A 59482-nucleotide genomic window follows, 5' to 3' on the forward strand; every position below is an offset into this window, starting at 1 on the left:
CACAGTGAGAATGAGAGGCACACGCATCTCATTTGTGGGGTCTGGATTTGCATAGTGACACATCGAGATATGAATGAGTCTCTGTGGGAATGAATCAATAAGCTTTAAAAAAAAATGCACAGACACTGAACATGCAGACTTTAAAATGTAAATATTAATTTACTTACTGATCACTGCTGTAAGTCAGGAACATCTCATGCCTGACGACAAACTGGCAGAAAATAAAACATCAGTAAACAAACAGAATGAACTGAGAAACACGCATGGGGGAGGAGGGGGAGGAAGGGGGGTGACCAGCATGCTTTGAGATAGGTGTGGAGGGGAAAGAGCAAGTGTTTGAGAGGGGGAGAGTGGGAGTGACAGAGCACAAGCAGGAGGGTGGGAGGTTCGGAGAGTCAGAGAGAGAGGGAGGACAAGCGGGTGGGTGCTGTGAAATCCGTTAACAGGGGAGCTCTGTGCATTTGTTAGACGTCTTGGCTGCCTGCCCAACTTGCCTCATTGTAATCGAGGCATGATCGCCGACTACAGGCAGCCCTCTCTGCCGCCTAGGCTGCCTTGTGCCTGGACCCAGCCCAGCTCTCAACGCTGACATGGAAAGACCCGTGAGTGCCTTTCCTTTCCCTCCTCTCTCTCCTCTCTCTGGTGTTAGGTTCCCTCTCTTCCCTCCTCGGCTCTGTCGCAGATTTAGCTGAGGCTACATGCAGTCTTTCTCTGTAGGCTCTTTCTCTCCACTGCTGTGGTTCCCGTAGCAGGCAGGAGTGCTGGGTAGGGAGAAAAGCCTTGGCAGCTTTCTCCCTGCAGGCCCTTTCCTCCCCCTTTTTGCCCGCTTGCCTGGGCATGGGGCACCGTCCGTCCACTGGCAGACCCTCAGTGATTGTATGTGCATGTTAGCTGTGCTGCTACACTGTTACAGAACTGGCCACCAGAACCCGCAGATTCGCCAACCTCACACAGTCTCCCCACTTTGTTTTGTGAAGGCCAGCTTTCACGCCAACCATCGCCATTGGGCTTGCAGAGATTCAGACACAGCAGTGTGTCTCTCCGATGTGCCTATTCTTGGTGGTATGTCCTCATGGTCTGTTGTGTTTGGATACCCTGACAACTAGAAGCTGTGAGCTAACCACTTTCCAGCCTGCCTCCTCTCTGAGTGAGTTCAAACTTTTCTCATCCTCAGGTTTGAGACACAGGTACATTCAGGGGATGTAGTTGTAGGTTTCTCTTCAGCGTAAAATCTCAGATAACTGAGCTCAAAATTGTCAGCGGCAGCCATTCTTTGCAGGTGTAACAGCAGCAGGAATGAAAAACACAGAGATGGTCTTCGTGCACTCGTTAGCAGTGAGTCATCATTCTGTTCGAGAAACATCACATAGATGCAACCTTGACTCTTGTGTCATCGCTGGGGCAACAGTGGAGGATGACTGACTCACTTTGGCATATTTGCTTCCTGTCTCTGTCTAGACCTGTCAAAGTTACTGATACACGGTGGAGCATGGGATGCTTCAACATGAATTAAGGAGTTTTCACTGCTAAGACAAGCAGAGGTGACAACTTTTTATTTGGTGGTGTTATTGTCACTTCTTGGAAGCTGCGAATAATGACAGATGATGCTGACTGAAAGTGTTGAACACGTGTTTTAACAGCGCAAGTTGAGAGCTCCATTTTTTTCTCTTTGATATTTCTAGATATGTGAGGAAAAATAGCCTTTCAATAAGATAACAACTGAGAAATTTAACTGCCACAAACTCATAACTAATCAGTTTTATTTCTCACAGTTCTTTCTACTTAGAAAGCAGAAGCAGGTTATTGCAAATGGACCGTAGTTCACCAAAGGCTTTTTTAATTTGTTATACATAATTAAAAAGGTACATGTCTGTTTTTACTCTCAGTGTCGATGGTGTGTGTCAGAGTGAAAACAAAACAACAAGGTTGGGAGTATTATCCACCAGTCTGGAAAACAGGATTGTGCCGATGCTCAACCAGGGAAGGATACAAGAAAAACTCCCGACCAATCAGTTTATTTGTGGCAGAGTAACCAGACAGGAGCCATTCATCACTAAAAGGCACATGACAACCTGCCGGGAGTCAGTACAAAAGGCAAGAATGACTCCTTAAAATGGGGAGCAAACTCCTCTAACTTGATAACACAAAGCTTCGACTATTTTCCAAAGAGAATGTGTATATGGAAGCAGGTGCTGAGCATTTGCTTGTTTATAAGACCCCTAGCATAAGACCTAACATAGTAATGTCAGAATCATTGATGGGGTGTTTTTATTTGGAACTGCAAGATTAGTTGAAACTATATGAAGATGGATGCATTAATGTAGAGATCCTGAGTGAAAATCTTTTTCAGCATTTTCAGGATCTAATATTTACATTTCAATAAAACTAAACAGAAGAATTATGTCAACTATGACAATTCCCATTAAATCTGGTGGAAGGTGAACAAGACAGTCAGAAAAGAAAGGTGTAGCAAGCTTGTCAAGTTATTCATAATGGCTTCACAAATTACAGTGTTAAAGACATGAAGATGGCATGCTCTCACAGGCTTCTCACTTGAGCACTTTATTCTTTGCTTGTCTTGGGAGAAATACACCTTTTGAAGCTGTTTTACTGAACATGGGAGGCACTCACCTCGCTCTAAACAGATTTGGAGAGAGAACATTAAATTATGGCAAGCTGAAGGAAATGAGATGATTGTGTTGAAGAGACTTCACTTCTTATCTTACCTACCTCAGTTGCACCTGACTCAGTTGCACCTCTTGTGTTTGCTGGAATGTGTTAAAAAGCAAGGCTCTCAGGTGAGGAAACATTAGCATACTGCTAGCTTTTGCTCTGTGAGTGCTCGTGGAGGTTTTTAGCCCAGGGCCTCATGTGGTGTGACTGCACTGGGATGTTTAGGATGCTCTGCATATAAGTAACTGATCTTTGTAATGAATGCTCCATCTGTGGTGGCTGTGAGGATGCATTTGTGGTGTGTTATTGAAGCACACTTAGTGGTAGGATATGGATATTACTGATTAGTTTTTCATTTTTCTGTCTTTGTTTCTTTTTATAACTGGCTGTTGTTTGAAACTTATTTGCCCTCTCTATGATACAATAGCTCAATGAAAAATAAAGTATTCTGCTAAATATTCATCTTTTTTAGGTTGCCAGTGACATGATGCCCAAGAGGGATCATGAGAAGGATCTGGAGCTGGACAAGAAAATTGAGGCTCTCCGCAGGAAGAATGAAGCACTTATGAAGAGGTACAAGGTGAGGACAAGTGGCTGCAGGCAAAGAAATGTACGTTCTTTTAATAATCACAGTGTGCATCTCTTACAGCCTTCCTGATAAATTTAATGTTTGCATGTAGGAAGTGGAGGAGGACAGAAAAAAGGCAGAAGAGGAAGGAATGGCGCTGCAGAGCCGAAAGGGCAAAGCTGACGATCTCACCATAACAATCAACAAGTCCACCAACGTGGGTCTCAACACAATTGCTGATATGAATACTGATGTGTAGTACTGCGACTTTTGGGGGAAACAAAAGCTGCAGACAATTTCATTTTTTCATAACCTGCTCTTCTTTCTGTTTGGGAACAGGATAGTCGTGTGGTGGTGGCTAAGCAGCTCAGCAGTGGGTCATTAACTGGGACAGGTCAGCAGGAGGCTGGACCTGATAGAGGGGGAGAGGGCCCCATACAAGGTGCTGGACGAGGCCATAGGAAACAGCTGACTGTCACGATGGCTGGAAAAAAGGTAAATTCTCCACTGTAAGAATTTTCTCTACAAGTATCAAAGACAAATATGACGAGAATTTTTGCAGCCGTGCTGCATGTACATAAGGGAAAAACAAATTACTTAATAAGTATTCAGCCAGTATAAAACAAAAATGGAGCACATGAAAATGGTACAAAGCAAGATACATTTTATTCAACTTTACATTGTTACAGTTTTTCAATTTTTTCTATCAGATTTACATGTTGTTGGTTGAGTTTTTTTGTTTGAGATGTTAAGAATAGAATTAGTTTTATAGCGGTATTAAAGTTGTAATAATATCTGGTAATTGATGGGGATATTATTTAGATGGTTCAGAATAGATTCTAAAATGCAAATACAACGCATAAAAGGTTCTTTTAAAGTCTTTTAAAGAAAGCTGTATCATCTGCATAAATTTTTACTTTCCATTTAATTAAATTCAGTCACTATAGAAAGGGAATATCAATGGTGCAGAAACCAAGCCTTGAGGAGCACCTTTGACAGCACTAAGGTAGTTTAAAGTAATACTCTGTGCCTGCATATAGTGAAATCTGTCACGCAAGTAATTTAAAGCCATCCCACAATATATTTAGAAGAATGACTAGAATTTCAGTATGTAACATTTATTTAAGTAAAGATGCAATGTAATGTTAAAATGTATGTTGCCTCAGTGTTTAATCATGTTAAAATAGATTGTTTTTATTGGATCCGAATGAACAGTTTATATCTACAAATGACATAATTTCTGCTTCCCTTGAATTAATTTGTTTTGCTTTGTTACTAAAACAGACTAGAGTGGGCAAATAAGAAGTGACTGTTAAAATGACCTTTCAAAGTTTTAGTCTTGAGTATTCATCTCCCTACAGAACATACCTGAAAATGATGGTGCAATGTTATTCAGTTGGTCACAGTCTGAAATTTGGTCACTGGATGTTACTGCATCCTAAACACTGGACAAGCTAGAAGAAACCAAATGTAACTCTTAACTAACATAACATAAATAATACCATCAAGATCATGAACTTTTAACTAATGATTCACTCTCATATAAATCACTACAATTAATTACTTATTTGTAATTCTTTTTTTTTCCGGACTTGATGCTGTTTCCTTTTGCAGCTTAAATAATAAAACTTCTTACCATTAAAGATAATTTAAATGCATCTGTTTACATGTTGGAAATTGAGCACTGTAAGATAAAGAGTTGCTAGTTCGTAGGTGCAGTTAAACCATAACAGAAGAAATGAGTTCAACATGATGAAAGCCTTAAAACATTACGTTTTGAATGTGAAACTACAACTGAATGTGGAAATAGTAATGTTTGTAAGTTTATTCCAGCTGTCTAACGACAATGAAAACATTTACTCCAAATAAATAAGATTATTTGAAATAATTTTAATCGTGCAATGATTTAACAACTGTGACACATTTAGACATCCAGCAGATCTGATGAGCTGTCTTACAATTAGTTACACTGAAACTAACAATGAGAAGCAACAACTTGTTGAATATTAAAGCAAAATGATTCAGGCGTTAAAGGTCAGCATGCTTTTCTGTTCAGACACTGTTATGCAATGTGTTAACACACATATTTACTATGCTTAGGGATTATGTTACTACAAAATCATTACAGTTCATACGTTAGGGAACAGAAAGTTTTCTTTTTATTAATATATAATAACAAATTAATGTTTCATAAGTTGGATATTATAAGGACAGGAAATATGTTATGACAAAGCACATTACAATTGTTGTAATACATTTACATGACTGTCCAGGGTAAGAGGGTGGTGAGTGAGAGACCAGAGAAGAGACCAGGCCCTACAGACATCAAAAGCCCCGTGGATGACGGACAGGCGAGGCATGTGGAGTCAGCTGGGAGGGGGAAGCCGCCAGGTCACATGACCAAGAGAGACGCAGAACCAGCAGCAGCAGCAGCAGCAGCAACGCAGGTCTGATTCAGACACACTGAACACTCCAGTGATCATGAACGCATGTTCCCTGCTGTCTGCCTCCACTCCCACATCCCCTCTTTGTTTATTCTGTTGTGCTGCTCCCATGTGTTTTACATAGATGTCAGACATGTCGGCTGGGCCTTCCCGTTCAGTGATGAAGCACAATGGAGTGTGGACAGGAGGTGGACTGAGGCTGTGACTTACTGCTGTGGGATGAGTAAAAGAGGGGGCTGCTAATGGAGCTGTTTGCTGACTATTTGCTCTGGAGAAACTAGCTGTCAAGATTTAGTTAGATGGACAAGTTAGATGGACTATTTTTTTTCTTTATAGCACCATATAGTTGATCTTGCTGTGGATGTAGATGGTTTTGGTCACATGGAACAACCTGTCACAAGTTGTTTTTGCATGGTGGTTTAAAATTCAACTAGGAAAACACTTAAAATGTTAGGAAAACATTTCACTTAAAAACAAAAAGTAAAAAAATGGTGGTATTTAAGGCCAAGAAAATAGTATTCATGTAAAAATACATTCATTCATATATTTATATCTTGCTTTTAAGTAGTCAGCCTTTCTTATAGTGGTCTCGAGTGATTTTTTGAGACCACGAGTATTTATTGTAACTTTGGCTACTTTTGCCTTTATTCTCACTCTAGTCTTGTAGGCCTACCTACTCATTTACACAGGTGTGTATATGTTCTTTTAAGCCACTTCACACTAAGCTCTGAAATACTGAAATGCACTTAATTCAAGAAATGAATTGTCACAAAACAGACAACAGACAACAAAGAAGCAATTTTAAATAAATAAAATCTGGAAGGACTTCATCACAGGGAGAAGTGATTAACAGAAATGTCAGAGGCCTGTTTATGGTCTGTTGCTGAGTTGGAAAGCCACAGGCATGTATTATATTTCTGTTTCTTCAAAATATAGTAAAGATAACAGTTTGATAGGAATAAAATACAACATTTATGAGTCAGTGAAGTAATCCTCAAGGAGCTTTGTGCTTAAACGTAGTAAATCTCTGCATGATGTGCAGTGTGTCCATAAAAAAATCTGCACAAAATATTGAAAGCGACATCTTTAAAAAAAAAAGGTAAGGCATGCCAAATTATGCCAAAGAACTGGAATGAAAATCCGTAGCATATATAGACAGACAGACACCATATGTAAAAATGACATTGACATGTACACATGCAGTACCCCTGGATGAGCTGTAAAATGCCACTCTGAGTTCAGGAACTCTGGAACAGCTGTTCTGCCTCAGTCTGAACAAATGCATACACAAACTCAATCAGTAAGCTGTTGTGCAGACAGCTGATCCTTACCACTGTAAACACAGACATGGCTGGATTTGCAGGGGTATCTCGACACAAAACCAGAACCAACTGAAGCTGAGGCTCAGTCTAAATATGTATATGTTCCTCTGATTGGCTGACAGACAGAGGGCTACTCAGTAGCCTTCCTGACTTAAATTTACACTAAATCTACTGGCTGAACCACACTTTACAGTTGCTTTTCTTTCTGACCCACTATGTCCAGTCCCCTTTATTTATCATGTGGACTGAATCAGCACCTGAACAGAAGCCAAGCGCTCTAGTGCAGTTCATCTGGCAGTTCCTGAGACCTTGTATCCACATGGTCACTGTTTACATAACCAGTATCTTTTAACGTGTGGGCAGTAGGGGAATGGGCCACAACTGTGATATTTGGAAAGCATTTATAAAGAATTGATCCACGACAAACTTTACATAGCGAGGGGTTTGCCTTGCTTTTGAAACACTTTTCTAAAGTGTGTGTGTGTGTGTATGTGTAGAAATAACACCCTGGAAATAACGGATGGCTCTGAGAGGAGTGTAGTTATATGGCAGTGTCCCAGGGAAATTGTAATGCCTGGAAGTACCACCTGACAAGACTGTTCACACTCATGAGGAGGGGGGAGAGGGAATGGGAGAGGAACCCCTGGCAACCTGCCTGTCTCTTTCCAGCCTCCATTTCTTTTCTGTGAAACTTTAAGTGGCTTGCACTCTTCTGGCCCGATTGTTTCCTCATTCCCAGCACTCTGAAAGGGCTGATTTGATCTAATTAACATTCAACTGCTTTCTCACTCTGAAAAGGTTCATTATGCTGTAAAAGAAATGGGCCTGGCAAGGTTCCAGGAAAGTGTCAGTGGGAGGGAGAGGGGTACGGCATATGAGGAGAGAGGAGAAGAGGAAGAAAGGTGGGCAAAGGCCTTGATTGTGTAGATGATTGACTGCGTCTGGTTGTGGGTTTTTCATTGGATATGACGACTTGGTACAGCATTGATTGATTATTCACTCTGCATCTCAAGTGTTGTGTCCATTGTTCACACTTTTTAAAGTATAAAACATTTCCTGCGATCTGTTTCCTGCTCTGACGAACCCTTTGCAGAGCAGACAAAACTGAGACGCAAGAATTTAGTCATATTGTTACGCTTTTAAACCACTTGGAGGCAGTGTATGCCTCTTAATCTATTCCAATGGATGAGTCAGTGCCCCTGATTTTCCTTTACTGTTTATAGCAGCAGTGATGTAACTATTTACAACTGTTTTTAATTGGCTGCCAAGAAGTTGCGGTGTCATTCCTATTGTTGTTGTTATACTAATCTCTCTATATTCTCATATCTCTTGTCTGACAGGAAGAGACTAAACAAGGGCAGAAGCACACAGAGGAGCAGCACAAGGCACCAGAACAATGCCAGGTATCACGAGGACTTGACTGCCAAAACACATTCAGTTACCAGCAGCAGGATTTAAATGTAAATATTGTCACTTCATGTCTGAAACATTCGTGTCTCAGTTTTGAGAGAATGACAGAACCTCTATATGAGCACACAGAAATGAAAATGCATATCACCAGAGCCACAACACGTTGCCATGCACGCTCCTCTTTCTCAAGCTTGTCTCGTTCTGCCTCCTGCTGGCTTGCACGTAACCACTGGTGGAGTAGCTCAGAGCTGTATCAGATCAGCTGTGAGATAAACAGGCTGACTGGGGAGGCAGGGAGGACGGGCTTCAAAGGCCCGGTGAATATCCCCCATGACAAGTGATGTTGTTCATGCTACCACAGGCTCTCTATACCTTGTTACTCTGCAGTCTCAGCCAAGTGATTTTATTTTCTTACTTTTATTTCCTGGATTTTAATTAAGGAATGTAAGCGATAAGAGCTCTGGTTTAGTTAACCATTTTAGTTTACAAATTTACAAACAAATCACTGCAGTCTTGAAAAAAATAGTTTCAGCATTAGCCAGACTACCTGCGCAGCCCATGGCAGCCTCACTGTGAAGCCCCACATAGCGAAGAAATTGAGTTTTAATTAGCAGCTGAGGTGGCAGCCGGAGTTGGCCTGTTGTAACATGCGAGGAGGACCTCCCGTGTGGCCCCGGATGTCCTCTTAGGACCACAGAACAGGAAGGAGGAAAGGAGAAGGTAAACAGACAGCTGAGCACAGATGCTCTGCTCTCCAGCAACTGTATGCAGGAAGACAACATGTTTACTTAACTGTGACTGGTCATGGAGGTGTGGAAAAAATCACACATTCTCACCTGCTATTTGATTTTTTTATGCGTTTCACTGTTTTTTTATCATTGCAATTCAAGTAATGCACAGAAAAACATGTACATTTCTTTTACTTTCTATTATTTATGGCCTTCTCTGCACTTTCTCTTGGAGACTGTGGACCTTTTACGTGATTTTTGTCATGCACAGAGCTGTTTGTTGCCCTGGTTTGCTCTAAGGTTTCATAATGCAGCCTGTATTCTCCCTTTTGATGTATTAAAGAGCCTGTACCTGTTCTCCCTTAAGCATCAGTAAGCAATTGCATCTGTAAGACATTGGGTTTTAAGAGATCATGAAAAACAGCATACGTATGTCTGTTCATCTTTTCAATCCTACTGATGTCCTCTTGGCCTTGTTGCTGTTTAATTATTTGCTTATTTAGAGACTCTGTTTTCATGTTCACCCATGCTTTGTTAGCTTGCCACTTGCAATAATTCTTCACAGATAACACGGTGCAGTTTCAGCCATATCACGCTGCTTTTGCTCTAATAAAAAGTGCTGCTTTTTAAATGCATTTAAATGTATAGAAGTGTTTTTTCATCCATGTAGGTGCCTGAGAACCCAGAGGCCAACACAGACCTCAACATCCCCACGTCGAGAGAGGAGCAGGAAGAATATCTGAGGTGGAAAAAAGAGCGCGAGCAGATTGACAGGGAAAGGGTGGCACGCCATAAAAATGCTAAAGGCCAGTGGAGACGGGCTTGGGACATGGATAAAACTGAGAACATGTAAGACTTTTTCAGACTCATCCTTTTCTTGATTTGCAGATTCTCACCAGCTTTTTCAAGGTAATATCTTTCCTTGCTCCCTCTTTGTAATATTTCACGCGGAAAGGCACATTTTAATTGGTAAATGTTGGCTGAATATATTCAACCTCATCCCAGAATGCAGCTTTTTCTCTTTTGTCTCAGCTGTACTGTTTCACTCATTTCTCTCAAACAATACTTTCATAAATTATTTTATGCCTGCATATTATAAATGAGCTCTTGCTTTGCTTCCTATCTTGATATAACTTAGTTTTCAGCGGGAAGTAGAAACAAGAGACTGACTGTCCAAGAGTAAAAGAATGCATCGTAGTACCTCTAATGCTTTACGGTTCAGCACTATATCTTGTAAGCTCGATCTATTAAAAAAAAATAGAAATTTGTTAAATTTTTGGATGTGAGATTAACATGCGCTGATGGCTAATAGCAGATTTTGTTAACTTCTAGGCCAGCATATCTGTTGGTTCACCTGCCTGGTCTTATAAACAACTTATCTTCTGAAGCTGTTACAGAAATTCCTTCAAAAAACAGTGCAAGTATTAACCTAAGATGAAGGAAATCCTGAACAGATTTTGGTAATCAAAGGTTGTCAGTGTGTCATTATGTCTCATTCATCCGGGTGCAATATCTCAGGAATGCTCGGAGGGAATTCCTTCAGGATTGGCACAAACATTCAACATTGTTTAAATGTTTATAGAGGTAACAAACTCCTACAGAGTTTCTGCAGGAAGTTTATTGTAAAGGAACTTTATTTTCATTTTTACTTTATTTTGCATTGAACACAGGTATACATTTGAACTTTTTTCTTTAAACAGTTTAGTGCAGATGTAAGGAAGAAAACTAACTTTGAAGAACAACATCAATCTTTTTGGTTGATTTATTCTGTGGCAATATCCATCAGATTAAATATCTGTGTTTCATGTTCTGTCACTTGATTAAAAAAATACAGCTAAAGATGCTGTACAAGGACAACATCAGCCATCATTGTGTAAACTCTGGTCATAGCTTTCTCTTGATTTGAAATGAGCTAAATGTTTAAAATCCTTCATCATCATTTAGTTTTTCCTCCTATTGCTTGGTGAAAACCTACAATGGGATCCCAGATTCACTGGAAGCTAAAATACAACCCATTCATTTAAAGTATTTGATAGATTTAAAACAATGCAAGCTGCAATAGAAAGAGTAAAGAAAAGCTCTGTTTAAGAACGATTAAAATGTAAAGAGACAAGGGAGGAGCTGCTATTTTTAGTTCAGGATAAGGGATTGAATGCTTTGCCTTATTTGGTGAAGCTTAAAGAAGATCTCTGAGTAGGAACAAGGGAGGAAATGTGTTTTTTATTTAAAAGTTTAGATGGTTTCAGTGGCCCCTTTGATAAATGTTATGTGATTAACAGAAATTTAAAAGAAGCTTGTTTATGATCTGCTGATGAGCTGGAAATGATGAATTATTTTCAAGCATTAACAAGACACACCATGAATTGATTTCTGCTTCTGTGTAAATGTAGCTTCTGCTTTCAGGTTTTCAGACAAAACCCTCCCTGACAGAGACTGGGGGCCTTTGAGCAGAGGTAAGATACTAACAAAAGATGAGGTGGGGGGGGTATTCCACATAAAACATGATGATGAAACTATGTTTTTCTTGTTGTTTAAGGTGGAAGAAACACAAGAAAAGGGCAACAGAAGGCTGGAAATGACTCAAGAGGTTTCCTATAACTTATTTATCTAACAGTGAATACTCTGAGTATATACTTGTAACACATAATAAAGCTGAGATAAGAAATGATTTACAGTATTCCTTCTTCTCAGGCCATAACAAGCGAGGCAAAGCCAAGGCAGCTAAAAATGTGCTTGTGATGAGCAGCAAAGCGAAAGGCAAAGATCGTCTGACCGGGAGAGCCAGGAGGTCAGTTATATCTAAACATAATCTACACTACGTTTAAGTCGATTCAACAATTCACTCGCCACAAACTCAATTAATTGTCAAGAGAAAAATAACTATGACTAATGAAATACGTAAATAGGATGTGGGAAGGCCATTTTGTTTTCCTGCACTGTGCCCTTGTGTACAAATTCCCCTGGATGTCATGAGACTTGATTTAGAAGTTGTGGCAGCTGATTAAATAACCCAGACGGCCTCATTTGTATCTCACTGCAGTCAGCTTTTCTACTCCAGCCTCTTCTCCGTTGTGTATAAGTTTTTGTTCTGCAAGCATTGCTCAGTATCTCAAAAAGCCACGAGACCACAAAGATGAAAGTGAGGCATTACATGATATTTATTTACTTTTAAGTGTGACGTGCCTGAGTCAGTGGAAGTAGGTGAGACTCAGAGAGCTCAGGTGTGTTAAGTGTCATGACCGGCAACCCACAGGCACAAAGCTGACACCTGTGGCAACTGCAAGTTGATAAATTTAATCAGAGCTCATTTTTTACTCTTGTCAGAATTGGAAATGCACCCAGTGGTCTCACCATCATCTTTTGTGGTTTTCTATTGGTGTGTGTGCTCGTTATTAAAAAGGAAATTTAAAATCCCTTGAATAGGAAGAGATCAAACGAAATATTGATAGAAATTTATTTGTGTACAATGATAAGAGAATTTGGAGTAGAGTTTGACACACAAATACGACGGTTAGAGTTCAGTCCTGCAGAGTAGAAGGCTTATTCTAGTCCTGCAACTTGGACAACTGGAGAAGGAGGAGTTGGGCAGGCAGTGGGATGCCAAACAAGCAGAAATGAAAGACAGTAAAAGTAAGTTTTTAATATAAATATAATATAAATATAAATAAATAAATAAATATAAATATATAAATATAAATATAAAAACCTAAACAACCTCCAGCTTTCTGTTCTCACAGTATGATTGACAGACTATTACTATGATTCTGTGACACTCACAGATTTACATTATTTAGATTTCAAGCTCATTTCTACGTTGTGACTAAATACATTTTGTTTTCAGATGGCAAACAAATGAGGATGAAGATAATCCACAGGTGAGAGATTAAATGCTTTGTAATAAGTCTAAATTTATAATTCCATAGGATAGCATAGAAATAAAAACATCAGCTTGTTGTGTGTTTTAATTTTTGCAGACTTCTGACACAACGCTGGAGGAATTCCTCGAGGAACTTGATGCCCTCACAGAGGCTGACAAAGAGGATCTTGGTGACCAGGACTCAAAGGCAAAGTCGTCACCCAGCCCAGATTCAGTGAGTGCACCTGAAGAAGAGTGTGGGTCTGCGATTCTGGTGTCAGCCGATAGGTTGAGAGAGGATGACTCCACTCAAACAAAATCAGGAGCTTCGTCCCCTCGGGGTTCGGAAAAGAAAGTGCGATTCTCAGAGGAACTCATCCAGAAGACTCCTGCAAGACAAGACTCTGCCAGTTCAGAGTCCAGGGGTTCTTTAAAACCCTCCTCACCAAAAAACAACAAGCAAGAAGTGCGGAGAGAGCACCAGCCTTGTGAAAGTACCGAGCAGCATGATGCCAGTTCTCAGGATAAAGGAGGTGGTCCTTCTGCTCTTCCTGCTGCCCAGCAGCAGACATCTGAAACTGAACTCACTAAAAAACACAGCAACCTCCACATATCTCCCACCTCCCCTCCTGCTGAAAAAGATTGTGCCTCTCTACATGAGAGCTCTGTCCAGTCTGCAGAGCTGCCCAAGTGCAATGTTAGCAACACAAACACAGGTATACATCTGTTTCTATCAAAGCACACAATTGTTAGTTTAAAGACAGCAAATAAGTTTGTGTTTTTCTTTCACAGAAGAACTAATAGACTCCGGTCTGTCTGTCCTGAGCCTGGGGTCAGGAGAAACACATCCAACACACTCCACCAGCAGTGACAAGGTCAGTGCCAGGGACAGGGAGAGTGCTGTGGGAATTAATAGGTGTGTGAATGGTCTGACGGGTAGTTGAGGTGCAAATGGATGAGGAGTTAAATGGATGAAGAGAGATATACAGGATATCTGCACTGCAGCTTTGATCCAAGTATAGTCGCCACCTCTGAGGCCTGATGGAGAGCAGATAATACCTCTTCATCATCCACTGTAACACATAATATATAACCACCCACTTACATCATTTGTATAGAGAAGTGGTGGGCATGAGTTATATAAAATATGAATTATAGAAAAAAAAAACCTGTTTTAGCCATTAATTTTTGTGTTTGCTTTCCTCTCTTTGCAGGCAAGAGAGCATGGAAAGATTGTTTGATGACTTTGGGATGTAAATACTAAAACCAAAACACAGCGTTTGGATGCTCTTTGCTTTTGTGGCTTATAAGCAGAACTATAATTTCCTTTTGTGGCAGCATGCCCCTATTATTGAAGCTAAGAATTTGACACAAAGATGGGAATTAATTTTGAACAATTCCCATCTCAAATATGGTCACATCCAAGCACTTTATGGGTATACATTTCTGTGTACTGACACATTCTTCAGTATGTTAGTATGCTGCTTGAGTGCAATATCATTAAATGTTTACATTTTTATCAAGTTTTTAAGGTACGTATCAAGAGGCTAGCTAATCAGTTATACTTAGCTAGCCCTTGAAAATCAACTAAGCCACAGTAAAATGATCTAGTGCCTGCTTCTGCCTTAGAGATATTTTGAATAGTCTTTACTATTTAAGTGCAAAAAAGTAAAATCTGCATTTTTGCACTTAAAACTGTCTGAATAGATTGTATTTATTAATTGTTGTCAGTTTCTGTCACTGACCTCCTACAAATAAGAAATCACTGCATTCTTAAAGTGAACATTTGGTTCTTTCTGGCCAATGACCAGGGAACTGTTTATTAAAATTTCCTAAATCTTACTGCTGATATAAATGTTTCTGTTACTAAGAACATTTAAAGAGGAATTCCACTTTCTTTTTTTTTTTTTTACAAGTCTAGTTTCCTCAAAGAACAGCTGTTTTGTGTCTCTTGTGACTACATTCAATTGCAATCAGGAAGTTGGAATTTCTCTTCGAGGAAAAAATAAAAATCACACAAGGAGTATAAGATAACTCAACTAAGGTTTCTAATCCCGAGCTTTCCCAAAACAACATCCATTGTACTTAAAACTAAGACAAAGTGTTTGTTTTTAGTTAATCTTTTAGTTAATTTCTTTAGTATTTAAGTAAACTAACAAGCACCAGGACACAGCTGCCCTTTCTTTTTGTTCACTTTTGTGTATCAAACAAGTTGAGCTCAGAATTAAGTTCTGCCATCTCACTTGGTATACATGGACAAAAGCATAGGGAACACTAATGATTGTGTAAAATGGAATAGTACATCTAACTAGCAGCCAAGAGCTAGTAGCGCTGGAGTGAAATAATTTGATTAGTGATAATGATACACTAAAATAAAAACAAAAGAAAAACATTGTATAGTTCTTGTTCTCCCTTAAGCACAAATCTACAGCTTAATCAGAATCATCAAATCTTCCTTGGACTATAATTATAATGGATGTTGAGTCTACTATATATATATATATATATATATATATATATATATATATATATATATATATATAAATATATATATATATATATATATATATATATATATATATATATATATATATATATATATATATATATAAATATATATATATATATATATATATATATATATATATAAAAAAAATATATATATATATATATATATATATATATATATATATATATATATATATATTTATATATATTTATATATATATAAAATATATATATATATATATATATATATATATATATAGTAGACTCAACATCCATTATAATTATATAATGTATATATATATATATATATATATATATATATATATATATATATATATAATATATATATATATATATATATATATATATATATATATATATATATATATATATATATATATATATATATATATATATATATATATATATATATATATGAAATTCCCTTTTTGTCTTTTGTTCTGTATTATAGCTACTACATGTGTTTGTTTCTGTTTTAGAGAAGCTTCCTTTCCTGAAAAGAACATCAGCCAGTTTTTGTGCCTTGCTTATTGGCCTTTTCAAACATTGAAGGTATAATTTAATTTGATGGTTTCTATAATATGAATGTACTTGTGCATCACCATTTGTTTTATTTATTAGCATCTTGATGTGGACAACTGAACGCTTCCGAGAAAAAGCTTGGAAATTGAATACTGATGCTTCTTTGTGACAAGTATGGGTTTGTTTTTATTTATTGCTAATCTGTTTTATTTTTGGCATCAAATGATCAGAAGCCTTACAAGAATGCTGTCCTCAAAAAATTTTGCTTGGCTTTCATCAGTGCTACAGTTTAGTAAGCAGTTATGTAACTCTGGAGAACACAGTGGGCATGCTCTGTGTTGCTGGAAGCCCATCAGCTTCAACCTAGGTTACATAAAATACAAATAATCAGGAATCTATTGGAAGCACATGGAAAAGAAACAAGATGCAAGTCACAATGTTTGGAGCCAGTCCATTCATTAAGAAAAAATATGAGCTGGGGCCTTACTTTATATACTACACTTTAAAGAACAGGTGACCTCTGATACTTTTAAAGCTCTGTTGGATTCAGTGTAGTGAAATGAAAATTTAGAACCTACAATCATATTAGTTGTGTGTAACTTGTCCATGTTATATATTTGTCCATTGAGCTGAAATCTGCATTATTGCCTTCCTTAAATGGAAAATGTGAGAGATGACACCTCTTGTCCTTTATGTTTCATCATGTTCTTATAAGGATGGTATAATGGTGTGTACCTACATAGGGGTGTGTGAGGTGTGTCCCAGCTTTTTGACTATTCTGAATGCTCACGCAATATTTGAACCTGTATGCAAGAAAGCTTAATTTACTGTAGACTGGATATGAGGGAGGTATACAGGACATCAATAAAAGTTTTTCTGTGTTTCAAACATTCTCAGGACTATAATTATGTTACCCTGTTATCCCCTTTTACACTGCCTACACTGCAACTGCAGAAAATACACATCTCAAAGCAACCCAGAAATGCTTAAACAGCAGATGAATTAAATATTCATTCATTCATTATCTGAACTGCCTAGTCCAATTAAGGGTCACGAGGGGGTTGGAGCAGTCTTCAGGCGAGAGGCAGGGTACACCCTGGACAGGTTGGTATACAAAGAGACAAACAACCATTCACACTCACTCCTTAGGTCAATTTAGAGTACCTAACAAGCATGTCTTTGGATGGTGGGAGGAGGCTGGAGATCCCGGCGAGAACCCATGCATGCACAGGGAGAACATACAATCTCCACACAGAAAGGCCAATAGCACAGTGGCCTTGTGGCCTTGCTGTAAGGCCACAGTGCTATTCACTATGCCATAGTGGAATATGTTGGGAACAAAATAACAAGAATGATCAATGGAAATCAGCATTATTAACCCATAGAGGTCTAGATTCTGAAAGATCAATGGAAAGATCAGATCACAACTTCTGTGGAAATTCCTCAAGACAATTCAAAATGAAGTTCAGTAGTGTGCCTGGTCTCCAAGTGCCTGTACACACTCCCTACAGCATTTGGGGCAAACTCCTGATGAAACAACAGATGTTCTTCTGAAGAGTTTCCTCCCAAACCTGGATCAGGGCATTAGTCACCCTTTGACAGTCTGTAGTGTGATGTGGTGGAGGTAGATGGAATGATACATGTCGTCTCACAATGGGTCTGAGGATCTTATCTCAGTACCTAATGGTAGTCTGATCAGGACATGGAGGTTTATAAAAGGATATGCCTCCAGAGACCCTTACTGATCCACAGCCAGCCCAGTCATGCTTGAGCAATGCACGAGCAGCAGAATGTTCTTCACAGCGTCTCTAGACTCTCTCACATCTGTCACATGTGCTCAGCGTGAACCTGCTTATCTCATTGTGCTGGGATACACAGCAAGCGTTCTTTCCATCTCGACGTGCCGTCCTGGATGAGCCGCCCTACTTGAGCAACTTCTGTGTGTTGCAGACACCACCTCATGTTACCTCTGGTGGTGAGCTAGAAATGATGAAAACAGGGAAAGGGTCTCTGGCTGCCACCTGCAGCTCCATTCCTTTGTAGGGGCTGTCTTTCTAAGTGCACGTCATTTCCACTGGTTTTTTATTCTATTTGTACAACAGCAAGTGGAATTGATTCACAGTCAGCGTTACTTCCAAACTAGACAGATGGATTTCCCAGATGTGTAACTGACTTTGAGTTACATGGTAATGATTGTGTGATCCCTTTATTTTATTTTTTAGCAGAGTTTTAAGTGATTTTCTGGAGAGCCATGAATGAAACAAGACACTGCAGCCTCAACTGTTTCAGTGTTATCTCAGTCCACAGATCATGCATTTGTGGAGGATTTGATTAATTGAAGATGAGATCCCTGCAGAGTTATTGCACTTGAAACAGGTGGGCCCTCCCATAGGTGCTGCTATTTTAATTATCTCCTCCCAAGGCCATCTCCATAGCAGCCTTCTGGGCTTCTGTGTCTTGCTCTTCTTGAAAACGTACTGAACTGCTTTCTTTTTAACAGACCTGATGGTTTTAAGCTTTTCAGAACAGATAACACAGACTCGAGGCAATAACTATGCATGTTCAGTTTTATTCAAAACAAGCTGATGGTTTTAAGGGTTTGACACAATAGTACAGTGCAGTGGGGGTGTTGCTATTATGGAAATAAGTCCTGTAGGCTGTGTTCGAGGATTGAAGTGCAGTGTAGGATTATGTCAGCTGCAATTTGCAGTGGGGAGAAGCTTTACAAGTTTGATTTGGTGCTTAGACCTATGGTTATAGACGACACAGGATATTATGTCAGTGTGCAACAACAGCCTTTGTTTTGCAAACGTGTGGCTTACAGACAGGGTTTTTTCAGACTGTAGCCAACTCTTAAAACATTACTTGTTGTTGTTTAGTCTGGGAAATAGATACACTCATTTCCACTTTCTTGCCATTCAGCAAATGTAAGGTTTCAGCCTCTTCAGTCTACGGTCCTTCTTTATGCACATTGAATGTAAAAGGCACAAGTCTGTCAAAACTGGCACCTTTAAATATTTTCAATAACTTCATTATATAGTAATTCTAAACCTAAACTAAAACTGCAAAGTAAAAAGAACCCTAATCGATTTTAGGAGCTTCAGCTGCTGGACTGTTTTAGGATTGGGACTAGAAATGTTCTGGATCTTTGCTATTTTTCAGAAGTGATCCCTCCATATCCCTCCACTGAAACCTACTGTGCAAGCTGAGTATACAAGTTATACTACAGTATGTTAATAGGGCTATTTTAATGGTGATATTTGAAGGATTTATTTTAAACAAAGCCTGTCTTCTATGCAATATCAGTCAGCTCCAGACTTGCTCCTAATGACCAAAATGAAGTAATTCTATTTACTTATTTCTTTAGGAATGCAGAAAAAGAGTGTCTCCTATGTGTTAAAGCCTTCATTTAAAGGAAAAGACAATGTGCAAATGTGATTTCTTGTCTACTAGTAATGATGTTACACACAACCCACTTTAAGCACAATGTTGTAGCAGTCAGAGGTTGTCAAGGTGTTTCATTACAGATAATGGATGGAGGTTAAGTGGGAACAAAGTCCGGGCTGGGCCCGCCTCCCGCCCTGCGACCCTGACAGAACCTGAAGGGTGGCTCATCCCTGCTAAGCATGTGCGTCATCCATCTTGGCCTTGTAACAATTCAAGATGTAACATTCACACCTCTGCAGATGCCCTCACCCCCATCATCCTCTTCCTCGTTTCTTCAACTGGGAATCAGGAACCCTGAGCCGACAAGTTGTCGTTGTGCTGCCAGGATAAGCATCAATAAACTAATTAAATCTAAAGTCAACAATTTTACTTCTGTTTTGTTCAAATATTTTGTTGAAAAAGTGCAAATATATTTCATATGCATGTTAGGGGATGTTTGATCTATTAGTTTTAGGGAATGTTTGATCCATTAGTCTGATAGCCAAGTATTAAAAAAATGATAAAGATGAGGTGAGTTACCCTATTATTTTTATTTTTGTAATAGCATTAATCATGAAATTTTGTCACATGAACTTGTGTCAGTGTTTCAGAACTGCAAACAAGCATTAAAAATATAAGAAGTCCTCAAGTCAACACAAATATTGTAATGTCTTCAAGAGCTTGACAAAACTTATTTTGTATTCCACAGCTCCTTATTTATGCCTTTTCATTAGATTTGCTGAAGATAAGTCCTCCTTGTTTATCATGTGACACTATGGGGGAAAGCATACTCTTAAAGCCTTTCTTTTACATTTATGGCGTCATGTGTTCGGAGACATCATATTCAACTAAAGCCCATTGTGATCCAGTCTGCAGCTGTCAAAGGCCAACATGTGAAGCCTGCACCACACAAATAAAATGATGATTAAAAAAAAAAAAAAAGCTTTTGATAGTTTCATCTAATGTAAAAGCCTATCCAAAAGCCTAACCAATAAGCAATATATTATATTTGAGGTGTATGAACTGCGATGGACTTTTCCTGGATGATTTCAGCACATATTTACCACAGTGTGATGTGGTCTTAAAAGAGGATCATTTCAACCATTTTTGTGAGATGAGGTAGCAGAAGCCATTATGACAATTACATTTTTAAAACAATTTGATATATTAAGCTTTTAGTGCCCTTTGCACATGCTATTCGTGGTCTGGGTTGAGCCACATAACAAATTAATCTCATACAGAACTCCTTTGGAACATATGACTGATTTCACATCAGATAATGAAATCATCGGGATGAATGGGTTCAAAAGCTGAGGTCACAAGCTGTGTCCTGACTCAGATGTCGCCTCCAGCAATAACTGTCAACACACATGAATCCCTCCATCAATAGGTCCGTTATTACTCCCCTCATGTATTGCAAGAAGCCGAAAAAGGTGCTGGAAACATATCTATTAAGGCCATGTAAACAGAGACACTCAGCGTTACATTTTTGTTTTGTTTTTTTGCTGTACACACATTTTGCGTTGTGATTATATGAGATGTTTCTGCAGCCTTCCCTCATGAATGGACCTCCTGTTCAGCACAGCTAACACCTTGGCATTGCTTCTAAAAATCTGTCACATTATCACAACAATGCATGTCATCACTGTTTGCATCACAGTGAGGTGTTGGCTGCTCGCTTTATTTTGAGCGTGATAGTGAATAATGCTTGTCACCGATTGAAAAGCGAGCCTTTCAGCCAAAAGCTCCTTTTCAGAGAGAACTGGATCAAAATAGCACCAAGTGATATTGTGTAATGTGTTCCTCTCTGTTTTGTACAGTGCAACAAACAGAAAGCTCAAATCAATACACCTCCCTCACATGCTGCTGAGAGAGCGTGCGGGTGGTTAGTCTTATTTCCACTTCATGGGTCACCACATGTGAGTGAGAAGTGGTTTAAGTGAGAGCTGGAGCTTCTGGAAAATGAACGCACCTCTGTCAGTCCCTGTGATCACACACAAGGAGACAGTTCACTTCAGGCCATTTTAAAACTTTCAACAAAATTTAATTTAAAGTCCAGATCAGTAAGCTGACCACAAACTTAGCCTCGGTTGTGCCGGCACTGCTCTTGTTTCTGTTAAACCTAAGCCTTCACAATAATCTCTGCTCATCGTTACCCTGTAAAAAGAGTCCCTGCTCATATTAATCCATATGACACCCATATGTAAAATAAAATATAAGATTTTTAGGAAAAAACAAACCAACATTTATTTGGATCTATATTCATTATGGCTCTGAATAAACAAAATATCCTTTTCATACAGGATAATGTCAATGATTGACACATTTCAAATATAAAACCATAGAAACTAATATTTTTCTAAGGGTGTTTATTTGTACCTTGTGAGATAGATATACCTTTTATACATACTGTATCTTTAATAAAAATCATCTAAGTACATCAAAAGTTAATCAAGGCCAAAAGATGTATGCCTGTCCTATATGTACAGAACCAAATACACATTACGTTTACATGGTTATATGACCAAACAGTACCTGAGCATAGCTTAATAATGCAGGTTCTTCAAATGGAAATCCGGGGTTTTATCCACCAAGGAAAACACAGCCTATATGATAAAATGCAACAATGCAATATTTATTCAAACCGGCCGATAAATGGCAGTGATTTGAAGCTATATATGCATGTGAGACATACATGTCCCACAAAACCAAAAGCATCTTTTGGCCCTTTATCCTGTTAATCTAACACATTATCTATATCAGTTTTGTCCACAGGTTGGGTGGTACAAAAAAGTTGTCTGACAAAAAATAGACACACGTAGATTTAAGGCATACAGATGGCCTAAAACAAAAAAGATGAAAAAACGCATAGTTAAGAGGAAACAGTGTTCAGAAATGAGCTCTCATCTGCTCTCAGTCATAAGCAATATATGGATTAATAATGTGCAGTTCAGCATCCATAGAGGGCTCTGCAAATTTAGTTTAAAGCAGAAGACCTGTGTATTACCCGACCTGCGGAATTGAAAATGTAAAACACTCCATTTTGGGTCCGGTTAGGATGTGAGAGAGGTTTCTAGGTGATGGGGATTAGGCCCTGATCAGTCTCCTCTCAGGTTAAAAGGCGCATTCTTCAGGTCGGAGGAAGAGTGGCTCCATCTGTAGCCTCCTGCTTCGAGCCGCGTTTGTCTGTCACCGCATCGCTTCGTCTCTCCTCTTCCTCCTGGGTCAGCGCAGTGACAGACTCTCTGGTGCTTGACTGGACGGACTGGCTCACCCGGGGTTCAGACGGATGCGTCTCGCTGGCCAAACTGCTTGATCTCTTCGCGCTTGTGTGACCGTGGGAAGATGCGTACAGTCCTTCCTCCTGCTGAGAGTGCGCAGTTTCTGCTTCAGCACCGCGCGGGGAGATTGACGCTCTCTCGGTTCTGTCATCCCACTGAAAAGCCTGACTGTGCGGGGTCGTGTCCTGCCTTGTTTGGTTGACAGACGGCAGCCTTGTCTGTGTAGAGTTCCACTCTGTGACATTGTTGTTTGTTGAAACTGTGGTATTAGTTGAGGTGTTCATGGTGGGGGTGACCCCCTCAGTCACCCCAGGCTTCCCAGCTGAGGACGAACTGGTTGGTTTCCAGATGAGGCTGTAGTAAATAGCCAGGATAATGGCTGCTAAAGACACCGACAACACATATGCAAAAACTGTGGCTAGTCTCACCCATTTCTTGTTAGTCTTAGCAGCCATCTTAGCCTTTTTGTCCCCTGTGTAAGTTGCAGGTTTGCCCCTCTCCATATTGGGCATGAAGTCCCTCTCTCTCATGTTGCCCCTGTTTTTTCCTCGATGCTCCACCACCCCCTCCGTCTTGAAGGCTTTTCCTTATGCCCAGTCCAAGAGAAGAGGAAGCAGAGGGGAGAATGATGCTGGACCAGTGTTCCGCACCGCAGGAAGATTTACAAGCTAAATTGATTTCTACTTAATTCATTTGTTTCTCAGGAAGCACTGCGCTTCTTATTCCGTAGCCCCGGCGCAGCATTGCGCGTCTTAACGGACATCAAGCATCCAGAAGGTGATTGCGCCTTTCAGCATCCGACAGCCACGGGACAAATTTCAGTCCTATGAGATTTCCAGGCAACAACTGGCTGCAGGCCCACAGCGAATCCGCAAAGATGCGATTTGATGTCATCTATTAAAACGACTTGGTACGATCATACGGTACACAACTGTCTGTCTTGTCCAGCAAATGAAGTAGCTGGCTCAGCTAAAAATACAGAAGAGGGGGCGGGCGGTGGCTCTTAAAGAAGCAGCAGCTGTGCGGCAGCTCTAGAACAAACAGAAGGGAAAAAAAAATCAAGCACATCACCTTCCCATCAGGATACTGCATGGCGAGCTGGGTGTCGAAAAGGGGATGAAGACTTGTTCCAGCGACGCTGCGAGGAGTTTAGTTATGCGCACCCAAGTGGATAGGATGATATGAGCAGTGAGCCCAAAAAAGGGGGCGATTTTCTTACTTTCATGGACATTTATGACTTATATAATACCTATAGCTGAGGGTTACGCTAATTTCAGATGTGAGTCAGTAACATGATACCAGATGTTTGGATTCATTCTTCACAAATGAGACTTTTAAAAATAATGCACACAATGTTTTGCTCACATCCAGCAGCAAACTGCATGCGCGGTGAAACTAATGAAACATAAAGCCAGCACTGAATACAAATTAAATTTCTTATTACGAATTTTTTTTTTTTTTTTTACAATAATGAGATTGTGTCAGAAAATGGCCAGATGCTGTACAGAATGGAGCCTTACTTCTTTACTGCCTTGCTTTCTTGGAGCAAAGAAGCCTGTTATCATTGTTTAAAATGTCTTGGGCAGCAGAGATGAAAGTCTTTTAGGACCTTTTTTGGATATTGACTGATTTGTCACTTATTTTAAGTATTGTCAGTGTAGGCTATTTGAGAATTTGCAGATGAATTTGACTTAATACTGAACTTTGAACCAACGTGAAAACAAACATCTAATTGAAAAGACAGTTAAAATAAAATAAAATAAAACTAAGATAAAATTTTACTGACGGCCACCAACCACTCACAACTGTGCTTGGCATTTGTCATTTCAATGCCCATCTTCACCACTAGATGTCAGTAATTTGTGGTGACTGTACCTTTAATGTAGCTAGCAGACGGTCGTTTTCATTTCTATAACTGTATCTAGATTCACGGAGATAACACAGTTTGATTAACATAAAATAATAATTCTACACCAGGTGATTCAGAAAGTTTTCTCAGCCAATAAAAAAGGAAAATTTTGACATAAATGAACAGAAATTAGAAGTCAGGGTTTATGTTTGCTCAAGGAAGGGGGCAGGGAGGGGTGGGATATATACAATATATGCTATATCGGTGTGAGTGTGATGATGTGTGTGTTTATGATCTTTGATGTGAATACTTGAGTGTGTGATGGTTTTATACATTTTAAAAATGTATTTTTGTAATGTAAAGCACTTTACGTTGCTTTATATTGTACGAAAAGTGCAATACAAATAAAGCTTGAATTGATTTGATGAACATTATGTCCTTAATAGATATCTGAGGAAACTGAACAAGTAGAGAACAAAAAAAGTGCCTGCCCCGAAGATACATTTATATAGTAGATAAATAGTATATAAAATGTTTAACTATAAGAATTATGAAAAAGATCAGCAAATACCTTACACGGGTCCTAAGAAATTAATCTGGGTCTTCAGTTTGTCTATCTGCTTGCCAAGGCCTCATCAGAGTAAATCTCTATGGACTTGTGACTGTCAAAAAGCCATGCTCGTCTGAAACTTAGTAGCAACCGGTCAGATGAAGTGATGATGAATCCTCCCTGGAGCTTAGACTTTAACATAACTGAAGCAGTGTAGGGTCATCTTGATAGAGAATGGAACAAAAGGCAGCCAACATGCAAAGAGGAGCTTTGAAGCATCCTTCAAGAAGCCTGCAGAACTATTCATGAGCAGTACTTAAGGAAAATATAATAAATCTTGCCTAGAGGGCTCAAGCTGTGGTGAAGAATAAAGATGGCAATATCAAATATTCATTTTTAAGCTAGATGGAACTGTACATAGTTTGTTTTACTCATTTCTGTAAAAGTTCACACTTTTGTTTTCAGTAAATTACGCATCTACTTTGTACTTTCCTGCCAATATATAAAGAAATGATGGATGGGTCCAAAATCTTGCCCAGCACTGAAAAAACATGTGATTATTAGGTACCATGTCAGCAGGCTGACAGTGCTTTTGTTGCCCAGAATAAGCACACACCTCCCAACTGTGAATAGATTAGTAGGAACATACCTCTCAACTGTGCAGATTTATGAATAAAAGTTGATGCATTGCCATGTTCATTAGAAATGAGAAAGTACATTGTTGACTCTCAAAAGTTCAGCTGTGCAACCGCTCCTGTTGTTTGATGCCTTTGATTCATTAAATGTACAGGTGATAGATAAGTCAAATGCTTCTTCTATGCAAACACAGGAGGTTTAAGATCTTCCATTACCCAGAATCACTATTAAGCATTAAGTTGATGAAGGTGACCACCTGTAATGTGGGTTTTTCATGGTCATGCGTGTTGATGTTGTCATCAGCATCTTGGATAAAACGATCCTGCAGTGGTTCCCCACATGTCTTTTCTGTGGTTCCTGATTGCCTGTTTGCATTAGATATTGCACAGTCAGAAGGTTTATTTGAATGAAATCCAAATAACCAGGGAACCTTTGTTGAAACAGCAGTCAGCAATCTGCCTTAAGTAATATATGATACCACCACCCCAGACAGATGGTTGTTTTGTCATAATTTGATAAAATAATAAGTTTGTGAAAAAAGCCAATCAAAACAGTGTAGTAGATTAATTAAACAGCAGCATATTAAATGTTTAAAAAGCACCAAATAAACTAAAGCTAAAAGCATTTTTCACCTCTTGTTTGGGTGATGTGTGCTCTTATTTACTTAGTTTAAAACATAAAAAAGCCTGATATCAAATAGCAGCATGTGTGAAAAGCAGCTGTTAGATTCACTTATCAAAGGGTCAGTTTCCCCAAACTACACAAAAAACATTTTCTCACTTTCCTCAAATGTCACAAGCTATGCAGAGACTTCTGAATTTGTATCAGATCGGGTTTTAAAACATGTTTCTATTCCTTTTGGTTAAGCCACAGAAAACAAATGTTAACATTTAATTTAGTCTTTTTGCTTCATGAGAAATCCATACAGATACAAATGGATCTGAAAGTGTTATATGGAGAAAATGTTGATTGGATGAATCCAAACAATAATTTATTTGCACTACCAGTCTTTATGCTCAGGTTGAATCTATTGGCGATTTGACAGCTGTGCATCCACCTTGAGTCGTGTTACATGTTTTTTTTCCTTAACTTCATTTGCAATGCACATTAGCAGGAGTGCATCCTGACAACAGTCAGATCAGCTTAGCTTCAGCGTAGTGCATTACTTCAAAGCAGATGGAAAGATATGCTGGTTAATTAGTACGGCAGTGGTGGATATGTAGATATATTTGTAGTATTACTGGAGAAAGTGCTGTTCTAGAGGGACAAAATGAATAAGAAAAGATACTTTCTTGAACCTCCAGAGGTCAAAGACTATCTGGTCAAAGGAGAAAGATTTACCAAGTGGTCTGAGGTGAGCGACTATTTTACTAAAATCAAAACGATGATATCAGAAAAAGTGAAAGGTATTTAGATGAAATGGTAGATTAAAGTCATTGTTACATAAAAAATGCTGATTTTTCTTTTGAATTCCAGTTTAATTACTATTTTCCCCCCTAAATTTTAATTTAACTTTCTCAGGTATTAATACATCTCAAGTTCATGTATCACCATCAATACAACTAGCTGATTGCTTGAAACCAATAAACAGTCATTCCTTCCTTTTCCTTTAAGGACTCAACCAAGACTGTTCCTATCACCATGAAAATGGATCCCAAAGGTTTTTATGTCTACTGGACTAACCAAAGCAAGGTAATTAACATTTAGAGTCTGAAAAAAGAATGAGCCACTGACGAGGAGCAGCTTTAACTCCCGTTTTGTCGTTTAAACACAACCTTAGTGGGCTCTTAAAGCCCACTAAGGTTGTAAGTCCCTAGATTTTTTTGTGAAGTAGTTGGAATGTTTTTATCCAATTATACATTTCTTAAAGTGTATAGCTAAAAGTATCTCTGCAATGGATCACACCATACTAACAGTGGTTCTGCGTTATAAGTCCTTTCCTGTGCATTTATTAAAAAAACTAATGCAGTCACTTCACACCATCATGGTAGTGTTGATAGATACTGAGAATAATAGACTTCACAAGAGAGGCCTTTATTTAAGAACATCTATACTGAATAGCATTGGATTCAGCATCTGACTGTATCAAGCAGAGGAGTCATGTCTCGGATTCACATCCACTGTGTGCGTAATGTTCATGTGATTAGGATTTGCTGAAGCCGTGGGATAGCTCAGAGCTTCTGTGACCACCTTCCTGCTTCAGTGGCTATTGATCAGCACTGATGTGGGCTCACCATGCTGGTGCACCATGCCGCTGGGCTGTGATGCACGCAGTGGAGAAGGATAGCTGTCTTTTAGTGCTTCATCCTCCACTGAGGCAACAGCTGGTTTTAATCACTTGGATAAAGCAGCAAAGCCCACATGCCCACTACTAATATAGCAGTATAACAAAGTCATTGTGAGTATTTGAAATTAAAACAAAAAGGAAAACACTTTCCTGCACGTTACTTGAAAACAATGTAGTCAGATAATGTTCACACAAACAAAAAAATTGGTCTTTGCCAAAGCATGACTTGTATCTAAATCCATATTTGGCTTGGCGCCTACATGTTGAATTTTGTATTAGAGATGACTCTCTGCTTTTTGTTTCTAGGAGACAACATTCCTTGATGTTGCTACTATCAGAGATACCAGAACAGGAAAATACGCAAAACTTCCTAAAGTGAGTATTTGAAGTAGTAATCTGCACTCTAATGCAATGTTCTAAAATAAATGTGCTTTGTGTGTAAGAATCTCTGCATGCATGCAAATACAGTGTCAAGTCCTTGGTCTCCCAATAATTTGAGAAGCATATTTGAATTGCAAATACAGCAATGAACAAATGCACCAAGGCTACTCCCCAACACACAAACACGCTGCACCACAGAGTGAGTCATGAGCTGAGACTTTTTTAATGTAAGTCTCATTTCTTTTGAGCTGAAAGCTGATATTTGTAGTTTCCGTTTATTTCCATTCCTTGTAGGCCTGCACAAAGAGTTGCCATTTGCAACCATCGTCATCCTTCTGTTTCCCTTAGGGAGAGCTGAGAGAGCTGCATCATTTCAGTTGGGGTGCAGATGGAAGCACATCTTCTTTTTTAGCCCCAGAGGAGCTTTTGGGAAAGCTATTCCTTTGCTGACGTCAACTCTGCATCAGTGGGAATAGAATGGAAGTGATTGATTTTAAAGAGGCAAATAGTGGAGGGCGGAACCTAAAGCATTGGGTTTCTCTTGTCTTGTTTGTGTTGTGTTACCCAAATGCCAGTCTGTGTGTGTTAAACTCACTGTGTTCCTGCATATGTTTGCATGTCATGGTTAAGTTATTTGCCTAAAGTGAAGCTTTCAGTTGTCCAATCAGTTCAAGCAGTGTGTGTAGTTGACTTAGATTTTCTACGTTTCAAAACAAAAATGAATGCAAATACTTAGTGAGATGGAAAATAAAACATTTTACAATCTTCTGTTTGCTTCTCACAGCATCCTAAAGTCCGCAACGTCTTCAACCTGGACTTTCCAGACAGCAACCATCTTGCCAAAACCTTAACTATCGTCTCAGGTTTAGACATGGTGAATCTGACTTACCATAACTTCTTTGCTTCCAAGGATAAAGTGACACAGGTAATAAATCAGGATAGTAGTGTACACAACTGAACCTGTGTGTTACTGGCTCTGTTAATTTCATTTAGTTGTTTAGTCTGTCTGCCATTTATCCCCTGTGATTGTACCCATAGGTAATCAGCTATTACACAATAAGCCTTTGCTTCCTCTCCAATGAGGCACTGTCTGCTTCACTCTAAGTTTTATTAGACTTTATGACCTTAACATCCAGATTTAATCAGCTAATAAAATTACAATGGTCCTTTGTATAAAAGCAACATTCATTGCTATCGTTTCCTGAGGTACTATTGTGTTGACTCCCTCTAGTGGTGAGTTCTCAAAGCTTTTCCAATGTAACGCAACATTACTGTTAACTGTTTCTATGAAATGCACAACAGAATTGGGCAAATGACATACTTGCAATCGCCTACAACGCTGCAAGAAATAATGCATGCAGACAAGTCTTCCTGGAGAAAATGTAAGTGAATGATGTGCAATCTGACAAAATAGCTTGTAGAAGATGGTGAATAAATGGCATTTGATTTCATGCATTATCATACACATACAGAGTTCTAATGGAAATACTCTACATCTATTCTCAGATATGTCCGCATTTCTCTTCAGACCAACAAAGATGGAAAGATCCCTGTGAAGAAGTAGGTAACAGTATAACAAAGGGATGGTCAGTTTGTTCAGTGTCATTTAAGATTTGCTACTCAGTGTTTCACCTGTTCTTTTTTAAGCATTTACAAGATGTTCCCTGCTGATAAAAAGAGGGTTGAAAGTGCCTTGGCAGCAGCACACCTTCCTAAGGGAAAGGTATGAACCAAATCCTTGCCTCTGATTAAAACACTTTCTTTCCAGTTTCTTTGATTTTCTAATATTTATAATGTAAATAATCTCATATTTATAGTGGCCTAAAAAGAATGTTCTTTTAATCTCATTACTACTTAGCCTTTATTTTTGCTAAAATAAAACAACAGTGAACAGTTTTTTTGTTTTTTTTTTAATCATAATTTGTTATGATAATTTCAACCTTATGTTACAGTATGACACTATGAAGCCTGATGTGTTCACTGAGTCTGCCTTCAAGACCTTCATGACAAATCTCTGCCCTCGGCCCGAGATCTATGAAATCTTCACTTCTTAGTAGGTTTTACTATCTGTCCTCCACTGCTTATCCTCCAATAAATAACAAAGCTGTTCATTAGTTTGTTTATTTCAAAGTAAATGGGCCTCAGTGCAGATGCATGGTGTTAACTGAATTATCCAGACCTTTACACCGTGCCAGTCTGAGGCTCCATCTTACTCTTGCATGAACTCAGGTGGCAGTCAAAGAAGTATGAGTGCCACTGGGTATATTTCTGATGCAAGTACCATACCTCACTTTAAACTTTACATACAGCTCCACCAAACCCACCATGACAAAGGAGAACTTCACAAAGTTCCTCAACGAGAAACAAAGGGACTCCCGGCTCAACGAGGAGCTGTTTCCACGTCTGCGGCAAGACCAGATCAAGGCCCTGATTGACAAGTATGAACCATGCACCAACAACTCCAACAGAGGTATGGCCATCTTAGATGACCACCTTACTTTTTGGACATCTAACAACAATAATTATGCTTTTGCACTTTAAATGTGTCAGTTTGTCCTTTTATTTTCTGACAGGTTTAATCTCTCCAGAGGGTCTTTTATTCTTCTTGATGGGTCCAGAGACTTCAGTTGTCATGCAGGATAAGCTGGCCAAGTCACAGGATATGACCCAACCCATACCCCACTACTTCATCAAATCTTCCCACAACACATACCTAACAGGTCACTCAAATGACTGACTGCAGCTTGAAAATCCCTGTGCCGAGCCTCCCAGCTAGATACTGATAAATGTTCTAATGGGTGATGAATAAAAAATAAAAAGCCAGCATAATGTCATGGAAAGATGCAGGGACACTATGTGCTCCTTTGCATATGCTTTTCCATGTCACAGGAACTCTTGTAGAAAATTGAAATACCTCCGTAAGATAATATTTTGGTCTAAATCTAAAATAGTTGGCTCTAAATGGCTAAGGGGAAGGAAAGTTTATTGTTCGCATAATTTTGAAAGAGACTATTTTCATCAAGATAGAAACTTGTAGCATGAAGGTCATCAGAAAAAACTTTCAGCTGATTTACTGATAGCACAGAAAGCTGACCAAATCCCATCACTTTTCAGTTCAGAATATCCATATTTTTCCTTTAACTTGTAACTATTTTATTGATATACATCCTAATAGTTTTCTTTTCTCTCTTGTTAGCTGGTCAGTTCTCTGGTGTATCATCTCCAGAGATGTACCGCCAGTGTCTTCTTTCTGGCTGCCGGTGTCTAGAGCTGGATTGCTGGAAAGGGAAACCTCCAGATGAAGAACCCATCATTACTCATGGCTTCACCATGACCACTGAGATCCTTTACAAGGTTATTACATATAACTTATTAATAAACTTGTAAAATAATGGCAGCACCATTTTCATTTTGCCAGTTTGTATTTTTGATTCCCAGTGGATACTACACTGTATCAAAAACTAGCATGTTAACAAATAAGAACACAGATTTAAATGGGGACTTCACCTTGTTGGCACTATTTCTACTTTTTTTCCTGTTTCCTGAAAATGCATGCAGAAGTTGCTAATTTTGCTGTGATTAAATGCCCTGTAGTAATCCTGGTAAGTAAAGGAATTTACTCCTTAATCTTTCTGAAATGGACATTTAGGAAAAAAAGAGCAAAAATGTGTGAAGAATTTAAAGTGCTCACACAGGCACACACAGCCAGGAAGACATCAGCCATTCACACTGAACTCTTCCATTTAAGGGCAGCTGGAGCTTCACAGTCTCAGCTGCCCAGACACAACACCTCTGTTCAGTTTTTCCCTCAGCCTCAATGTGGGCCTCAGTACAAAGACAACAGCAGTTTGTCATTGTGTCTCTGGTATTTTCTTTTTTAGAGAATGGCTGAAATCCTGCACCAGTCTGTTGGCCTTAAATGTGAAACTGATCAATTTATTGTGTCTATACTCATGTTTTTGCTGTTTGTTGTTCTGTCTTTGATTTATATTTGATTTCTTTTGGTCCAATGACACTTTTATTTACTTTATGAAAAGCAAATTAAAGCCAGACTGAAAATAAAAAAGGCATAAATTCTCTCTTTTTGTTGCATGTGACAGGATGTGATAGAAGCCATTGCAGAAAGTGCCTTCAAGACCTCACAATACCCTGTCATCCTCTCCTTTGAGAACCATGTTGATTCGTAAGATCTGAGTTTCAACCTGTGACACTAAATTCTGCTTACACAGTGTGATAGTATCATGATGCCATGATCCCAAACTGAATACTTTAAAAACATACGAGATGCAGCTGAAGCTTTGTACATTTCAGGGTGAAACAACAAGAGAAGATGGCCAACTACTGCAAAACCATATTTGGTGATGCCCTGCTCACAGAGCCTTTGGAAAAATACCCTGTAAGTTTACTGATGCAACACTATCTTCTGGCAAAATTAGCGGCTTTGGGCCTCTATGGACGATTTATCTAATAAAACACTGTATTATAAATTATATTCAGAGTTATTTGACTTCACTGAGTTTTGTAACCTGATTAAAATTAGGAATGCAATAAATGTTGCAAGTTAAAATATATTCAGTTTCTTGTTATTGCGAGACACTATCCTTAAAGACTGATTGAGCAAATCTCCACTAAAGTCCTGGTTTAAAACTCTAAGAAAGAATAAAAGTAAAAAAAATATGTGGCTTTTCTGCCCATTTCCTGTCTATCTATCAAATTTCAAGACATTTTGCATGTTTTTTGTGTAAATCTCATTCAGACACACAACTTCAATCTTAGCGGTACATGCTTACTAGCACTTCTTTGCATTTATGTCCCTCTAAAGAAGATGTACTTTTGCTGACACTGCAAACTTCTCCTGAAACCTTTGCAGGAATACCTAAAAACTAAGAATGTGAAAATACATCCTGATATTATTCAATAATCTGTGACTCTATGATGTTTAGTTATAGCTGTTTGACGTTCTGTCTTGTGTGGTCCTCTTATATCCAGTTAAAACCAGGCCAGCAAATCCCCAGCCCCTCTGAGCTCATGGGCAAAATCCTCATCAAGAACAAAAAGGGCAGTCACGAAAAGCCAGCCCAGACAAAGAAAAGCAGCACAGCAGCCACCGATCAGACGACATCTACAGCTGCACCTGCTCAGGATCCAAATGCCCCGTCTCAGGATGCAACTACGCCAGCAACTGGCACTCAGGAAAACCAAGGTGCACATGACAAATCATATAATAATTCATGTTATGTACAGAAATACTGGCTTATTTAGGTATTTTAATGCATTAGTAGATCACTAACATTATGCTGAAATGTTTAAGCTGAGGGGGAGGGAGCTGTGGAGGAGACGGAGGAGCAAGAAGACACAGAAGAACAAGATGAGGAGAAAATGAAGACATCCGATGAGGTAAATCATTAAAGTTTGATCTCTTTTCTGCAACAAGAGTCCAAATGTCAGCTGACTTCCTGTCAATCAACTACAGGGTACAGCTGGACAGGAAGTAACAGCCTACGAGGCCATGTCATCCATTGTCAACTACATCCAACCCAACAAATTCATCTCTTTTGACAATGCTAGAAGTATGTCTGTGCACCACAAATCAAACTCAGACTAAATGCATTTTGGCATAGGACCCTTGTAAGCACGTCAAAGTCAACATAGGTGATGCAGTTCTTCCATTTTCTTTTTTACAGAGAAAAATAAGAGCTATGTCATCTCATCTTTTGTGGAGACCAAAGGGGAGACAATGATTGCCAAGACTGCTGTTGAATTTGTCGAGTATCCTTTAATAATGCAGCAAATGTTGCATCATTAAACACTAATACTAAGTTCAAACTCAAATAAATTCTGTCGAATTTACTCTTATATAACAGTCAATGGAGAGCAAAAGGAGAGACAGAAATACAAAAATTTATGTTCATGCTTCCTTAATGGTGTCTCTCAGATATAATAAGAGGCAGATGAGCAGAATCTACCCCAAAGGAACACGAATGGACTCATCCAACTACAGTCCTCAACCTTTTTGGAACGTTGGCTGCCAGATGGTAGCACTCAACTACCAAACGATGGGTATACACGGAGAGATGATTAAAATAACAACAAGCATAGCATACCGCAAGCATAGAGGCTTCCATTGATAGAAGTTCTTGTCTAATTGCATCTTTCAAACACGCTAAAAGACATGATTTCATTTTGTATTTTAAAGCTGTGTTTCTGTTTTTCACCACAGCAGGTCAGTGTTGCTTCTTTTTGCACTGCAAGGGCCTCAGCTGTTCTCTGTATCCCAAAAGTAACACTGCTGCTCCTGAAGCTGCAGAGAGGTGGCATGAACGAGCTGTTCTTTGTGTATTTCCAGACTTCCCCATGCAGCTGAACATGTCTCTGTTTGAATTCAACGGCAGAACAGGATACATCCTCAAACATGATGTTCTGCGACGCGGTGACAAGAAGTTTGACCCTTTCTGTGACAGGATTGACACTGTGGTGGCAAGCACACTAACCATAAAGGCAGGTTACTGGTCATGTACTTAGTGGTAAATGCAATTATATGAAGGTTAAAATGTTTTTTAAATCTTCATGTAAACATTTTCATCTTAATGCTGGCTTATTGCACTGCATTGAAATTAAATAGAGGAACAATTAATGCAACATGTATGTAACTCAGTTGATTTTGCATTTTGCATTGAGGCATTTAATTAGCCTCAATGGCTCTGGGAAGTCTGTGTTTGTTGTTTGGATGCAGGGTCCATTATAACATCGGCTCCCTGCTGCGGCTGAGACATGGTTCCTGGTATTTTAGTGGATTCTGAGTTCTATTTGTAGCCTCTGTTTCATCAACTTACATAGACACAGCAGAATTCATCAATACTGTTGATCAGTTCATATATGTGTGCTATCATCTTTTATGCATTTGTCTCATCAGATCTACTCTGGACAGTTTCTGTCTGACAAGAATGTGAAAACAGGGGTTGAGGTGGAGGTAATCGGACTGCCGGGAGACCCCAAGAAGAAATTTCGCACCAAGTGGTCCACCACACTTAATGCCATCAATCCAGTGTGGAATGAAGAGCCTTTTGTTTTTGAAAAGGTGAGTATGTAAGCATAAAATATGTTCATATAAGTGCAATGCATATAAAGGTAAATTGGTTTCTGTGTATCCTGATGGGGGCAAATCTTTAAATGGAATCTGTCTGTCTGTCTGTTTTTTTTTTGTTTGTCTATTCTTTATCTTTTTTCCCATAGATACTGCTCCCAGAAATGGCTTCGCTGAGAATTGCAGTCCACGAAGAGAATGGAAAATTTTTGGGGCATAGAATCATCCCAATTGATGCCATTCAGTCAGGTCAGTGGCTGTGAAAGAAACTAAACAAGTAAATAAATAAATTAATAACAATTTAAAAAAAAAGTCTTCACCTGATGTATATAGTTTAAAAGCACTCAGTCTGTCAAAGCCTTTGAATATTTACTGATTTGCTTTAGTCAGTCTGAGTATTAGAGGAGCTGCAGCCTCCTTTTAAATCAACCAGGTTTTATTTGTGCCCTGCAGGCTTCCATCACATCTGCCTGCGCAGTGAAAGCAACATGCCTCTCACTCTGCCTGCTCTCTTTGTGTACATTGAGGTCAAGGATTACATCCCTGCTGCCTTTGCAGGTGCTACCTTTTCACCCTGTGCTTTAACTAAATAAAGAAAAAAACCTTGCTTCCATGTTGCCATAGTAACAGACTGTAACAAAAACATTTTAGTTTTGCATTATTTTAAGTCATGCATTTCTATTGCTTCACACTGATATATTTGAGTGTCCTGCAGATTTCACAGATGCCTTATTTAATCCAACGAAAGGCTCGGAGAAGACCACAAAGACCCCAAAAGAGGTAAATTCTCCCGTGTAAAGTGATATGTGATGTACTCAGTTTTCCTACCATAACAGCGCTGATTAAGTTCTTGGAAGATGACTATCTCTGCTGAATTGTTCCCTTCTACTTTCTAACCCCTGCAGTCATCCTCTGACTACCTTTCTCCCTATGAGTTGCCTCTTGTGGTCCAACCCTCCACAGACAAACCCAAGGAAAGTGAAGCCCCTGCTGAAGGTAATAGGCTGTTTAGAATTTGTTTTTAGTACGCTGAGCTTTAACATGGCCCTTGTATCAGACAGTGTTTGGTTCATAGTTTCATCTCTTAACTTTTCATCTCTTCTAGAAAAAGTTGCATCTGAACCTACGCCACCCCCCAATGCCACTGAACCAGCTTCACCTGAAACTGGTGCAGAAGAAGCTAAAGAAGAGGCAGAAGCTCCACTAACCGGGCCTTCTCAAACACTTGAGAGTGCCTCTACTGAAGATGCAGGGACAGATTCAGCAAGTCCTCCATCTGAAATCCTCGAAGAAATCAAACCTTCTACCGAGGAGGGTCCTGCTAAGGAAGAACCAGAGGCAGTTCCTGAAGCCAAAGAAGAACCAATCACTGGCACTGGTATTAACTCAGAGTCTGATTCAGATGGTAAGGAGGCACCAGAAGCAGCTAATGCTGCTGAGGAGCCTGCAACTGAAGAAGCAGCTGCTGAGGAGCCTGCAGCTGAAGGAACAGCTGTTGTGGCCTTAACCTGTGCTGCAAATTCATCTGCAGACTCTGCAGGACTGAATGAGTCATCTCAGCCAACAACAGGCGATGGAGGTAACCTTGAAGCGCTTCACGTGCTTCACCCATCTCATTTTTCCATTCTTTAATAAGCTTTCAGTAAAAGAATGTTGAAAACTGAAAATGCAGACCAATTTTCAGGCTTTTTTGTTGTCGTCGATTTGATTTCACCCAGCACTCACACTAGAAGATTTCCTCAACATAGCTCTTTGTTTTTATTTTCTGCAGAGCCTTCAACTGTGACAACTGAACAACTGACACAGCATAAGAACTATCTGAAGGTCATTAAGCGTCAGGAGAGAGAGATGAAAGAAACTGAAAAAAAATATCAGAAAAAAGCAGAGGATCTGATTCAGAGATACTCAGATTCTTTCAAGGCCATCAAGAAGAAGGTTTCAATGAAGAAAAAAGAGTATGAACATTGTTTCCCCTCTTTATCTTACTGAAATACAGTAGACCATTTGACAGAAGAGGTTTTAATCAAGTCGGAAGAGGAAGGGTGTTCAGAGATGCATCTGTCCACTTGTTTATGTTTAATCATTCACCAAAGACTATTCTGCTTCTAGCAAAGTAGCACTGAATTTCACATCTGATCCAATAATTCTATTCATAATTAGATGCATGTGTGTTATAATATTCTTCCCCTTGCTGAATTATCGAGGGTAAAGAAAACAACTTTAAGGGTTTGGGCTAAAGACTTTTTATGCACAGCACTCAGTATTAAGGTGTGAGAGCAAGCTATAGAGAGCATTGTGGATGATAGTTTAGAAATGATTCCTTTACAAACATACTGCTTTTTTGTATTTACTGCATTTGACTAGGGGAGCGGAGAGCACCTCTGCCTCTGGTGTGAAGACAGAGCGAGTGCAGGAGCAAAAGGATAAAATGCAGGCTGAGCTGCAGGTTCTGTGGACCGAACAATGTGATCAGATGAAGAAGAAGAAAGAGCAGTTTGCTACAGAGGTTTGTGATATTCAGCTTTTAGTTTAAAGATCTGTTGTTTAATTTAAGTTAACAAAAAAAAAATCACTGATGAGATAAAAGTCAAAGTATTTATTATATGCTTGATTCTGTACTTTTATTAAGCACTTTCACAATTTTGCTGCTCCTCTCAGTTCTTATTTGGGTTTTCTGACCTACATTTTGAGTATTTGCTTGTTGAACTCTCCATGTGTTGCACACAGCCGAAACCCAACAAAGTGTGGTTCATTGGATTTATTCAAATTGTGCAAAAATAACAGTGTACATTTTTTCAGGACACTTTTCTGGGCAAAAAACCTCAAAAAATGATTCCTTTTAAGCAAACACTTGGTGACGCGAAGAGAAAATGCTTTTTCTTTCTTTTTTTTTTTTTTTTTATTATCAAGAAGACCAAGGACAAATCTGAAGGTATGTATATATATACATATATATACATATATATATATATATATATATATATATATATATATATATATATATATATATATATATATATATATATGTATGTATATATATATGTGTATATATATATATATATATATATATATATATATATATATATATATATATATATATATATATATATATATATATATATATATAGAGAGAGAGAGAGAGAGAGAGAGAGAGAGAGAGAGAGATTTGGTAGATTTGGTAGAAGTAGCCTTATAATATAAGAGGTAAGTAGGTCTTTTTCCCCATACTTTTGTTGTTGTGTTTTGTTTTTGGTTGGTTGAAAAAAATTAATAAAGAAAAAAAAAAAAAAAAGGAAATTTGCAGGGGAGAAAAAGTACAAACTTCAAATCCAAGGACAAAAAACTCCTATATCATCTCACCAATACTTATCAGACTGACAATTTAAGACATTTTCTTGTGAACACATAAAAGTTTGCCACTAATGTAATTTATAAAACAGAGTTAAAATGACATTAAATTATTGTGGAAACAAACAAAACTCACACACACTTCATCATCTTATTTAGCAGGTTGTGTCAGTGGAATTTACTAACACAATGATCTTACACTGTAAGATATTTTTTCCCTAAATTTCTAACACACTTGCAGGAGTTGGAGACACATCATAACTTGAAGCGGCTGTTCAGTGATGTTGATCATGACAACAAAATACCCCCGGCTCCCTTTTTTTGTTTATAAGTAATTACTAAATAACATCCAACTTATCTAAATGATAAACGAAGAAAAACTTTCAACCCAAAATGACAGAAAATATCTCTAAACAATGAGACGTGCTTTTAACAGATTTTTTGGGTTATTTGACCTGTTAACATGGTGGAAGTGGGGGTTTACCTACACTCCAACCAGTAACCAGGCAGTGATTAGACTGTTTGGTCTTTAATTTTTTTTTTTTTTTTTTTTACCATTTGTTGGTTTATCTTTATAAACAGTATGTGTGTGTTTGTTAATATTATTTGCCCCTAACTGTGTCAAAAACCAAATTATGTCAGAATTATATACATAGCTGTGATAGATGTGTACCAACTTAGTATCGCTGTACTCAAGCTGTACAGCTCTTCCTTTTTACTTCACTTCATTGTGGAGTATTAGCAATTTACTTTTATTTAATATCAGTCTTTACAAGTTGGTTTGAACATTTTGATTTGTCCACAAAATATGTTGTTATGACGAATATACATGGCTGAACAACACAACTTATAGATACATTCAGTTATTTATAAATGAAGACATAATTCATCTGTATATAATTAAGCCCAAAGATGTCCAGTTTGTTCCTTGTGGGCTGCTGTGCTGGTGGTATTAGATGTTTTATTTAAAGATCTAATTTGCATCAGGTGTGTTGGAGCAAGTCAAAACAGAAAAGTCATAAACCTGTTGGGTGGTTGCCCTTAAGGGACCCAGGCTGAACAATCTGTCCCTGTAAATATGATAAATACTTAAAATATGATCAATTGTTTTTCTACTAGTTACTTTCATTCCGAGGCAAAATTTTGAGTAACTAATTAACCTAACATGCAATGCATAAAATAATAATTGTTTATAGAACTACAGTCTATTTTTTTTTATGTTTTTAGCATCCAAAAACCTTTTACTCAATACTGAGCAAACTGAACTGGTCCCAATAGGATTTGTTCTTGTAATTTCTCCTGTTTCTATTAGTGTGTTTTTTTTTAAGCATCTCTAAATATATTCACTAATCCATTGATCATTTTACCTAATAGGTTAGAGTTGTTCAGTTAAATTTTAGATGTGTTATTCTCTCTATATTCTGGTTCTTGAACTTGACAAATTAATTTTAATTTCTGGCTGTTTTTATGTGTTCCTCTCCCAGTTACCACTCTCCTCACACTCATCTCTTAAATGTCTTCTTTGTATGTAATGACTTGCTCCAAAAATTGCATTCATCTTTTTGACTCAGGATGCATTCACCTTTTTTCCCACAGCAGCCAAATTTACCTCACTTTGTTGTGTTTCTATGATCATTAGAGCCAGAGTTAAAGAGGCACTTTTAGCATCAGAGTTATACGCAGCATCAGTTTAGGGTCCTTCAAGATATTTTTGTCGTGGAGCAGAGATATGGACCCAAATGTGCGATGAAGCACACGGCACAAGGCAGGTCGAAAGCTATGATTCTTGATTGAGGGACAACAAGGGATATTAAAAACAACAAACTGGCAAGAAGTAGTATTATATCCACACAGAAAACACAACAAGACACAAGTGGAATGGACAAGGTAAATGAACAGGAATAGGAAACAAGGCTAGACAGAAAATACAAAGAAAACGACAACATAAAACAGGAAACCAGAACTAATGACCACACAAAAAACTCCACACCATGACAATTTTCAAGATTTGCAAACTTCGTGGACAAATAATGGTTAGCCTAAAATATGCAGTTATCATTGCAAATGTTCTGGTCAATCTTAGAAAAATGAATTCTAACTGAACTGAAGTTAACTTCAGAGCTTTGTCTTGACTGTGATTGTGCAATTTCATTTTCTTGTTGTTACAGAGACTTGCCAAACTGTTGGAGATGGCCATGGAGAGACACAGCAGTGAACTGAAGACCCTGGAGAGGTGTGAGCATGCATGCAACACCTTTGGGACATGGCGTATAGATCAGAAGGCTTTGCTGAGTCTGTCCAATCTGTGCCCTGAGACCTTTGTGTGACACTGCGTGTGTCATCTGAGGTGAAAAAGTTGACATTTTCCAAAGAGAATACCTCAAATAATGAATGAATCACCTCAGCAAGCGGGTCTTCCAGTGTCCTTGGCTGGCTTGTGGTGTTACATTTGTGTGTGTGTGTGTGTGTGTGTGTGTGAAAGTGTGTGTTTGTGATTGTGTTGGCCAAAGTCCCCAGCAGGCAGATGGGTATCTTAGGACAAGCTATTATCCAACAGGTGTTAAACAGCAGCAGAAAAGCAAAAGCAGCTCTGATAATAAACCTACCTTCCTTTCCTTGTATAAATAAGGTCACATCAGACACACTCAGCTGGGCAACTCTTGATTAAAGGGAAAAGGTTAACTACAGGGTTGATTTTCATTTGAAGATTTTACATTCTCACTTGCTGTTTTTCCCCTTTTAGTGAAACCAGAGAAAAAAAGAAGATGCTCGCAAAATGTCAGACTGAAAAGTCAAAGTGAGTTCACAGCCTGAAATGACTTTTTAATTCCTTTCAGTTTTTCTGTAGGTGAAAATGAATGGCTTTGTATGCAGAGTGGAAAAAAGGTTTATATTCTATACACTGACTTGCGCTGAATGAGGTGAAATCTTTCTAGTTATGTTTGCAGTATTTAATTGAAATGATTTTCAATCAGGTTGAAAAAAGCGATGAGCACGGAGCAGCTGGATGAGACCGGTCAGCCTGATAGTGCAGTAAGTGTATAACCACCCTTGTTACTGTTTTCTTCTCTGAACATTTAAAATGTAAAAAAAACCTTCAACAATTTAGGAATTTTTTGCCTGCATTTTTATGTCTCTCTTACTGGGTGAATGTGAAGACAAAGTCTTATTTCAAATTGAAAACATACCATGGTGCCGAAGTTGAGCGTGTTTAAATGAATAACAGCGTAGTACCAAACCAGAGGTACACAGCCTGTTATGCAGAAATAGGATGTAAATTTAGGTTGATATTATGTTTGAAGATTCTTTGGCATTACCGTTATTGATAGAATTTGTTCATATCCTTTATAATACAAAGATATTATCTGTTTTTTTTTTTTACTAGTATGCGTGACATTAGTTACTTCCTTAATCTCTACAGTTTATCTTCAGGAAACTTTATGTCTAAAGTAAAATATAATCTTTATCATTTTAATCAAACCATCTTAAAATAGTTTAACACTACAGATCTATGTCTCATCATATTCTATGACAGGTGTCTATGTAGATTCATTTAACAGAGTTATATGTACTTACTATTAAACATACCCCAGCTTGTGTACACATCACCAGCAGCACTTTATTCAACAAATGTTTTTTGTTTTTTTTTATCTAACAGTGTAACTATGGTAACAAAATGTCAAATGATTGGAATAAAGCAGAAAAAAACTACCTTAGGCATGTTACAGCACACATGTTCACATACTGAACACCCACATGTTGCTTCCAGGATCCCACACTCATCATTTAACTGTAAGTACACCCACACATGCAAAAATATGCACACCTAAATGCCCACATTAGGCCCCAAATCACTAAGACGCTCACACTCTTTTTCACCCAATAAATCAAGTGCAGGCTCTGAAAGTAGAAAAGGCTCGGCCGTCACTCAGAGGCTGTTTACAGCGGCTGGGTTAATCCATGTGTGGTCAATGATTCACTGAGCTCTCCTCTTGTTCTTCTGTCAGCTCATCAAGATTCAGCCGTGATGTATCTGGGTTAATGACCTGGCCATTTCCCTTTGCTCCCTGGCAATCAACTTAATGTGGATGGCAGAAAAGTCACCCAACCCAGATATTTGGGTCGCATTGAAGTTCAAGTTGATCAAACTAATCAGCATTTATCCATTAATTACAGCAACGTTTTGTAACACAATCACTTGTTCAATCAGCAGTGCCTCAGTATTGAATTCTTCAGCGAGGGCTGTGTAATTTAACTGGACAAGTCCAAGCCGCATCTTAACTGTATTGATCCTCTCTCTCAGGTTGCATCCCATGAGTACCTATACATACGCTTTCAGCGAGGAACATGAGCACATGAACCACTTACTGTCTGTATCTTGCACACTACTTGCTCAAACACACACACAAACAAGCCCACACAGACTGAAAACCACAAATCAATAATGTTTTTCAGTAGTAACATGTTTTGTACTTTACCATGTGTTACAGCCTTCTGAGTACAGTCCACAGCAAGAAGCCCTGATGAAGAAACAAGATGCTACACTGGAGGAAATAAAGGCCCTGACTAATCAGGTACATATACTGATTTCAGGAGACAATTTTGTCACTCAGAAGGTTATTTCACTGACTTTGTCAGTAGGATGCATCAAACAGCACGGAGGAACAAGAAGTTCCTTTTACACATCCTATAAAATAACAACACAGTTTTTGTTTTTTTTTTTAGTTTTTTACTTATTCTTCAATTTAAAATGCCGCTTTTGTTCCTTCAAACTTCTATTGAATTTAAGTCACTGATGGCTTAACCCTGGGCTAAACAATTTAAAAAGTAAGACTTTTTCTTTGAACGAAGTACTTCGTACTGAGTTTGACTACATTTATTATGATTATAACCTTCAGAAGGACTTTCATTCCAAATCCCTTGCCAGTGTGTAAAGACAATTTTGTCTTTCTTTTCTGTTAGCTGTGGCCATCTGTCTATTTCATGCATCTATTAGTGCTACAGCATGACAAATCCAGTGTATGGTCTTGAAAAACTGATCTCCCACAGCTGTAAATGACATCAGAGGTTTTATTGACAATGCCTTCTTCTGAATTGGAGGAATGTTGGCAGTGAATCTTGAGAAAGAAGGTGTGAAATAGTTTAGATACTGACGTGGGAATGCCAGATGGATGGTGGGGTTTTTATGTGTCACCAATAGTATTAGCTTACAAATACAATTTTGATATTGTTAGAGCAGTGGGAGGAATTCAAATTAGGTTAAAAAGAATGAAATAAAGCAAATAGAAGAATGAGGATGGTTGTATGTAAGACTATATATGCAACTGCATCTAAGATTTTTGATGTATTGAATCATTTAAAATACTTTTTAGTTTACTAAGCAACAGGCCTAACTCAGGGATGTCCAAAGTTGGTCCTCGAAGGCCGCCATCATGCAGGATTTCGAAGTTTCCCTGCTCCATCACATCTGGCTTCCATTAAATGGGTCCAACAGCCAATGAAGTGTTGCACAATGGCTACAGTCACATGATGTTTTTTAATTCGGAATTAATAATTGGGAATTAACATATTCTACAAGTTTACATGAAAATAATAATTCCGAGGTTTACATGAAACACGTCCTCACTTAATTTCTCTTTAGAGCGGCGGGTTGGGAAGGGTTCTGATTGGACAGTGACGTACGAGAAAAAAAAAACATCATGTAACTGTAGCATTAAACCTGCAGGATTGCGGCACACCTTGTCTAATTCATTGTTAGGAATAATGATTATTTTCACCTGTGCCAAAACAAAAATCCAAAATTATTTAGAAACCTGCTGGAAAATATGATACAGAATTGAAGTTTTATCATTCTAATAAACCAATACTTTATCGAAAATACAAAAATTGCTTTTGAGGGCAGGGACATGTTTACCAATAAGTAGGATAACCTCTGCTTTTAAAAATAATAATGAAATGTTAATCACCATCTTTACATCTGAGACCCTGCCTCTCTAGTGCACTCTTTTTAAACCCCGTCGTGTTACTGGTCCTTTGCCAGGTAATCTAATTGACTGAAACATGTTTCTCCAGTTGCTTCTTTTTAGTAAAAGATAACTTTCCCCATCTTTTGTTGCCCCATCCAAAAAAAATTAAAAATTATTGTTGTAATCAAACTCAGCCTATTTCACAAAATGGTAAAATATTTTTATTCTAACATTGGGTCTATAAGATTAAAAATAATTGCATTATTTCTTCATTCACATTTTACACAATGCCCCAACTGTTTAGAAACTGAGGTCAAACTCGGGTTGTTCAAAAAACAAGCGCAAAAAAAGTGTCCTGTCCTTTTAACAATCCTCCAGCTGATCTTTGGTCCTTGTGTTGGCAGCTCAATCAAGATGCCGTGAAGGAGCATGCACAGAAACTGAGGTCCCTGCCAGACGAAGCGAGGGAGTCTGTTAATGTATGTGTGGGGGCACACTTCCCTGAAATGGTTGATGAGACTGGTAACAAGAAGGTTGGGGGAGTGGGCTTTTATGGAGATGTGTTCCTGGGATAGATGTACCTTAAACTCACTGAACTCTTGCAAGCCAACCTTCACTTTTCTCAAACATATGAATACTTTCAGTCTGAAATAAAGCATTAGGTCTGAGTGTAAAGACGAAGCAGTAGGAAGCATCATAGTTCAAGTATCCCTTAGGAGGTTTTCAGCTGTTGTTTATGTATCCTTGAAGCGATATTAGTCCAGAATTAGTAGGTTTTGAAATCTATGTATTTTCCTGTTTGAATCTTTGTTTCAGTTTTATTCTTACAAGCAGAAAAACACTCTAAATTAGGCCACGCATTAACGGCTACCTTGTAGACGGCAAGCTTTCACTAAAAGCCTTTACTTCGTGTCTCCTTCCTGCTCTATTATTAAGTTATAAAGATGGAAATAAGTCTAGCAAGCAAAATGTAGCCAAAAAAGGGTTATCACAGTCTCCAGTGAGACAGTAACTCCTTTTGTCACAGTTCAGCACGGCTTGATTTTGCATGCGTGACACTCCATGAGAGCACAGCAAAGCATTCACTTAGACTAATATAACTATGCGGACAGTTTTAACAGAGGGGAAATTTTATCTTCGATAAGGATGAAGACCTAATAGTCTGTGACAGCACATGGACATACAGATGATGCAGAACTAATACATTAACTTTGGATGTATGCCTTAAGGTTTGAAACCCAAGGGTTTTAGCAGCTTAACATAACTTGGCTTGTCTTATTTTTAGGCATATTATACCAACGCTGTCTCATGTAAACTGAAAGCACTGTCACAAGCACGAAACTTTTCATTTTTAAATGCCTGCAAAAAGACATCAAGATTAAATCAAGATTTTTCGTAGCTTTATAAAAAAAAAAAAAATCAACAAAATTGAAATGACATTCATTCATTTTCTTTATTGCTTAATCCAATTAAGGGTTGTGGGGTCCATCCCAGCAATCATTGGGCGAGAGCCTGGGAACACCTTGGACAGGTCGCCAGTCCATCATAGAATCTGAAATGTCTTTTTGGTAAAATGATTGTATATTGGCACAAAATAAATAATTTTTGTTTTGTGATTCTTTCATGATTTATCACATGACGGAGCTGCTATTTACTTTACGGTCTGATTGTAACTTTATTCTTTAATTAAGTACCAATTAATAAACTTATAAGCACACTGCATTTGAGTATGTTTTTTTTTTTAAATTTTTTTTTATATCAAGATGTACCACTGAAAATAATGTTGGTACATTTACCCTGATATGAAAAATGAGCTGCTCCAAATAAGCTGCAGATGACATATAAAATGTTTAAATGAAACATGGAAAAACCTGTCAAAGGTGGTCTGACAGCCACCAACAGGGAAACAGAATTTAGCAATGGCTCGAGGAAGACTGACTGTGTCACAGAGACTACGATGTGACAGGGACCTGTGATTGAACCAGGATTTTCTAACTCAAAATGATGAGTAACAGCTGGTGGCCGAATTTCCCATCTGGCTGTCTCCATTCCTGCAATCACACAAGAGGAAGGCTCACGAGTGAGCTGTGATAGATGTGGAGAAAACTATACCTTGACATTGCTAAAAACATCAATATTAACTGTCTGGAAATGCTTAATGTTTTTCTGACAAGTACAGCAGAAAATGTTTTTGTGTAGTTACACCTAGTATATTAGACCAATGCATGGCACACAGCATAATTTTATACAGTGTGATTGTTTCACTTCTGCCTTACAGCAGATCATTAATGTGATTATCCAAGCCAAAATATGTTCTGCAAGTCTCATTTTGTTCCTGGTATCATTACCTTCATCACTGCATTTTTATTTATGATTTTGACTTAATATAATCACCAAAAGGCAAAGCTCTCGATTTACCAGTCGATCTACGCTCCTACCCTCACCTATGGTCATGAGCTGTGGGTCGTGACAGAAAGAACGAAATCTCGCAATGAGTTTCCTCAGCAGGGTGGCCGGGCTCTACCTTAGAGATAGGATGAGGAGTTCAGTCATCCGGGAGGGGCTCAGAGTAGAGCAGCTGCTCCTCCATCGAGAGGAACTTGTTGAGGTGGCTCAGGCATCTGGTCAGGATGCCTCCTGGACGCCTCCTTGGTGAGGTATTCTGGGCACGTCCTTTTGGGCGGAGACCCCGGGGAAGATCCAGGACACGCTGGAGGTATTATATCTAGACTGGCCTGGGAACGCCTTGGGATACCCCGCAGAGTTAGCAATTGTGGCTGGGGAGAGGGAAGTCTGGGCTTCCCTGCTTAGGCTGCTGCCCCACGACCCGACCGCGGATAAGTGGTGGAGAATGGATAGATGGATCACAGTATGTCACAATAAGATAAACAATGGTTTTTTAATTGTTAATGTACATCTGAATTTTAAACATACTAGTCGTAAAAGTTGGACTCAGATATGCATGTGCAACTAAAACATAAATATTGATTATAAAAACACAAAACATAATGAGAACACAATGTAAACAATAAATGACCATGCTGTTTGTAGCTAAAGGCTCTGTAGTTTCAGTAAGCTGTTGTAATGTGTGTACAGAATTGTTTATATTACTGTCAAGTGATAACTGACAAGGATTTAGTCTTCCTCTCTTTGCACATTGCCCCTGGTATGTTTGCCAGTTTAATTTGCACATTGACAGATTCACAATATAGCACAGCCACAGTGTCTTTTTGTCCTTCTAACAAATGCAAGATTGGTGATGAAAGAAGTGCCATAATAATGGCATGTGGATCAAGGAGAATGCAGGTAAAAACCTCTCAGAGTCTGAGACATGTTCAAGCTTAATGTCAGCTCCACAGAGTGCATCTGTCTCTCAGTGAGAGGCACTTGTTTTTCCACCTTTTCACTTACAAGCGTGCATTCATTGGAAAACTCATCTCTGACTCACCATCCACAGCAGTCTGTCCATTTGTTTTATTTCCTCTTTGCTGTGACACCCTTCTTCTGAATCAAATGACATGACTGACATTTAAAAGCGGGGGATCGGGACAAATCATCAGGAGACACATCTTGTGCCCGAGAGTCCTGCCACCTCATGAACAACACAGATGAACTGTTAGCTTTCAAGTGTGAATTCAGTCAGTCCTGAATCACAAGACTGATAATCTTACATAAGATGGAGACACCCCTACAGCTACATATCATGCCAGCTGGAAAGAAATGACCGTGGACCTCAAACCACCAGGCGATTCTTGGCTTCTCAAGTACAGGAAAGTCAAAAGCACTTCCAAGGGACACATACTCACCAAAGTGCAGAGTAGCCACAGGAGCAGAAGGAAGATTCAGTATAGATGGCAAAAGTTTCAGATTTATGTGGGTTAGGAGAGAAGCAGGTCAAATGAGGTAAAAAAAACTTTATGAAAGCATAAAAGTGAAAGAATTACATACTCTATTATTCATGTTGAATATGTGATGTATAGAGCATATCGTGCTTCAACATGTTGTGAAATAATTGAAATTCATTATTTGATTGAATAAGTTATTTTAATTTCTCAGACAAATTACCTTACATCACTCAAACTGACATATCTATACAATTTTTAGGCTACTCAATTTGGTCCTATAAAGACCACATAACTTTAGCTTTTCAAAGTAACCTGCTCCAACACACCTGACTCAAATTAATCAGGCATTGCATTGAACTTCATATGTTGCTGAATACATTTTATTGGAGTCAAGTGTGTTGGAGCACGGAGACTATGCACTGAAAACCTGCAGGACTGCAGCCCTCATGGGGTCAAATTGAATAGCCATGGTTTAGACCAGGGATGTCAAGCTCCCATCCTTGAAATCCACAATCCTGCGCAGAACTTCATAGGCTGCTGGATCCATTCATTGTAAGCCAGGTGTGTTTGAGCAGAGCTGTGTCAAAAACCTGCAGGACAGCAGTCTTCGAGGACAGACTTTGGACAGCCCTGGTTTAGACTATTCCACATAATGAACACCAGATTTAATTTCTGTCCATGGCAACACTTCACACTTTGTATATCTTTTAAATCATCACAACTGAACTGCTGTATTTACTGTGTCTTTGGAAACAGTCACAATCTACAACACCAGTCAGGAGTCTGGACAGGCTTTCAAGTGTATCAAAACTTTTGACTGGTATTGTACATCAGTCTTCTTATTATGCAATTTCACATATATATTTATGGCCGAATGCATATCCCTGACATACCTGTGGCAATAGATACTCATTCACATTCATATATATATATATATATATATATATATATATATATATATATATATATATATATATATATATATATATATATATATATATATATATATATATATATATATATATATATATATATATATATATATATATATAGGAATGTGAATGAGTTATATATATAGCATATATATTATATATAGCATATATCAGCTCTTCCATCTGTATTTTGTTGCTTTGTGTGACATGTACAATGACAAAAAAGTTTAGTATGAATTTGAATTACCAACATTAATAATTCCTCGAATATACTTGAGGAAAATATCTTCATTCTGCACTAACACATTTATTGTGAAAGTAGCCAGAAAGCATTAGGGACACATTTCCCTAACACTTGGTCATTTCAATTGTTGGCATCTTGTCAAGAGCTAATTTTCAGCTTTTAAAATCTGATAAATGTGTACAAGTACTTACCTCCTTAACGGCTTGTATTTTCTCTTTTCACAAATTTACTATCCTAAGTGTGTGTGTCATACAAGTCATATTCTAAAGTCATATACTAAATTCCTTCTTATTAAAGACTCAATTCTGCTAAATTTTGCAATCTGTTAAAATTAAAACTTGACTACGGATAATTTTTCATTTTAATTTCACTAATCTTTTGATTACATCTGAAGAGTAAACTCTATCCCTTCCGCTTGCTGTATCCTGTGTGGAGAAGCTGGCCTGACCCACAGGAGATGCAGTCTTGATCCGGCGTGCATCTTGGCTTGAAGTGGATGCCATCCTGGATGAATACTTATCACCCACACCACCCACATAAACACCACCTGCTGAGGCTATGCTGTCACAAGCTGCATGTGTCTGTGGTTAATTCTGTGGGATGTCTTATTCTTTCTCACTGTCTTTAAAAATTACCAGGTATTTCATAAAGATTACTAGACATGATTTGCATAATGGTTGCCCCATAAGCCTATCAAAAGCACAATTGTGTTACTCTTTGGGCTGCTAATGTGTGCCTGGGTGCCACTCACTCACTACTCCACTATGTCACAAGAGGGGCCTGTGAGAGGCACCTTCATCTTCTCATAGATGCAAATCTTACCTCTCTGCATTTATTACAAGGTGCAACCAGGCACGTACAAGTTTGCACACACAGACACCCACATAATTTGTAATAGTGCTACACATCTCTATCATGGCACCTTGAACTCTTATTTTTCCATTTTCTGCAGGCTGCTTTAAAACTATTGTTCGTTGTACCATTTTGGATTTAACGTTGCATAATAATGTCTCCATAGTCCCAAAAATCTCTGCGGGTGGGAGCATCTGTTTCACCAAGGGTTTAAAAAAAACAAGACACAAGAGTGGCATCAGTACCCTGGCAGCTGCTACCACTGTTATGTAATTCTGAAGATGCTTGGAGGTACAAGTGACTGAGCCTAATGATATGCAAGGTCTTCTTGATTCTGTCATGTTGTTCAAGGTTAAGATTTTGATGCTAAAATGCATCAAATAACTAATTTTATTACATTTTAAAAAAATTATTTTTAATTATTACGATGTGGTATAAATTGTTGCAATTCTCAAAAGAATAAGAATTTCAAAAAGTGCTTTAGATTAAATCCTGACAAAATTTTCACATAAATACACCTCAGGTATGCTTAATAAACAAAGTTTTCTTTTTAAAACCGGGGAGTGAAAATGTATTAGGCAGTGATCATCTTAATCGATGGAGACATGCATGCTGATTCATTCATGTAATCAAGGAAAACATTATGAAACTGAAATTTTACATGTTTTATTGCATGTTTTGTTCTTCTAAGAGCAGAAGCATATAGTTTGGTCAGCATTCATCAATCACTGTGTGTGAACACTTTAGAAAACATTTGCTTTCTGAGTTATAGAGCTGTGTGTCAGCCTTGACTTGAGATGGTGGACCAAACGACTGGTAGTTTGTTGTTGTTTTTAAATTAGAAATAATTACTTCTTAGTCATGTGCGCTAGTAGTATCAATCTTATACCATTTTATAAATATAAGGGTTGAATGGGCACAAACCACAGATTGATAGTCACAAAAACTGGGAGGGTGGGATGACTCAGCTTTATTGCTTGAATTTGCTGGTGTGCTCTGGTTGAGCTGGTTCTTTGTAATGTTAAGCTGATTAGTGTCATTATCGTCATTATCATCATTATCATTGTAATTATCATTTCCATTTTTATTATTATCATTATCATTCCCATTGTTATTATAATTTTTTCTCAACATTATTAATATTATAGATACCCTTTTTCTTCTTCCTGACTTCATGCTCTAAGTTGAAAATAGTGTACACCCCCAAACTGCCATCTTTTATTAACACAACAGGTTTTCATTTTTGTCTGTCTTTTATTTCTCTGACTATATATTTGTATATTACCTTGTATCCTGTCTCTTTGCACTTGCTATCACAATAAAGCAAAAAAAATAAAAATAAAAAAGGAGATATGCATTTCAAATTAAGCACTTAAGACATCTGACTCACCTGTAATATCTTTTTTGTAAAAAAAAAAAAAAAAAAAGGAAAAAGAAAAAGAAAATACAGTCTCATTGATGGTCATTTGTATTTTTTAGTTTAATGTTATTACATTTTTAAAAATGAAATTTGAGCTTCTAAAACCCTACTGATATATATATATATATATATATATATATATATATATATATATATATATATATATATATATATATATATATATATATATATTTCCTTTTAAAAGGAAAGAAGCAAAGTGGGTTATCATTATTTCTTGAGGTTAAACCCTGCTGATATGTATATCTATATCTATATATAGATATACATATATATATATATATATATATATATATATATATATATATATATATATATATATATATATATATATATATATATATATATATATATATATATATATATATATATATATATATATATATATATATATATATATATATATATATATATATATATATATATATATAGATATATAGATATATATAGATATAGATATAGATATATATAGATATAGATATACATTCAGGTTTTGGCAAAAGTCTGGTGTGACTGAGTGTTGTCTTTTTCTGTTCAATGAAGACAGGAAAAAAATCAATTTTTTGTCTATTTGTGCAATTTATGGAGCTGTCAGTGGTTAGCAATCCTGCAGGGCCACAAATAGAACCTGTCAAACAGTAGATGGAGAGAGGGCTCTACAGAGCTCCATCATCTCCACATCACTGCAGAAGAGGAATTTCTATCAGACCGGATACTTTGAGGTGTGAAAGAGGTGTCTCATGGGGAACAGCCTTAAACTGCAGTGGGAAATCATATGACAAAAAGTCTTTTGGACATATGACATTGTCTTCTTCAACAAGAACACAATGATGATTTTTATCATTTGGACCCTTTGAGAGGTTCATGAAATTGGGCACCTTTGTAATGTGGGAGCACAGGGCAGATGTGACAAATCACTAACCTGAACAGGAACAGGCACAGCTTATTTTCACCTTTTTGTTCCTGAACTAATTGTACTGGATCCACTGGACTCAGAGAAGACAAAAAGCATCATCTTCAAAATAATGAAAGAGCAATAATGGTTGCTGCTGATGTTAGTATCTCTGCCTCTCTCCTGCTAACCACATGATGTGATGGCACTGAGTTTAACCTGTCACTGAGCCTCTATTTAACATTTTTATCAGGGCATCTCAGACTTGTCTCCTGTCCTGCAGAAGTGTTGAGATGCATAAGTGCATCAACAAAACCAAACACACATTACACAAAAGATAAAATATAGTAAAATATCTGATGCATTGTCTCTCTTCTTTCACTTTCATTTGATCTAAGTTTTGTGCCTCCAGTTCAAAATAACATATCCAAAATAAATTAGCTATGTCTTCGCAGCAACAAGAGCTGTATGCATAATCTTTGTCTCAAAGTGAGGCTTAGACGTGAGCTTATTACACAAGTTCAGGAATCAAGATATATTATTGTGTCAGAGTAAATTAATCTGGAACACTGTATAAATTTGAAATGACTATCACCTCCTTAAGGAATGCCTGAGTCGGGGCCATCCCAGTGGTGGCGCCCTCTATGGTCAAGGAGGGGGCTGGCCCCTGGTGTGAAAGGAACCCCAGGATATTGTTTCCTCGTGGTGTGCCAAGCCAGATGTTAATTTATTTCTTTATTTACTTGTTAGTAAAGGAGACAAAAGGTACTTTTAGAGTTGCAACATGGGATGGGGTGTGTATCTGTATGTGTGGGCGAATGATCAAGTGTGTCCATATATTTGAATTAATTGGTGTTATTAATATATGTAAAGCACTGTGCTCTGCTTCAGGTATGAAAGGTGCTATACAAATGAAATTTGATTTGATTTGATTAAAAGAAAACCATATTACTTTTAACCCTTTCATGCATGAATTAATAAAAAACAATGCAACGTTTTTTAAAATAAGTACTTTACCTTTACAGGCATATGCAATGATACTTATTTTTGTTTATTAGCAATACTTAGAATTTATCGTGATTCATTATTTATTTTAATGTATTGTATAAAATATTTATCAAATAATATATTCTCATACTTATATTATGTAAATCTTCTATAAAATATAGCTGTATCATTTTCTTTTCCTATTTATCGCAAAGGCAAACTTGCGTAATTACGTTATGTTCAATTAATCAAATATTTATTTATTCTCCAGTGAATGGAAACGTATATGATGACTCACTAACATCCACTTAAGTGGTTTATTTACAAAAATACCATTCTCATTCTATGCAAGAAAAACGCTTGTAAATAGGTGTCCACTAAATGGCCACTATGCATGAAAGGGTTAATGAAAATCAGAGGACAGAAGTCTGATGAATCTAGTAATCATTAAAAACATGTTTGACGAGTATTTGTGCAAAAGTAAGAGTTTAACAAATTAACCTAAGCAGTTTGGGATGTTTTAATAGATGTCTTACACAGGCAAATGGTACAGGAACTCATTGGCCAACTTTGATTATTGACAATTTTTTCAGTCATAAGAGTCAGAAGATTCAAGCAACAACTCCCAAAACACCACAAGGATCCAAAAGTAGTGAACCCCAGGATAATTTATCATTGGAAGAGTAAATAATTTACTAAACAACCTCCCCTATATTTTTGAAAACTACCTGGAGTTTCATGATTAATTTTGAACAATGCCAGAGTCAGAGGGGGACACATTAGCAGCAGCTGTTTTGAGTTGGAATAAAACATTTGACCAGAAAACAGAAAAAGCAAGACATGCTTTTTGACTCTGTAATTTTATTTGTTTGCCATTCTTTTGGCTGTTACTTCTCAAAGTTTCTGTCACACAGCGATGAGACACACATATTTATACTCAGCAAATTATCTGCTTTCATGTGACAGCTTGTTTGTATGGTTTGCAGGAAGTCGATAAATTAGCAGAAGCTCTAAAGCGGACACATACCATCATTTTGGTAAGATGAAAGTTGGTGCTTCCTTGCATGTGCAAAGACTTCCTGCAATGCATGTCTCTCATGCTGCTCCTTGTGCATGCGGCTCTCATCAAGAAGAGGTTTAATTAATGGTCATGCTCCTTGCTGCCATTGTAGATGAACATGTCCTGCAAGTGCTAATGCATAGTTGTGAAAAATGTCTCAGTTTGAGAGCTGATAGTAAACTCCCTCAAGTCCAAAGGCTGAAGAAACAGCCTACTGTTTACCATCTGGTTGACGCCGCATGGCAAGCCTGAAATAATAATTGATGAGAGTGGAGGATGCAAAGACAGTAAGGAGGCATCCTCCTGACCAATAGCATATCTGTGGCCCACTTGATTGCCCCTTGTCAGCTCCTTCAACTTCAACCCTGTAACTGTGTAATTGCCCTCTTCCGTTCGCCTCCTTCTTTCTGGGTTTTTTTTTAATTTTTTTTTTATATGAAACCAAGTGTCTTCAGTTTTCTTTGCAAATAAACATTGGAAATAACTTGTGAATGACTTTCACTAAGGTTTTTGAAGTGTATTTACAGATTTTGTTATTGAATGTGACATTTGCTTTCTGCAGTGAAACAGCAGTGACCTGATCTCAACCTCAGCGATGACACACACACACACACACACACACACACACACACACACACACACACACACACACACACACACACACACACACACACACACACACACCGGGGCTACACAGTGACAGCAAGCCAGCTGCTGCCTCTTTCCTGGAACAGAGGGTGTGTGAAATCTCAATTCAACACAAGACTGCTGTGTCCTTGTATCAAATCAAAAAGGCATTAGAAGAGCTGAGCATACACACAGACACATGACTGTCATGGTTGAATGCGTATATATCACTTTTGTGCTTTTGTCCCAGCAGGAGATGTGATTCTCGACGGCTCAAAACTACGGACCTACCTGTGTTGAGATGTTACATAACTGCGAGGACACAAAAGACTGACTGTGTTTTGTTGTTCTGAAAAGGGGGTCTGTAATAATAATGACTGTTCTTGGAAGGTTTTTATATTTCCAGGTTAGACATGATAACATGATTAAGCTAATTGTGACTTTGTGAGTAGTATTTTCCTCATAACAAATTTGTAGAGGGAATGGAAAAAGAAAGGTCGCCACAAGTTGCATTCTGTTTGTCACCTTGTGAAACCTGTGATCATTTAAACCACGTCATTATCAGGTGTGCTTAATTAGAAAGCTGAAGATGAAGTTACCCATTGGGAATAAGGGCATGTTGAGTCATTGGTAAGAAAACATTTTCTTACCTTGTGCCAATGCACTAATTAAATCCCAGGTGTTAGGAAGCGAGTGGCATTACCAAGCATTTTCTTTCCACTTGCATGCTTTTTTTTTCTTTTTGTGAGAACCCTTTTGTTGATTTTGCTGCATTGGGAGTGCATTCTCCCCAGTGGCTAATTAAGACATTTGTGGCTATGAATAACACCTTAACTTGACACAAGACTTAATTTCTAATCATGGATTCAAAATGAGTCCAGCAGGGGCCAAGCTCGCAATGAATAGGAGATCCGATATTTACCGTGACATCTCTGCTTTAATGCATACATCTGTCCAATTAAATAATTCTCAGGGTACCGACTCATTCATATTCTGAATGTTTCATCCACATTTCATTCATTTCTGCTCAGTTCATTATTCAGAATCTGTGAATGTATGATGGAGAAGTTTTATGTCATTTATGGAAGCGTACTGTGATCTCTAAGGGTCCTTACACTCCTATTACTGTCATTGTTAACTTAGCATTATTACTAACCTAATTTCAGTAGACACCGCTGGGTTTTAAGTAATTTTCTGTTCATTTCTTAAGGCAAGTTAGAACATTTTTTAACTTTTGTTTGCCTTGGACAAAAAGACAATGTAGACTGATTTTTACATCGCTGGTGAACAGTTACACTGTCTGTCTGCTTTTATGGTTGAATCATAATGTTAAAGTCCTAATGGCAACAAAATTTCACAAAATATGACAGTCTAAACTGACAAACAGAACATACAAACTCTGTAACTAATGAATCCTTAGAATGATATTCCTTTTAGTTGTCTGTAGTATCATCTGCACGCACTACAAGACCCAGATGACCCAGCCATAGTTTTACCGAGGCCAGCAGCTTTACTGATTCACAGATGCAACAATATAGTTTCAAAGGCTTTCTTTTTATTTGTTCATCATAAAGTAAGACTAAAAAATCTGCTTTCCTGCTTGATCTGATGCCAGTGCATATAAATTGCATTTATCAATTTAAAAGAGCATGCCAAATGATTAGGGTTAGGGTAAAAATAGTTCTCCTCTTACTTAATATCGCAAAAATGCTATGTAAAAAAATGCATACAATTAAAATGCAACAAGACTTGACATGCACAAATTTTGCATTTTCTAAAGTAACATTTGGAAAGATACTGAACCCAACATTGCTTCCCAATATGTTCCCTCCTTCTAAGTCACTTTGGATAAAAGCTTGTGCTTATGTAATGAACAAAATCTTTTCTTAGATGAAAAAAATCAAGACTCTTTATGGCTCAAAGAGCCAGCATCTTGGACTTCATTCCCAAAAGGAAGTAGTCTTCTCTTTTGTTTCTTTTGTTTTGTTAGGGTCAGTCTGGTAAATTTGAATGCAGCAAAAAATTGAAGAAATGTGTTCCAATGAAGCCCTCTGTGTAGGAGGCTAAACAGAGCATTATGTCATCAGTACCATCTCACTGCCATGGTTATCACGTATGTTGATTGTATTTGGCGAGGTGATCTGTAAGACATTTGCATAATCCTGATCAGGACCCTTTAAACTTAATTTCATGCAATGCAAGATAAAGAAAGACTTCCAGGCCATTTATGCTAGATACAGTGGAAATATCACCTTCAACACAGAGCAGAACTGAATCCATTCTTGTTCAAGGTCATTCAAATTTAAAACAACCCTTAATTACCAAAATATTTCTATCTTGAACTGATCAGTATAGTGTAATAAATAAAGATTTGACTGAATTTCTGTTTCCTAATTTTGCATAAATGCATATTTTTAAATGAAAAACAAAAAATAAAAACCACATTTGTGCAGACTAACATGAGATCTGCAAAAGCTGCAATAAACAGCTTTGTGCAGTGTGTGTAGTTGCATGCTTTCAAGGCCTTGTTGTCCTTTATAATCTCTGTAAAAAAAAGCACACACTGATCACTGCAATATCGCCTCAGGAACAGTAAGTCCAGTTTCTTTCAACAGCTTTTACTTAAGATACAAAGCAAGAGAACATCTTTGGACTGGGGAAAAAGTAATACATATTGTAAATTGCATTAATAAAGGAAGACTTCCAGGCCATCTATGCTAGATACAGTGGAAATATCACCTTCAACACAGAGCAGAACTGAATTCATTCTTGTTCAAGGTCATTCAAATTTAAAACAACCCTTAATTACCAAAATATTTCTATCTTGAACTGATCAGTATAGTGTAATAAATAAATATTTGACTGAATTTCTGTTTCCTAATTTTGCATAAATGCATATTTTTAAATGAAAAACAAAAAATAAAAACCACATTTGTGCAGACTAACATGAGATCTGCAAAAGCTGCAATAAACAGCTTTGTGCAGTGTGTGTAGTTGCATGCTTTCAAGGCCTTGTTGTCCTTTATAATCTCTGTAAAAAAAAAAGCACACACTGATCACTGCAATATCACCTCAGGAACAGTAAGTCCAGTTTCTTTCAACAGCTTTTACTTAAGATACAAAGCAAGAGAACATCTTTGGACTGGGGAAAAAGTAATACATATTGTAAATTGCATTAATAAAGGAAGACTTCCAGGCCATTTATGCTAGATACAGTGGAAATATCACCTTCAACACAGAGCAGAACTGAATTCATTCTTGTTCAAGGTCATTCAAATTTAAAACAACCCTTAATTACCAAAATATTTCTATCTTGAACTGATCAGTATAGTGTAATAAATAAATAAAACCTTTAAGGTTGGGTTTATAATAACAGACCACACACACAGTAGTAACATTCATTACTTTGATCTTTTTATTTGTCTGTATTTTATGTTTTCCAACATTGTGTTCTTCCTCCTTCATTTTCCTGCAGAGTTCGTGTACGAGACTATTTGTGATTTGGATTGTTTACATGCTAGAATATTTTTCTTCTGCCAAGCCTCTGCAGCCTTACTGTTATCAATGAATCATTTGGTGTATCCACAGGCACTCACAGTGCCATCTATAAATGTCATCTCCCTATTCCCAAACATCTCTTGCAGTCCTGCAGCCCAGGTCTTTACACCTCCATGATTTTCTGCTTGCTGTGTGCGTTCACTGTTTGTCCTCCTCAGATCCTCTTCAAATATACAAAACAAGTTGA

General features: G+C 37.9%; 3 protein-coding genes across 7 annotated transcripts; 2 read left to right on the forward strand and 1 right to left on the reverse strand.

Annotated features, from left to right (window-relative positions):
• Window positions 1-406: 406 nt before the first annotated feature.
• On the forward strand, window positions 407-15484 carry ccdc9b (coiled-coil domain containing 9B). Of its 5 annotated transcripts, none has more exons than XM_079262696.1 (14): window positions 407-602; window positions 3146-3283; window positions 3354-3458; window positions 3581-3736; window positions 5515-5688; window positions 8348-8410; window positions 9816-9994; window positions 11549-11598; window positions 11682-11732; window positions 11837-11933; window positions 12987-13020; window positions 13120-13717; window positions 13794-13876; window positions 14216-15484. In XM_079262696.1, exons 1-14 carry the CDS (start codon window positions 591-593, stop codon window positions 14240-14242), a joined length of 1767 nt encoding a protein of 588 aa, XP_079118822.1. In that variant the 5' UTR covers window positions 407-590; the 3' UTR covers window positions 14243-15484. The 5 variants fall into 5 exon arrangements, with proteins under 5 accessions (XP_079118822.1, XP_079118824.1, XP_079118823.1 ...); XM_079262698.1 differs by having other exon boundaries at window positions 3146-3253; XM_079262697.1 differs by lacking the exon at window positions 407-602 and adding an exon at window positions 1088-1147.
• Window positions 15485-22157: 6673 nt separating this feature from the next.
• LOC306772456 (uncharacterized protein) lies at window positions 22158-23289 on the reverse strand (the record flags this gene model as incomplete). The annotated part of the gene is made up of 1 exon (XM_079261925.1): window positions 22158-23289. The coding sequence occupies one exon, from the start codon at window positions 23287-23289 to the stop codon at window positions 22609-22611; it is 681 nt and encodes a 226-aa protein (XP_079118051.1). The 3' UTR covers window positions 22158-22608.
• Window positions 23290-27064: 3775 nt separating this feature from the next.
• On the forward strand, window positions 27065-45435 carry plcb2 (phospholipase C, beta 2; the record flags this gene model as incomplete). Its single annotated transcript, XM_079261555.1, has 32 exons — window positions 27065-27148; window positions 27409-27486; window positions 28388-28456; window positions 29247-29387; window positions 29765-29844; window positions 29969-30022; window positions 30110-30185; window positions 30415-30515; window positions 30772-30932; window positions 31036-31182; window positions 31659-31816; window positions 32563-32645; window positions 32774-32858; window positions 33452-33665; window positions 33774-33859; window positions 33936-34032; window positions 34147-34231; window positions 34398-34522; window positions 34809-34960; window positions 35376-35540; window positions 35696-35795; window positions 36000-36104; window positions 36262-36326; window positions 36452-36542; window positions 36652-37125; window positions 37318-37501; window positions 37911-38052; window positions 41063-41127; window positions 41638-41691; window positions 41870-41927; window positions 43385-43468; window positions 45265-45435. 32 exons carry the CDS (start codon window positions 27065-27067, stop codon window positions 45433-45435), a joined length of 3834 nt encoding a protein of 1277 aa, XP_079117681.1.
• Window positions 45436-59482: the final 14047 nt, after the last annotated feature.

Source organism: Telmatherina bonti, assembly GCF_933228915.1.
Source record: "Telmatherina bonti genome assembly, chromosome: 22".
In the NCBI taxonomy this organism is placed as follows: Eukaryota; Metazoa; Chordata; class Actinopteri; order Atheriniformes; family Telmatherinidae; genus Telmatherina; species Telmatherina bonti.

Excerpts from the sequence above, each read along its gene's own strand:
- ccdc9b (XM_079262694.1), top strand. The coding sequence starts at position 2,691 with ATGATTGTGTTGAAGAGACTTCACTTCTTATCTTACCTACCTCAGTTG. Across the intron at positions 8,411-9,815 it reads AGGCACCAGAACAATGCCAG|GTGCCTGAGAACCCAGAGGC; the intron begins GTATCACGAGGA and ends TCATCCATGTAG. Across the intron at positions 11,934-12,986 it reads CTGACCGGGAGAGCCAGGAG|ATGGCAAACAAATGAGGATG; the intron begins GTCAGTTATATC and ends TTTTGTTTTCAG.